A 72,089-nucleotide genomic window follows, 5' to 3' on the forward strand; every position below is an offset into this window, starting at 1 on the left:
TTCAGTGGTTAGAACTAGAGTTATGGAATTCCAAATTAATAAAATAATTGGATAATGTTGGTTTCATATCCGCTAAATATAATTGCTTTGATATACGATCAAGTCTTTTGTCGCACAATGAACCCAATCACATAGGGGAATGGTATTGAACTAAATTTTAAATTGTGAAAAATCCCCAAAGAATTAAGCAGGGCTAACGTCCAACTAAAAACCTTGAGGGAACATATTATAGAGGCTCTATCTGCTAATAGAGGAAAGTGAATAAAGCTAGGGGCTACATCAAAGATCCTACCCCTATTTTTATTTTATTTTTATAAAAGGCAAAAAAATATATTATTAATAAGAGCATTAGCATGGCCACAAGTTAAAGATCCTACAACTATGCCCAACATATATGGTAAGAAAAACCTAGCTAGGAAATAAGTTGGTTTTGAGATTAGTCCTTGATTCTAAGTTTAATTACAGTTAAAACTTGTTATTATTTCTCTCAATGGATATATTTTGTGGGAGTTGAGATAAGATTTTTCAGTAATTCAACCTAAGTCACACTCATTAGATCTATGATTTCATTTTGAAGTTATATTAAACAATGGCTTTAATATTAACCACATTAAAAGACATTCTTAGGATAGTCTAACTGGGACAACCCTAAAATGATATATGTAGCTTGAGCGAGCCCATATTCACTCATGGATTAACAATATGTACCACAAAATTAATCTCTCACAATGAGTGGAAAAACATTCTTGTCTTTAGCCTAAGATAAAACAAAACACATTACAAGACATAATACTATGATTTCTGATTAATTAAAGAATTTATTTATTTTTTACCAAATTTGCATACAAATTAAAAGTCATAAATAACGTATACTCCATATAACATTCATTCAATAATTATAAATCTTAATGTGTCCGTTTCAATTACAAATTACATTACAATTTCTTTCAATTAAGCGTTTCTTCTGTTGCAAATTTATGAGTTTCTTAAAACCGTTTTAAGTTTCATTATTTTTCAATAGTAGTTTTTCTTAAAACATTATTAGTAATACTTTAATAAAATTTTGTCACCTCAACTTAATTATGATTTTTTGGTTTACAGATATCTTGCCAAAGTGTGAGGTCGACGTGTGACATCGAAATTTAAATAATATTTTTAATTACTTGCTAGCAGCTTATACCTTAATTACAATTTCTCCTGTGGTTTTATGTATGGTAGCTCTTTAATAGTAGTATTTTGTGTACATATATATGACTTGGCCATGGTCTGTCCACTGACTTATCTATTAGTCAAAAGTCGGTTTACATAGCTTACAATTTTAACAGCAAAACTTCTCAAGATGGTTATTCTCATAATGCATTACTGATGTATGGAAGTGTCTATTGTCATTTCTACTAAAGTATTTTTTTTTACCTTAGAGATCCTTTTTTTTTCTTGTTAATTAAGCTAAATAATAATTTAAGTTTAATAAAATTTAATTAAAAAAAGGAACAAAAGACACATTATTTGAATATAGTGTTGAAAATATTAACTAATAATATGATTAAAATAATATATATAAGTGAATGATAACTTTAATTTCATGAACTAATTTTTAAGATTAAATTAAATTCAAATATAAATTTTAAAATGATGTATGCTAATAGTTATTGTTAGGCCTATTTTATAACATATTATCTGTTGTATGGGATCATCGGTAGATACTAAGTCTTGCAAATTTTACACTTATACTTGAGATAATGATTATCTCATTTATATACACTATATATCTATAGTCAACCTAGCTAGGATCTTCACACCATTTATTTATATGTAGAGAAACAAAAGTTTGACTTAAAAATTGCACTAAAAATGTATTAAGATTATGTTTAGAGTCTATCCTAATAATAATTGATGAGCACATCGTGTGATCTGTGATCTGTTACGGGTTGTTATCCAATGACCTGCAATACTAACTTTATGCCCTTGCTCAAGATGTGTTTTGTTTCCCATTTATATGAAATTAATTTGGCCATTTCTACTCAAGGTGAGATCTCCAACATAAGACACCAAAGTTTGACTAAAAGACAGCGTGTGGAAATGTACCAAGATGAAAAACTGAAAACCACAAGAAAGAATGGACAAACGTCTGTGTTTCCCTAATTCAAATTTTGTCATAAGTATCAGAACCAAAGGTACAATTATTACAGCAATTGACGAGGAAGAAACGATAATGGATGAACAACATTGTAATTCTTGATGGTTATCATGATGCGAAAGTAAGTAATGCCAGTGTATATACAACAGGAAATTCAAATTTTATGATGCGACTATTGAAAAACAACTACTGTAAGAACTAAATGCAGAAGCGTGCACACAAAACATTGAACAGTACCATGAATATTATCCATGAGTTTGATCTAACTTCCATGAAAATAGATAAAAATGACCTCGTGCTCGTGGAGTATTGCGCGAATGGAATAATCAACTAGCTACCCTTTGTACTTCACCAACAATTATACCAGATAAATAACAAGTACACCGCTGTACAAATCACTCAAGTTAATAGTATATACGATCAGAAACATCTCCAAATAATATATCTTCCCAAGATTTCAATTTTCATGTTCAGGCAAAGTCTCTTGCAAACCTGCAAGTGATTAAATAATTGTCACTACTACTGTAATATGAATATATTCAGAATATATATATATATATATATATATATTGATGAAGTTCCTCGTGTCAAGCACAAAATATTTGATTGTAGAATATATTGTAACTTGTAAGTGTTACTTACTTATTGCCTCCGTTAGCTTTATTTGCAATTCGGAGTAATCAGCGCCAGTCATATTCAAATGATTTGGATCCTTCAAATCAGTTTATACAAAAGGATAATAAATAATAATCAGTTTCAAAACCAATGACCAAGCATAATGCTCAATGAGAATTAAATTGACATGGTACCTCTGATCGTATAGTGTGTATGAATCTTCCATCTCTTCTGATTGAAGTAGTGCTAACCACATTAATCCCTTCTTTAAGCAGAATGTCCAACACTCTTGACATGGGAAACACACTTTTCCCGAAGCTGTAACCGCACATAATCTCAAGTCCTCCCGGGAAAGGATGAACAGAAACCAAGGGTGGAAGATGAGTAGTGCTACTGCTAGAGCTTTCATTCTCAGAACAAATATTACTCTTCAAATTAGACACCTTCACTAACTCATCCCTCTTTGCTTGCAATTGCTTCACCTTATTTTGTAGGTGGTTGATATAATTCATAGCCTCATTCACATAATCAGAGGTTGAGCGTTTTCCCTGAGGATGGTCATCAAGATATGCAATAAAAGCACCCCTAATGACTAGTGGCTTTCAAATTTCAATTTCTCTTAAGTTTTAATTAAAAAAGTAAAAAAAAAATGGTTTCAAAATGAAGAGACAAATTGTTCGTGTTTATATGTTTACCTTAATATATTCTAAAGGCAGAAGCGATCTAAGGGTGGCGCAGAGTTTTCCCATCTCTTGCCTTCTTTGTCTTTCAGTTTCTTTATGCATCCACTTCTTGTTCTCATCCATGGCAATAAAGTCTTCTTTCTCCTCAACATGCAAGTGCTTGCTACTCTTTCCTTGCCCTTTCACTTGTACAAAGATCACTGCATCAGCATCAGAGGATCATACAAGATCTGATGATCTTAATTAAGGTAGGGGAGAGAATAATCAGCAAATTAAAACTAATTAAAGATCAACTATTCATTACTTGGGGTGGAGAGGATTCATCATTGTGAATGCTATCTTTTTGGGGGGTGGCAAAAGATACCAAAGCAAGAAAATCAAGTGTATTTGGTTGTTAGGGTTTGAGGACTACTTTCCATTGACCTGATATGCTAAGATTCTGAAATCCTTCCCATATAAGATCAGAATACATCTCACCTGCCATATCGGTGGTCCTATTTATATTTCCTTTTCCTTTGTAAACTCTGGTGGGGCACAATGTTTTCTCTCTCGTTTGAATGTTAATAATAATCAACTCTTTATTATTTATTCTTAGTAGTTAATATAAATTTTTTGGGTAGGTAGTACACCTAAAATTTAGCTTCCAAATTCTGCCAAACAAAAAAACTTCAAAAGAAAAAGTATACATATAAAACGCGTCAAAAGAATGTAGTTGATAATGATACTGAAGAAATTTTAAAATCAGATTTAATAATTAATTTGATAATTTTAATTTTTTTCATAAAAAACATTTGTAAAGAATTTTAAATAATTTTTTATTTATATTAATACAAAAAGTTAACTCTTTTACTTTTTTGAATTAGTATAATATTAAGAAACAAATTATCACTTGCTCCTGATTAGCTGAAGTGACTAAGGCTCTTTTGTTTTTGTTACTTTAATTTACTCATTCTCTATCTCTCTCACACACAAAAACCATGTTAGTAACTTATAATTTTAAATTCGTCAAATATACTTACATGTATAATTTATTAAAATATCCTAGATTCGTTATTGTTATTAATTAGTATTTATGATTAATCGTAAGCTAACACACGTACACATCCCTTATACATGTGAATGCATGGTTGCACTTATTAGAAATGAAAATAGGCCATGTACTTAAGTATGATATAACTTGCTTTATAATTGGTTTGCTAGCATGTTATAGGCATTTTCTAAAGTCTTTGAACTTTAAATAAGTCCAATCTATTTTTTTTAATATTACTTCATATTAAGACTTTAAATAGGTTAATAATTAAGTCTATTAAAGAAAAGACCATAATAGATTCTAAGCTAACAGTAACAGATCTATTACTAAACATACCAATATGTCTACGGTTTACAAGCTTATCACATTAGGGATAGTTTAAAGTTTAAACCACCAAAACATATTGCATTTTATAAATATTAAAACTAACTCTCAACTCATATTTTAGTTGTTAAAATAGTCATATAACACATTAATATTTTTACTAAAAATAACATATCTATAAATTAACGAACCTGTGAAGCTTGGTAAGTTTTTCTAAAACCGTACAACCAAAGCTACTAAACCCGAAAGAAACATTGCAAAAAAAATAAATAAATAAACCCTGACATTTTACTAAATAAACTAGGACAGGTCATACCTTAACTAGAATAAGTCATAAACATTTAATGAACGATCTAATAACTTATCCCTAGCTTTTTTTTTTTTTTAAGAAATGAGGAAGCATCAAAATTGAACAAAGCATCAAGACTAACTACTAATAAAAATTAATAAACCAATAATTAATATTTATCAATAAAAAAAATTAGACACCCAAATTTATTGAGGATAAAAAGAACTACAAAACCACATGGGACCAAACTAAAACCCAAAGTTTTACATTTAGCGGATACACGCATGATTGTGTATAGACGAATTTAATCCAATGTAATGATTTGGGCGTGTGTACGTATTAGTAGATAGATAGAGAATGAGTTACATACTATACTATGACAATCACTTTCTTACGTGAGGAGAAAAGATGATTGAGATTAAAAAACTCACTTGAAAATTTACTTAAACAATGATTATGAATCACTATCACCATTAGGTCATTGTTGTTACCACTATCAATATTACACAAAATTTTCTCAAAAATATAATTATATTTTCTAGTTATGATTATCATATGATTATACAGATAAAAAAAACTTGATATAATTTTAGTCCTGAAAAATTATCAAATTTTGAATCTAATAATTTTTTTCCTTTAGGATTGATTATGGAATTCTGTTTATTTTATATTTTGTCCCTAATAACTATTTGCATTTGTGGAAATTGCAGATCATGGATCTTTTCTCAATGTGGTGCGAGCCAATAAATCCACCGGGAATAATATTGGTCCTCTTCTTTTGAAAAAGCAAAATTACGACAATCTTCAATCTTGTCTTGTCAATATCCACTAACGTAAAAAATAAAGAGCAGAATATGAAAAATGCGTTTCTCTATTCATTTAGAATGTTGAGAGCCTTTAAATAGGCAAATTACATAACTAAACAATACTCCTAATAGATATGACCCATATACTCCTAAATATGAAAATAAGCAACCAATAAGTCTGTTAACCAAAACAGAAAAATAAAATATAAGATAATTGCAACGTAGTGCATCAACAATCTCCTAAACTCTAGACCATTAACAACTAACTCAATTTTAAATAAATAAATTCAACAACAACATATAAGTTCTGCCAACAATTCCTCTCTTAAACTGATGTTTGCTAATATCAGTTTAAAGCCTTGGCTGAATCAATCATGCATGTAGATGCAAAGATATTTTGATGTTTTGATGATGCCAAAAAAATGTGTTTCTTAAGTTTTATTCAAGACAAGAATCTAAGATATCCAAGAAATTCAAGAAATATGATCAAGATAATTCCTAGAGTCTTAGGAAAAAAATTTCAAGTTGAAACAGTAAAAGGTTTGACCAAAGGATTTAACTTAAAATGTTATTTTAAAGAATTTTACTCTCTGGAAGATGTAATCGATTACCAGTGGTCAATGTGCCTTCTGAAAAGCTTTTAAATGTTTTAGAAAGCATGTAATCGATTACACATGGCTTGTAATCGATTATCAGTGGTTTGGAACGTTTTAAAACAGCTATAAGAAATTTGAATTTAAATTTTAAAGTTGTGTAATCGATTAAAGTAAGTTGGTAATCGATTACCAGTGTTTAAATATTCAAATTTCAAATGATAAGAGTCATAACTCTTCAAAAGTATCTATGTAATCGATTACACCATTATTGTAATCGATTATCAGTGAGGATTTTCGAATATAACTCCCAACAGTCACATATTTTCAAATGTTTTTGAATGGTCATCAAAGGCCTATATATAAGTGACTTGGGTTACAAAAATTCTCCAGAGTTTTACTTGTTCAAAAAGTCTTATCCTCTCAAAAGATTAAATTGTCTTATCTTCTAAAGATTTCTTGGCCAAAACACTTGCAATTCAATAAGGAATTATTTGAGTGCTTTATTGTACAATCTATCTCTTTCAAGAGAGATTTCTTCTTCTCTTCTTCTTACTCAAGGAAAGTGATTAAGGGACCGATGGTCTCTTGTTGTAAAGTGATCTAAACACAAAGGAAGGGTTGTTCTTGTGTGGTTCAAAACTTGTAAAGGGTTTTTACAAGATAGTGGAACTCTCAAGCAGGTTGCTTGGGGACTGGACGTAGGCACAAGGGTGTGGTCGAACTAGTATAAAACTGAGTTTGCACTTTCTCTTCCCTTAAACTCCTTTATTTATTGTTATTTATCTTTTGCGTTAAGGAAGTTTAGTTTAAATTGAATTATAGTAATTCATAATAAGGGAACATTGATATTATCATTAAAGAAGGATAAAACTTTAATTGGGGAAATAGTTTGTGATATCTTAATTCAACCCTCATTTCTTAAGATATTTGAGGCCACTTGTCTAACAATGCAGACACCTAATAACTCTCTAAGCTTCAAGAACAGCTCCCTCTTCAAAGCCTAGGTAAATATGTTAGCAACTTGATCTTTTCTCTTATAGTGTACTAGATCAGTAGTTCCATCCTTGCAAAGATCTCTTAAAAAATAAACTTCACATCAATATGCTTGCTTCTTCCATGTAGAATTGGATTTCTTGACAATTTAATGGTTGAACTATAGTCATAGAAAATTGTAGTAGCTTTAATTTGCTTGAACTACAACTCCTCAAGAATTTTTCTCAACCATATTTGGCTTGGCAAGGTGACAATTGGTTGCTTTTTAGATGACCACAAAACGACACCTGTTCCAAGCATAAAGACAGAACCAAAAGTGCTCTTTCTATCATCTAGATCACCTACATAATCGTTGTCAGTTCCCCAAGGTTTCATGTTCCTTGAAAATAGTGAAGAATTCTCTTGGCAGCCAACAAATGCAACTTAGTAAGATTTTTCATGTACCTGCTGATCAAACTCACAAAATACATTATGTCTAGCCTAGTTGTAGTAAGATACATTAAGCTGCCTACAATTTGCTTGTAAAGTATGTTGCCAACCTTCTTTCCATCGTGATCTTTATGTAGTTTTATGCCACACTCAACTATAGTACTTACAGCATTGCAATTCTTCATTTGAAACCTATTTAGAATTTGTCCCACATATTTCTTTAGAGAGATAAAAATCTGTTATCTAATTGCATCACTTCTATGCCCAAATAATAATGCATCAAACCCATATCAGACATTTCAAATTCATTCATCATGGACTTCTTGAATTCACTAAACATGGCAACATATGCAATTTCCTATAAATATAAGATCATCAACATACAAGCATACTATGAGCACTTTTCCCTTATCTTCAATCTTAACAAACATTGTGTGTCATAAGGACATTTCACAAAACCAATTTGAAGAAAGTAAGTCTCAATGCAATTATACCAGACCCTTGGGACTTGCTTTAACCAATAAAGAGCTCTCTTCAATCTATAAACTTTATTTTCATATCCAACCTTAACATAGTTAGGGGGTTGATCAATAAATACATGTTCCTCCAAATATCCATGCAAGAATGTCCATTTGATATCTAGCTGGAAAATGGGAAAAGATTTTGCATGTGCCGCTAATGCAACCACCAATCGAATTGAGTCATGTCTTGCAACGGGAGAAAATACTTTTGTATAATCATTCATGTAGTGCTGCTTGTACCCTTTTGCCACCAAGCGTGCTTTATACTTGTCCACATCACCATCCTTGTTTAGCTTTTTCTTGAAGACCCATTTTACACCAATGGTATTCTGACCTTTAAGTAGATCACACATCTCCCATATGTCATTCTTTTCAATGGAATTTATTTCATCATCCATTGCTTTTTGCCATTTTTCCTCTTTGACAACACTTTCAAAAGTTATAGGAAAACAAAGTAAAATGAGTAATTGGATTAATGTATCCTTGCATGTCAAATTCGTCCAGGACTTCTTCTTCTTCTACTGTAGTAGAAGTTGGTGATGAGTTATTGGCTGTTTCAAATGAATTTGATAAGCTTCTGGGTGTAACAAGTGTTGGAACATGCTCATGTTCAACATCATTATCATAAAGAACTTGTGTAGGTTATGGGTCATTCCACTCCTAGGTACTTTCCTCATCAAAAGTAACATCCCTGCTGGTCACAATATTCTTTGTCAATGGATTGAATAATTTGTATGCTTTTGATACATCACTTAGACCAAGGAAGATGCACTTTTCAGCTTTTTCATCAAGTTTCTTCTTTTTCTGATGTAGTATGTGAGCATAACCAATACAACCAAAAATCTGGAAGTAGTCTACAACCGATTTCCTTCCACCCCAAGCCTCCTCGGGTGTCATGTTTTGAACCACAAAAGTTGGACTTTTATTTAAAACATGAACACTCCAATTTACATATATTGTGTGTGTTTTATGTACTAAACATAAATATTTTACAATTATCAGAAATCACCTGAAAACAATATTTAAGACATCCGAAATTAATACAAGGGAAAAATTTTCATCATTGGACCCACTTTTTTGTCCACACAATTAGGGAACTGAAATTTAACCATCAAATGTCACGTTGGACAACTATTAAACATAAGACTATCCAATAAGTACTAAAAATGGTCAGGACAGTAAATCCAGTGTGATGAGAATCCTGAAATTGACCAAATACAGGCTAAAGGCCCAAGTGGAGAAGGACGAAGGCCCAAGTGGAGAAGGACAAAGCCCCCAAGTGGAGAAGGATGAAGGCCCAAGTGGAGAAAGATGAAGGCCGAGAGGCAGAGGCACTACCAAGACTATTAATTGTTGCTGAAGGCCCAAACTAATTTGAAGGCCCAAATAAAATATGTTTTTTAGTTATAATTTTTATTTATTGTAATTTTGGTCCAAACTGTTTAGAAGGCCCATGTCTATTTTTATCTTTTTGTTCAGATACACTATAAGTATTGGTTTTTGTTTTCAATAAAAGAACTTTTGGCATTTTCATAAAATTTGGTGAGAGCTTCTCCCTGGGTTCCTTGTTGAACCAATCTCAACTTATCAAGGTAATCCTTGTGGCCTCTACCCTGACTTATCTTCCTTCACTGGAAGTGGCATCATCCAAATCTCCGTAGCCTGTATCAAGCGATCCGCTCCTAGTCAAGATCACGTCATGTAGTATTAGAGCTTCGGCTCTTGATACAGGTTCTATCCTATCCTATTCTTTTTCTTTGTAATTTGTCCAGGTTCGTGTTTTGTCCTTGTTCTGTTATTTGTTTTCTTGTTTGCGTCTTGTTGCGTTCTTGTTTGTGTCTTTGTTTCGTTCTTGTTCTTGTTCTTGTCATGTTTTTTGTTCTTGTTCTTGTTTCTTGTATCTTTCAGACTTTGTGTAAAAAAAAATCTGTTTGAGTTCTGTTTCAAGTTAAAAAAAAGAGTTGCAAAAATATTGAAAAAAAGGAGAAGAAAAGAAGAAAAAAAGAAGAAAAGAAAAGAAAGTGGGTTTTTGATCTTTGAACACAAAATTAAGGCAGTTAGAGGCGTTTATGGGAAAATTGCGGGGCCAAATCCCCTACGGAATTTGCCCAAGGATTCTCCTTTGAATTATGAGCGTTTTGATATATAGTGGGCCTCAAACGGAAAACCGTAGCAAAAGTTATGAGCATTTGAAGTTGACTTGTCATATTTGTTATCTTATCTGTTATCTTATCTGTTATCCTATCTGTTATCCTATCTGTTATCTTATTTGCTATCATATCTGTTATCCAAATTAAATCTAATTTGTTATCCAAATTCAATCTAATATATTATCCAACTCAAATCTAATATATTATCCAAATCAAATCTGATCTTTTATCCAAATCAAATCCAATCTGCTATCCAAATCAAGTCCAAGTTGTTATCCCAAATCAAATTTGTTACTCAGTCTGTGATAATTATATTGTCTTTCATTTTATTTTATATTACCTTGTGTGTCTAATTTGGTCCATCCAGGAACTTAAGAGTGAACACGAGTGGTAAAAGGCAAGAGGGAATACATTACACAAAAGTCTATATTGAAAGCATCAAACACGAGTGAACTATCATCAAAGAGAGAAACACGTGAGTAGAGTGTGGTGAGGTCCTGAATCTTTTTTTTGTTTTAAATTACTACAAAATTCTTTGTTCCTTAATCATGGCAGGAGCTGGTGACAATGGTGGTGTATATCATCAACTGGACGGATTTCAGCGCTTATTACTGGACTCGATGACTACACAAATGCAACGTTTGTTGAACCGTAACAATGAAGAGCTCTACAGGCGAATAGAAGGATTAGAGCACCAAATGAATCCAAATGCTGGGAGACCTTATGGTGGCAACAGAAGGGTCAATGATGGATCGAACCGAATAGAGGAGCAAGACAAAATTGAGGGAGTAAAACTCAATGTATACTTTTTTAAAGGCAGGAGTGACCCAGACGCCTACCTTGACTGGGAGATGAAGATTCAACATGCATTCTCCTACAATGATTATCTTGAAGAGCATAAGGTGAAGTTAGCAGCAGCTACATTCTCAGACTATGTCCTTGTTTGGTGGAAGAAAAATCAAAGAGAAATGAAGAGAGAAGAAGGGCGGGAGATAGATACATGGACTGAGATGAGAAGGGTTATGCGAAAGAGGTATGTTCCAACTAGCTATAGTAGAACCATGCGACAGAAACTCCAGAGGTTATCCCAGGGAAGTTTGATTGTTGAGGACAAGGAGATGGAGATGGCACTAGTGAGGGCCAACATTGAAGAGGACACCAAAGCAGTGCATGATGGCTTCACCAATAAGATTTCTTTCCAGCACCATGACCATAAAAGGATTCTTAAACCTCTATCCCTTAGAGAAGTGTGTGATGACCAAATCAGAAAGAGAGAAAAGAGAGAACAAGAGAGAGACAATAGTGAGACACCACAGGGGAATAGAAAAAGGAAGAGTGATACACTTGAGAGATGGAGTGATACACAAGAGAGAGAGTGATAATTCTAATCAGTTAACTATTTATGTTTCTCCTAGTGTTCAACCCTTATTGCAGAAATTTAAAGATGTCTTTCCCAAGGAGATTCCTCATAGACTGTCACCTTCAAGAAACATAGAACATCAAGTTGATCTCTTTCCAGAAGCTTCATTGCCTAACAGGCTAACTTACAATAGCAAGCCCCAAGAGACTCAACATAAGGATGCACAAGCCAAAGTTGAGTATGTGAAAAGATTGTATGACCAAGTGAAGGTGCAAATTGCAAAGAAGAATGAAAGCTATGCCAAGCAAGCCAACAAGAAAAGGAAGGAAGTGGTACTTGAACCCGGTGATGATCCTGGACATTTGAGGGCAAATATTTTCCAAGAAGGAGGGAATGATGAGAATCCTGAAACTGGCCAAATACAGGTTAAAGGCCCAAGTGGAGAAGGACGAAGGCCCAAGTGGAGAAGGACAAAGCCCCCGAGTGGAGAAGGATGAAGGCCCAAGTGGAGAAAGATGAAGGCCCAGAGGCAGAGGCACTACCAAGACTATTAATTGTTGCTGAAGGCCCAAACTAATTTGAAGGCCCAAATTAAATATGTTTTTTAGTTATAATTTTTATTTATTGTAATTTTGGCCCAAACTGTTTAGAAGACTCATGTCTATTTTTATCTTTTTGTTCATATACACTATAAGTATTGGTTTTTGTTTTCTATAAAAGAACTTTTGACATTTTCATAAAATTTGGTGAGAGCTTCTCTCTGGGTTCCTTGTTGAACCAATCTCAGACTTATCAAGGTAATCCTTGTGGCGTCTACCCTGACTTATCTTCCTTCACTGGAAGTGGCATCATCCAATTCTCCGTAGCATGTATCAAGCGATCCGCTCCTAGTCAGGATCACATCACAATGGGTATTATTTTCAAACAAATGCCATTGGCATTTAATTGACTACGATGAACTAGTCATTTTTAAAATATTATGCATGTTTTAGTACTCTAAAAACAAGGACATTTTCAATGTCAATATCTTAATGGCCTTCATCATTCTTATTGACATTTTTTTTGTTTGAAGAATGAATCATTTATCATTAGTATAATCAACAATAACGAAAAAATAGTTATGGAGCTAGCTTGCAATACTAGAATAAAAATCTCATTGTTATATCCCTCTTTATTAAAATCTGTTGGTATAAGCTTAAGCTCTGACTTATGAACACATGCATATTTTTTTCAACTCACTAATAACCTTCCACTCATGATAATTGTATTTCTTGGGTTCAAATATAATTAACCTTCTTCAATTCTTTTGGCAATAGGTAGGAAGTTTCGTGATTGTCTTGAGCATAAAAGAGATTTTTTTTGTTAAAAGAAATTTATAGTACAATTTTAATATATGTCGTACATTTTCAGATGTTCGTTACCTTGCAACTTAAAATAATAGTACTAGATGACGCTGCACGATTTAAATGTGATTAATTAGTTACTCCAATAATTAGAGAAATGGTGACTATTTAATTTCTTACATTAGTTTCCTTTTCATAGTGAAGCACGCAACAATTACTTATCATTTATAGCATTGCCAAGCTCCACATAAAGTCAATATGTTGGTTTTAAAATTCTTCTTCCACACATGAAAGAGGAAAAGGGCAAAATAAACACAATAAATAACAACGTTGGACGAAAGAACGAGTACATTTCTCCAACAAGAAGTTGTTCATCATTCATCAAGTAACATATATATATATATATATATATATATATATATATATATATATATATATATATATATATATATATCACATCAAGGATCAATTTCCAAAAGCATTACAAACATGGGAATAAACTATAAATAAAAGTTTCCCACTTGTTGCTTGTTTTCTGAGCACTTATGAACACATGAACTTCCGAGATGCTTAAGCAAAAAAGACAATGAAGCACATCCCACCAATATTATAAAGAACATCTATAGCTGTTGTGAATGTGCTCCATTGTCTGTTGCGGGAAGGGAAACTTTAACAATTAATAAAATTAATTACCAATTATTATAGAAAGTCTCGAGAAAAGGTTACGATTCTAGTGAGCATAGATAAGTTGGACAAAGCAAGCATTTAGGTTGTCTACCACTATATAACTAAAAGGATGCCTATAATTTTGGGTTTAGATGGTGGACACTCTGAAAGAACATGAACTGAATTTGGAGAAAAAAAAAATTTGGGAAAATTCTCCTTGTGCATTATTGTGCATTGATCAATCAATAAAAAATATTAAGAGTTGTTATATATACAAGCAAAGCTATGGTTAGGAAGATAACTAACTAACTAACTAAGAAATTAAGTCAATAACTAACTAACAGAATTAGTTATTAACTAAAAGACTAAAAAAGAGATACAAATGACAAAGAAATCATCTAATCCTAATACCCCCTTTCAAGGTGGACAATGTATATCAACAAGGCCCAACTTGCACATATTTTGCTTGGAAGGAGTAGTATACAAGGCCTTAGTAAACATATCAGCAAGTTGACATCCAGAAGGAACATGAGACAAGAGAATGAGGCCTTCATGAATCTTGATTCAAATCAAATGATAACCCACTTCAATGTGATTTGTTCTTTCATGAAAAGAGGGATTCTTTGCAAGTTGAATTGTAGATTCATTATCAGAAAAAGTTCAAAAAGGAACATGAACGAAGAGATGAAGATCATCACAAAGATACTTTATCCATTGTAATTCACATGCAAGAGAAGCAAGAGCTCTATATTCAGCTTTAATAGAGCTCCTGGAAACTGTTGATTGCTTCTTAGCCTTCCAAGAGATCAAGGAATTACCAAGAAAAACACAATAGCCCGTGACTGACTTGCGACTAACTGGACATGTAGCCTAATCAGAATCAGAGAAAGCTTGGATCTTCAGGTCATTATCAAAAGGATAGAAAATACCTATGCCTGGAGCACCCTTCAAATATCTTAGAATTCTTAAGGCAACCTGTAAGTGAGGAGTTCTAGGCTTGGAAAAAATTGACCGATTTGTTGCACAACAAAAGCAATGTCTGGTCGGGTATTGGTTAAGTAAAAAAGTCTTCCAATAAGCCTCTTGAAAGAAGTGACATCCTCTAGAAGATCTCCCTCATCAGAGTTCAATCTAACATTGGCAGGATAATTGGCTGGTTTGCAACCAGTAAGACCAAATTCAGAAAGTATTTCTAAGCAATACTTTCTATGATTCAAAATCAGGCTAGTCTTAGATTATGCAACCTCAAAGCCCAAGAAAAAATTTAAATCACCCAAATCTTTGATGTGAAACTAATCATGAAGCTGCTATTTGACTGCATTGATTTCAACTAGATTATTTCCAATAAGGACAACATCATCAACATAAACTAATAATGCAATAAAGGAAGAAAGAGTTTGCTTGACAAACAAGGAATAATATGAAGTGCTTTGAACATAGCCAAGTTGAAGAAGGGCAAAAATTAACTTATGATTCCATTGCCTACTAGCTTGTTTAAGGACATACAATGATTTCTGCAGCTTACATACAAGACTAGGATCAGAAATGGTCATACCAAGGGAAAACTTCATGTAAACCTCCTCACGAAGGTATCCATGTAAAAAGGCATTATCCACATCAAGTTGATGAAGAAACCAATTATTTGCAACAACATCAGATAAGAGAAATCCTACAGTGGTCAATTTGGCAACTGGGGAAAAAGTTTCAAAGAAATCAACCCCTTCTATTTGAGTGAAACCCTGAGCTACCAACCTAGCCTTATATCTTTCCAAGGTACCATCTGCTTTGTACTTAACTTTGTAAACCCATCTACAACCCACAATGGGTTTGCCTAAAGGAAGTTGAACCAAAGACCAAGTGTTAGCCTAAAGAGCCTGCAGTTCTGTCATCATAGCTTCTTTCTAGCAGTTAAGTTTGTTGGTCTCTTTGAAGGAATGAGGCACAGAATGAGCAGAAATAGACATGCAAAAAGAAGTATGATTAGCATAACATTTAGAATAAGAAAGAACAAATTGCAAAGGATAAGGAGTTGTAGAATGAGTAGAAGTAGAATGAAAAGAAATATTGCCACAATGTTAATCAGACAAATAACTAGGAGGTTTCTTGAGTCTGGTAGAAAATCTTATAGGACCTACACTGATTGGAAGTGTATCATTGTGAGAATAAATTATAAATTTTTTAATTTGTACTTAATATTATTTTAAAAAATATATGTAAATAAATAAATTTATTATTTTATAAAATATTTAGCATCACATTAAATATAATTACCTGAAAATTAAGTTAAAGATTAATTGTATTTTAATGGAGCAAATATTATATTTAAAGATATTAATCATATTATAATTTTTTATAATTTTTTCCAAGTACTATTAGTGATAGTGATGTAATACCTATATAAAATGTATAAATTCAAAAGGAAAATAGTGAATATAAAATTATAATTATTTAAATCAAAATTAATTAAAATTGTGTGTTATAAAATATTTAAAAAATAAATTATAAACTTATAACAAACTTATTTTTAAGCAACAAAAAATGTGTATTTTTTTTTAAATTAAGCATATTGGCTGTCAATTTAATCACAAGGTTATGATTATAAAATAAAATGTATCAAATATTATAGTTTATTGAATTAATTTGTCAAATAATTTCTTACAAAATAAATATTTCTTATTTATTAACATTTAAGTAAGTGAAAAAGAGAATAATACAAAATGATTAACTTTAACTCTAAAAACATTTAAGATATGAGTCTAATTTTATAGCACATAATAACAATAATGATTATAAAAAAATAATAGCGTGAGTAATTTCACATGTAAAAAAAGCATGATGAAATATTTATTTATAATTTTCAAGACTATTTTCCTTATATGAAAAGTATAAATTTAAAAAAATCTAAATATAATAAATATAAATATATAATATTATTTAATTATTAAAATTTATCTGTTTATTTATTTATGGTTAATATAATATTAATATGTAGTAATTTTTAAATGCATTTTTTTTATCAAAATTAAAATTTATTTCAATTTTTTTGAATTAGTAAATTTTTATTAAATAGACATAGTTGTTAATTATTTAAAAATAATATTTTTAATAATTTTAAAATATTAATTATAATTATTTGATATTATTAAAGATTTCAATTGATTAACCTAATTTCATCATAAATTGAATATTTTCATTTAATATAATTAAAATTATATATTATTATTATTATTATTATTATTATTGATGTTGATAGATGTGAAAACAATATTAGAGTAAGATCATTACGATAGTGAGAACGAATATAGCTATTTTGAACTGGCTATGTTATCCTTTATTTTATTGATTTTTTCTGTGTCTATTTAATAAAAATAGTAAATATAAAAAAAGAAATTCAATCATAATTATCTTATATAAAAAAATATATAAAAGATTAAGTATTAAAAATTAATAATCCTACGTTATATATATATATATGATCAAAGACTAAAAGTTAATAATAGACATCTTTTACTTTTTATTTTATCTCATTTTTTCTTTTATATATTTCTTTTATTATCATCACCTCACTTATTATATAAATTTCTTTCTCTTTCCATATTCCTTCTTAATTACTTCTGCCTTAGTGTCTTCTACAGCACAATTCATTACCAAATTGGCTGATATAACTTTCCCTTGTTTTATTTGACTGTGTTCACGTGATTTGTCCACTGAATTATATATTAATCTTCGTTAATCGTTCTCTATATTTTTTTTTTATTACTTTCAATGGGAAAGCGCCCTAGGGATTCTCAAGCTCCCGATTATAATATAAACATAATAAAATTGAGCTTCAAAAAATCTGTCTCGTTAAGCAAAACACATCAATAAAACGTTTGCATTTCATTATCCTTCCAAGTTGTTAACGAAATTTTTAATCGGCTTCACTTTTATTATTTTAGAATCCAACATCCTTATTTAATAGATGAGAGATCACACGAGATTTTCTTAGGTTAAAAATATATTTAAGACATGCCGCCAAAAGAATATAATTTCTAGGTGCCATGCATTAATTAATGGGTTTCCAGCTAGCACAGCCCTGTTGACCATAACACTGCCCTTCAAATGCTGGCTATCATTTTGTTTATGTTTAAGGCACCATATGGAAGCTAAACATGAATTTTCGAAGACTAATTCAAACAAGTAGATCGATCTAGACTTGAATATTTTCACCAATCTATACATGAAGAAAATATAATTTTTCACAGAGAAAAAACTAAAGTTGTTTCGTCAAATTTAGATTATAAATGTAATTAGTCTTTCATTTTTTTTATTGAAATTTTCATTAGAGATGTACATACTATAAGTATTTTTCTTTTTAACATAATTTATTTCATATTCAAGGATCAATCAATATTTAAATCCTGAATCATTTAATTAAAAGACGTAAATCACTTGTATAGATTGTTATTGGTTAATTAGTACTTCATATAAGGACTTGTTAATATTACAATCTTAAAATTTATTTTATATGAACAAGAATGATATCTTTTAATTTGATATACCATATATAGTATATCAATATTTTAAATTAAAATTAAGTATTAATATTTGAAAAGAATAATTAAAAATATAAAATTAAATTGAATGCTCAATATAGGAGAAATCAAATCAAAATAAGAAAAAATATAATTTCTAAAAAAAAATACTCACGTTGAATATTAAGAACTCAAATTTATTGTAAAAAAAATGGATTTATCACTCTTGTATGTAAAGGAGTTGAAACACTAAGTTAATCATCACTGAAATCTCTTTTTGCGGCCAATATAGAAAAGTACAAATAAAATAGTGTTTTTGTATTTATAAAAACATAGCAATCAAATTAAAAATAAACTGGACATGTTGATAATTGCTATGTATACATAATTTGTATATTTAAATCACATAACAATTATCTAAATTTTCTTTCTTTTATTACTTCTTCTGTGTTAAAACATTAGGAATTTAGTTTGTTATGAATTTTTATCCAGTAATGCTAAAGTTAGTAACTTTATAATGTTTTTGGTTGTATTTTTTTGTTGTAGAGATATAACAGAAGGCCTGGAAGAGGATTGAAGAACTAGAATATCACACTCAATGCGACGGTCTCGCTCAGCACATCAAGACTGCTTAGTCCAAGAAGTCACCTTGAAAGCCAATTGTCACGTGTAAACACGTTAAGCATGCACCCAACGGCTTAGCGCGTGACCTTTAGTCAACAGGACATGACATGCGCGCGCTGAGCGTGCACATTTGGTTTAGCGCATAGTCAATGTCGAAAAAATGACTGTACTACCTTTTAAAGAAAAAAAAAGGAGGGGAAACTTAGGAGGATTCATTCAGAACAAAAGAATGAGAGCTAGGGTACGAAAAGGAAGGGAATCCACTCATTTTGGAGCATCTCTATTCCATTTTTCTTCCACCCACTTTCATTTCCTCTAGTCCTTTTTTTTGTATTTGTAAGTCTCTCATAACAATAAGAAGCTAAACCACCTATTGTTAGGAGCTCAACAACAAAACACTCTTGATGTAATGATTCTAACTATCTATTTAATGCTATTTCGATATCATTGTCTCTTTTCTATGCTTATTATCATTTTTATGGTTTGATCACCCATGTTCATGTAATGTTATAAGATTTATACATTGAAAAATATTTATATCCTAAGAACTTGAAAAAAACATCTTGGTAATTCATGTCTAGAGATAGAATGATATTATTTAATCTTATTTATACATCTTTATTCTTAAAGTGAATTATTTGATGTAGCTTTTAAGGGATTGAGAGTAAAATTAGGTAATTTAAGCTCTTTCATATGAAGGGTCACGGTTAGAGTAGGTTAGTGAATGTAGGTAATAATTGGAATAACATTAAATGGAAAAAAATTCTTAATGTTGTATTGAAAGTAGTTTTGATAAGTTGAATCTCTAATATGTTTGTAATTCTGCATCAACTGTCACTTCATTGCTCTGAGTGTTTGTTTTCTTAACCTTGCAAATGATATTCAATACAATTTATTAATTACTTAAAATTGGACATATACAATCTTTAAGTATAGTCAAAGTCCCTATAAACTTAACACTCGATTTAACCATTTAAATTATTACTTGAACAAATTGATGTGCTTTACCCAGAGTTAACACATGTTTTAGAAATCCACTATGTTAACATATTTTAATAGGAAACTAATACTAAACTGGACATATACGTTAGTATAAACAGTAAATTAATTGTATTAAATTAAAATTAAACATCATAAAGGTAAAAAAAAATATAAAATCTAAATTTAATTTCTTTTCAGAGTCTTTATTCTCGTCTTCGACTTTACTTCCATTTGTCAACTGTAGTATGTTTTTATGACATCGTTTATAACATACTTTAGGGATATTACCATTAATAAAAAGAAATAAAGATACTCGAATTAAGAACAAGGATGTTTGAGTGGGGTGTTATTACTCCTAAATACCTGGTAATTAACAACCCTCTTTGTTTTGTCATGGTCTGCCAACTATATTCACTTCAAATCCTCAAACATTATCCAAAAAGCATTGACTGTATTTGACCTTGTCTCCCTTCTCTGACATGTCTAATTAATCACCTCCATCTTGTGGGATTTTGTTGGTTAGTTAGTAGTTGTGAAAGGAACCTTCAAAGAAGTTGATTGCTTTGCCTTTTTTTTGTTTTTTTTTTAACGGTAGCTGGAAAGGCAATTTCTATCGGTCTTTTTTCATTGAGGCTTCTTTATATCTTAGGATGCCATTGATAGTAAAGGAATTGATAGAGTTTGTGATCTTTGAGGGCCTTGGATAAGAATTCGCTCTAATGCCTGATTGCACTAATGTTGGACACGGATTTCAACACTGCCCGTGATAGAGGGCTGATTTGTCTAAAGTAGGTAAGACACTGGAATTGGACTCTCTATTATTGGCCTATATATATCCTTTGGAAATTGCTAATGAGTATTTTTAGGATAATGATTAATAAATTAAAAAATATTTGTTGTTAAAATGATAGAAAAATATATAAAAAAATTATGAACAATATAATTTTACGCATATATTTTTTTTAGTTTTTTAATTAATGCTTTAAAAGTATTGGTTAGCATTTATCATATCCTTATTAATGGGTGGCTTGACCAAAGTAATGGTAGATTTTGTCCAAAGTTCAAACTCTGTAAATAAGATACACAAGTAATTATGTCTTAGAATGTGAGTTTGAGTCTAATTTAACTCCAAAGGATAGCTCATAGGGTAAAGTTTGTCCCTTACTCATATTTTATATCTTGGAATTATCTCTAGGCAATGTGATACTTAAGTTTTGTCCAAGACATCCTCTCAAGTCCAACACTTTTGGGTTTGGTGCGTGAATAATATAACGTGTGACTCATTTAATAGATTTAAAATAGACTCTGATATCATGTCAGAAAGTAGGTTATAAATCTAACTTAATCCTACAAAGCTGACTTGTAAGGTGATGATGCATATCCTAGATGGGTCTTGTGTTTGTTACGTTCTAGACATGTAGACTTGAGTGTGAGGAGGAATGTTGAAAAAACCACCTAAATTATGGTTACCCCCTTGACAGAAGGGACGTGCGTTGAAAGTCTCACATGACAGGTAACCATGAGCAAAATGGAAATGTTGAAGTATCACGCTGACTAGAGATAGTGTTGAGATAATTTATATAAGTGGAGATCAATTTTTTCCTTACAAGCCAGTTTTACAGGATTGAGTTAGACTCGCAAATGACTTTCTGATAGTAAGTAGAAATATCATATAAAGGTTAAAAGTAATAAGGATGTGTTTGTATAACATTAGATTGAATGAGATTATATACTAGGTGTATTATAAGAAAAGAACGTTTTAGCATTGGTAGCCAATGCTAAATGACGAAATAGAATGTTAATTCGACCTTAGCATTGGATTTTCATTTGCTTCGATCTAGTTTGACTTTACAAAGGAAGGAGCATTTTAGCATCCGTCAATACCCCTTAAAAATCCCAAAACACACAAAGAAAAAGGTGAGACTTTATGTTTATGTCACCATGACCGAAATAGTTTCAGCTAAGGAATCATTATGATACAAATAACGCTACTCTAATGCTACTGCTATACTACTAAGAAACTAAGAAGGAACACTAATGGAGATAATTGTTCTGATTCATTCTTCATTCCACTTTATTTACATATTTATACTAATATGCTAATTGAATGCAAATTGTTGTAACAAAATTATCACCATCAACAAACTAGTGGAATGTTGTAACTAACTAATGAAGATTTTTGCAACCAATTAGTGCCTTTGTGCATTTTGGCGCTCAAACGAAGTCCTGTAGGTAAGTTTTCTAGGCTGCTATTGCTATCAATACCCACCGCTAGAAAACCAACCTTGTCCTCAAGGTTAGACAATAAAACAAGTAGAAACAGGGGTGAGTTTAGGAAACAAAAGGTATGTAAGAAAAGTGGCTTTGTTTGTGGGCTAGTATGGGCCCTAACAATGATAATGTCACTGCCCCTATCAGGGTTACCTCAGCACCAGCTTGCAATGCCTCCATGAACGCCTTGGTCCCGGAACGTGCAATGGTACCACTGTTGTTCACCAAATCTGCTTTGGTCATTCCAATGTCGCGGTCAATAATGGAAAGAGTCTTGTTGGCTTTGTCGGGCACAAGACGAATGAAGAAATTTGGTTGAGCATCGAGCTTGCTCTTGTCAGAATGATCCTCCACAATTTTTACTGCAACAACGATATAATCCCCTTGAGGCGGTGGCTTCGGAGGTGGTGGTGGATGTGGCGGTGGGCGTCAACGCCGGTGAGGAACAAAACAAAGTTGAGTCATAGTAGCAGAGAGAACCCAAATCCAACGCGGATGAATCTGGTGCGCGACGACGGTGTCCCTGAGCAGGATGATGTCGTTGTCATAGAGGATCTTGTGGTAATGGTGGTGGTCGGTGCAGAGCGGCAGAGGCAGCAGTTGGTTGGGCTGGATGTGGCAGTTGATGTCGAGACGGTGGTGCTGCCACAATCTAACGGGGAAGTAGGTGGTGCCAGAATCGATTCCGGTAGCAGGACCATCTCCTTGTCCATCCATGGGAAACGAAGTCGGGATGGGTGTGGGGTTTTATTGCCTGGGTGTGGGGCATGGAATCGCAGGCGGCATAGGAAGGGGAGGAGGAACATGGGAGTGCGGTATCGCAAGTGGCATTGGGCAGTTTGGGTTTCCCCATTCCTAAGGATAAAGCTGAGGAGGAGGCACGTGAGGTTGAGACGAAGGAGAGTACTGGCTGGGGTGGTAAGAATAAGCGTTCAACGGAGGCGACGGTGACAGTGGTGGCTGCACCAAAGAAGGTGATGGGGATCATTGGCGAAAAATCATGGTATCTAGTTTTCGGCTAAGGAGATCGAGTTTGAAGAGCATGGAGGCGTGGAACACATCAAGATGAAGTTGAGATCCATGGAGAGTGAAATCCATGGAAGTTTGGGCTGCGGCGAGGTTGGCCATGGCGGCCTCGAGGCGGTCCAGGCTGGCGGCGAAAGGATCGGCATCTGCCATGGAAAAGCGACAAAGAAGGGGCAAGTCGGACTAATTGATACGAACAACGCTACTCTAATGCTACCGTTATACTACCAAGAAACTAAGAAGGAACACTAATGGAGATAATTGTTCTGATTCATTCTTCATTCCACTTTATTTACACATTTATACTAATATGTTAACAGAATGCAAATTGTTGTAACAGAATTATCACCATCAACAAACTAGTAGAATGTTGTAACTAACTAATGAAGATTTCTGCAACCACTTAGTGCCTTTGTGCATTTTGGCGCTCAAACGAAGTCCTGTAGGTAAGTTTGCTAGGCTACTATTGCTATCACAATATGTTAGAGCCACTTTTCAATTTGAACCTTATTCTAAGGATCCCTATCTAGTTGTACAAGATGTTGGTCCTACTTTGTGAGATTCTCGTGAGCAATCCAATTTGCGAAGGAGCGTACATCCCTCGAAGGTTCTAGGAGCAATCCAATTTCCCACAGAGTGTTGGTCATTAGAGAATGGTGCATCCCGTCGTCTCCCTAACCCCCCTTCTTGTTTGGCGTACCACCCTACAAATCCGACAATCTTCATACCCACGTTTTGTTATTATCGCACCATCTCCCAGATTGCCTTTTTGTTTGCAAATGAAACTCTAACTGTTAACAATTACTCACAATCTGAAGGAATGAATAGAATTGTATATTGATCAAAGGATTATATTGAGTTACAGAAAAGACCTTGCTTATATAGCAAGTGGATAGTAACTACTGTTGGTTATGAGAAACAAACTCAACCAATTTTCTAACTAACTAACAGTTTACAACCTATTTTAAACTTTGAATTATTCCTAACACTCCTCCTTAATTCAAAGTTGCATTTACACAAACAATTCCAATGGAATCTCTTAAACATCTAAACCTTTCTAGCTTCAAAGCCTTAGTGAGTATGTCTGCAAGCTGAATTTCAGTTCTGCAATGTTCAATCTTCAGTTTCTCATTGCTGACTTGCTCTCTTAGGAAGTGGAACTTTGTTTCTATGTGTTTACTTCTTCCATGAGAATTCGGATGCTTTGCTAAATCAATGGCAAATTTATTGTCTACCAACAACTTCACTTTACATGATTTTTCCAGTTGCAATTCCTTCATCAGGGCATCCAGCCACACTGCTTGGCATGTAGCTTCTGAGGCTGCAATATACTCAGCTTCACAGGATGACAACGCTACCACTAGTTCCTTGGTGGAGGACCAAGAAACTGGGGCTCCTCCATAAAAAAAAGATGTATCCTGTAGTGCTTTTTCTGTCATTTTTATCTCCACACCAGTCGGAGTCAGAATATCCAATCAATTATGGTCGTGTGTCAACTTCACCCTTTGGAAATAGAATTCCAAAATTGGTTTTCCCTTGAACATATCTCATAATTCTCTTAGCAGCTAGCAAGTGAGACTACCTTGGTTCTTGCATGAATCTACTGATTAGCCCAACACTGAAGTTTAAATCAGACCTTGTGTTACATAAGTACCTCAAGCAACCAACTATTTTTCTGTAGTGAGTAGGATCAACTAGTTCTTCATTTGTTTCCTTCTCTAACACAAGTCCAACCTCTGCTGGTGTTCCTGCTGGATTGCTTTGCTGCATATTGAACTTCTTCAGTAGATCTTGTGCATACTTGGACTGATGCATTATTGTACCATACTGAGTCATTCTAAATTCCATTCCAAGGAAATAGGAGAAGAGTCCCAAATCACTCATCTCAAATTCATTCATCATTTGACCTTGGAATATAGCAATTGCTTCCTTATTGCTTCCAGTAATCAAAAGGTCATCAACATATAGGCATACAATCAATGTTTCTGATTTATTGTCTTGCAGACATCTCACATAAACTCCATGTTCTGAGGTGCATTTCTTGAAGCCAATCTATGACAGGAAGCTATTAATTCTCCTATTCCAAGCTCTTGGAGCCTGTTTAAGGCCATACAAAGCCTTCTTCAGCATGTACACTTTGTTTTCTTCACCCTTAACTACAAATCCCTGTGGCTGAAACACATAAACCTCTTCTTCCAATAGACCATTGAGGAAGGCAGACTTCACGTCTAGTTGATGCATGGACCAGTTAGCATTAATTGCAATGGCTACAACAAATCTGACAGTTTCAATTCTAGTTACTGACGCATAGACTTCACCATAATCGATTCCTATTTTTTGCAAAAAACCTTTTGCTACAAGTCTGACCTTGTGTTTTACCACTTTTCCCTTTGGGTTAACTTTCACTTTATAGACCCATTTTAGTGCTATAGGCTTCTTATTTGAAGGAGGATCCACCAATTCCCAGGTCTGATTCTTTTCTATAGAGTTAAGTTCTTCCTTCATAGCTTTTAGCCACATCTTATTAGTCACTGCTTTGTCAAGTTCAATAGGTTCAGCTTCTGCTATGAATGCAAAATGAACTAATTCTCCCTCTGAGTTGACTTCTGAATCGTGAAACAACTCATAGTCCCTCAAAGGTAATGGTAATTGACTTGTCCTTGATGAACTTCTTATGCCAAAAACTTTGTTAACAGTTGGTGCAGCTGAAGGTGTTTCTTCTTCTAACAGTGTCCTGGACTGACTTTCACTAGAGGTTGAATTCCAATTCCAACTTCCATTTTCATTACAAATAACATCCCTGCTAATGGACACTTGACCACTTCCTGGATCATACAGCTTGTAGCCTCCAGTTGAGTGATAACCAATTAGAATATGTGGCATGCCTTTATCATCAAGCTTTCTCCTTAACTGATCAGGAACATGTTTGTAACAAATTGACCCAAATATCCTTAGATGAGTAACACTTGGTTTGGCTCCAGTCCATGCTTCTGCTAGTGAAATATCTAGCAATCTCTTAATGGGGGATCTGTTTAATATGTATGCAGCGGTTGATAGAGCTTTTCTCCATAAGAAACTTGACAGGTTTTTGCTTTTAAGCATGCATCTCACCATGTTCAACAGAATTCTGTTCCTTCTCTCAGTTGTACCATTGTGTTGAGGTGTGTAAGGTGGTGTAACTTCATGAATTAACCCCTCACTTTCACAGAATTCCTTGAACTCATTTGACACATACTCACCCCCACCATCAGTTCTTAGAATCTTAATCATTTTCCCACTTTGCTTTTTGACTAAGCACTTGAATTTCTTAAAGACATCTAAGACTTCATGTTTCCTTTTAATCAGATAAATCCAGATCTTCCTAGTCAAATCATCAATGAATGAGATGAAATACCTGCTTCCTCCAAGAGTTTCTATCTGTATAGGGCCATAAACATCAGAATGGATGACCCCTAGCTTCTCAGTTGCTTTGGTAGGAACAAATTTGCTGAAGTTTCCTCTGGTCTGCTTGCACTCAATAAACTCTTTGCACACCTCATTAGGGACTATAATTTGGGGTAATCCTTCAACCATTTTGTGGCTTGTAAGTAGGTGCAGGTCCTTGAAGTTAAGGTGACCAAACCTGAGGTGCCACAGCCATTCCTCCTTATTCTCCGAGGTTGTAAAGCACTGGTGCTTTAGAATGTTCATCCCAATTCGAAACGTCCTGTTCTGAGACATATTTGCTTGAATGGAAAATTTCTGATTTCTGTCAAATACCTTGAGGCAATTGTCCTCCATTTTCATGACAAATCCCTTTTTGCAGTAGTTTCCCAAGACTCAACAGGTTTGTCTTCAGGCCAGGCACATATAGAACCTCCTCAATGATTGTTTCTTTTCCATTTGTGTCTCTGAAAGCCACTCTGCTAATGCCTTCTGCAGTGAGGCTGCTACCATCTGCAAAACGAACTTTGCTCTTTGATGAGTCATCCAAACTGATGAACCATTCCTTTCTCCCTGTCATATGAGTAGAATAGCCAGAATCCAAGTACCATGAAGTGTCATTAGAGGATTCATTGCTTGTGGTTGCCATGAGCATTACAACCTTAGAATTTGATCCTTCATCTTGTGCCAAGTTTGCCTGATTATTGGGCTTATTCTTAGCACATTCTCCTTGCCAGCAATCGCGTGCATAATGACCAAGCTTTTGACAGTTGTGACATCTCACTTTCCTCTTGTCAAACTTCCATTCCTTGTTGCCATTGGAGCTATCATTTCGCTTCTGTGGTTGATCACTTTTCTTTCCTTTAAAGTATTCACTACCTGCATTAGATCCTTGATCCTGGTGTTTCTGATTGGTGCGTGACTTATTTCCTTTCCATGGTCCTTTGCCTTTTCCTTTGTAAGTGGATCATGCCTGAAGTGCCTGTTCTTGATTGGATCTTCTCTCATTGATCCTCATTTCATGTGCCTCAAGAGAGTGCTACAATTCTTCAATCTCCATGATGTCTAAGTTCCTTGACTCTTCAATTGCAACAGCCACATGATCAAATCGTGGTGGCAAAGTCCTCAAGATCTTGTCTACCACTTGTTCATCGGAGATCTTGTCTTTACATGACCTCATGGCATTGACCAGTTCTTGAATCCTCTCAAAGTAATCTGCAATCGATTCTTTCTCTTCCATGCAAAGCAGTTCATATTGCCTTCTTAGAGTTTGTAGTTTCACTTTCTTGTTCTTTTCTCCATCACCATACGTTTTAATCAAAATCTCCCATGCTTCCTTAGAGGTAGATGCCTTTGAGATCTTGTTGAAAATCTTTGAGTTCACGCATTGGTAGATGAGAAATCGAGCTTTACAATCAAGTTTTTGTTGTTGTTTGAGGGCCAATTTCTGTTCTTCAGTGGCATTCTTTCCAGGATCTTCAAACCCAATTGTCACCACTTTGAATACATCTTGGAAGCCAAAAACTGCCAACATCTTGACTTTCCAATCATCAAACAATTTTTCATCGAAAACAGGCAAGGATCCTTGAATGATACTGCTTAGCCAGCCATGTTGCACCTTGATCCTTCTTCACCTTCCTATACACTGTTGCTATCTCAGAGGTTCCTCTATACACGTTCTTGAACACCAAGAACTCCACTCAGCCACCACAGTCACAGATATGAAGGTGAAAAACAATGAAGAATCACTCACAGGTCATAGTTCTCACAGAAAGACTCTCAAGAAGAAAGGATTTCTCTTGGTTTTTGGTGTCAACAAAAACTTACTCTATTTTTTTTTCTAATCTTCACAGGTCAGGTTCGTATAAGCTCTGAATACCATGTTAACAATTACTCCCAGTTTGAAGGAATGAATAGAATTGTATATTGATCAAATGATTATATTGAATTACAAAAAAGACCTTGCTTATATAGTAGGTAAATAGTAACTACTTTTGGTTATGAGAAACAAACTCAACCAATTTTCTTACTAACTGACAGTTTACAGCCTATTTTAAACTTTGAATTATTCTTAATACTAACCCTTTCTAAAACAAGATAAAAATAACCCACCCCTAAATCTAATATGGCAATATTTAATGAGAAGGGGAAATTTGGTTTATCAAAAAAGATAAATTAAGTTTTCTCTTTCTTTTTTATTTATGACGTAAAAGAAGCTGGGTTTGGATATGAAATTAAAAGTAATATCCAAAATGAAAGGGCATCAAGTGCAATAAGCAGTACTTTTATTCTTAATAATTTTTAATTGAGTAAATATAATAAAATAATTTTTGTCATACTTTAAATCATTTAAAAAATATACCCGAAAAAAAATCATTTTATTGAATTAATAATGGACTTGTAATTTGATCTAACAGTCTAGTTGTGACATGCGTGCAAACGCCAAATTATTATCCAAGGTCCACGGTGACCATTATTGGTGTTCCTAGTACTATTTTTTTTTAATTTACTTTTTGCTATTTGTAGCACTTTTGTAATTGAATGCCAAATTAGTTATCGAAAAGAGTTTAATATTTATGTACTAATAGCGTAAAATAATTTTACACGTTATATAATTATAAATTATCATTTGAATTACTTTAAGATAATTTTAAAAATTAATAAATTTACCATATATAATGAGTTGTGATTGAATGATTATTTAAAATATTTTATATTGTCTGGGCATAATTCTTCGTTTCTATCGAAAAATATAATTTATTATCAAATTAATCTTTAAACATTATAATTTAATGACAAAATATCCTCACACATTTAATATATCGACATGACTAATTATTACACTTTTACATTGAAACTAACTTTATATTTTACACTTTAAATAATAAATTTCACTATTTATCTTTTTTTAAGTCAATTTAAAAAACTATAGATTTAGACGTTTATTATTGTTTCGATATATAATAGACAAAAAGACGAATAAAAGGATTGTATATTTTCTTGAAAACACCACGTGTGCTAATCCTTTACCACATTATTTAATCATGATAAATGGGTCATTTCACAGTTTAGCTGATTCAGCAAAGCTGATGGTGATAGAAAAACTTTTTAATTATTTTTTTCTCTAAACAATCCTGACTTAAGTTATTTAATAAAGTAATATGAATTAATATATACTTAATGTAAGTTTGACCTGATCATACACTCTCAGCAAACTCACATACCACGAGAGGGTAATTTAATTTAAATTTCCGTATTTTATTGTAATGAGTCACAATGTTTGAACAAAATATATATGTTAGCAATGAACATGATCCCAAGTTCTCCTATATATAACTACTATTAATTATTTTAGTAATATTCCCATAATTGTCTATAGACGGATGATCAGAAGCAGTTAAGCTGCTTCCCTATTAGTAAGCATTGTTATCTAACTAAATAAACAATTAATATGCATATCTGGGTATATACACATGATGTATATATGTCGACTTAAAAAACATATATAGCTTTTATATCGAAAAAAATATATATAGCTTTAAATTTGCCAGCTTAGTCACATAAGAAGGTTGAGGAAAAAAAATATTCCTGACGTCAGAGAAATCATCCCGTTGATACTGTTCCATACTTTAATTTATAAAGCCGTTGCCACCACTAATATAGTGTTCTTATATTAGTTGTTCACTTGTTTTTATTTGGTATCAAAACCCACATGAACGAATATATATTAGAGAACACACGATCTTCACTTAAAAGAAATAAAATTGACGATCGAGAAAGTATATGGTGTTCATGCATTCTCTCACACATTCTCCGAGTGATTTTTTTTTTTCCTTTTACATAACTACCAAAGGTCCCTTTGATGATAGGAATATTTCTCGATGATGTTTTTAGGTGGGAGATACAAATATGAAAGAAAAATGTTAGCAGAATAATATTTTTGTGAAATATTTTGAATAAAGGAGGAAAGAGATAAGATAAAAAGAAAGAAATTAAACCTCTGTAATAAGACAAGTAATATTAGAAAAATCATATATAATTTTCTCAATATATATTTTTATCTCATCAATCTGGCTTATATGCTTTACTGTTAATTAAAATTAAATGTCCACACAACTTTTTCAACTATTATTCAATTATTATATATATATAATTAATATTAGCATTTTCCCTCCTCAAACTCTTGTTTCTCCATCTGCAAGTATTTGTCATCGAAGTCTGAGCTAAGTAGGATTAAACTAGAAATAGAATGATTATATGGTAAGCATGAATGTAAAGAGAGGGATGAGGAGAAAAGAACAGTGGGTTAGGGAGTAAATCAATAACATTTCAAAGGATACTACTATATTTTAAATAAAAAGGCTTTGGTTTGTAGGACATGAAGAAACACCCAATTAAATGCTATCTCAAGGTCCCTTCTTCTATACGTTTGATGTTCCTTTTAATATTCTACCTAAAGTCACACGGCGCATAAAGCAAAATTTATTTTCTCGAAAAACACAAAACCACATCATCTATCTAACATAAATTAGGTCGAAGTACATGTCAAATGAATTACTATAAGCAATTGGCTGATCGCGATGGTTCAATAATTTAGTGTTACGTACTAAAGCAAAAAAAATTACTTCACATTCTTAATGTTATATCTCTTTTTAAAAGCTATCTTATAACCTTTTCACTAATACTTTATGAAAATTGCTAACTAATTACATCTCTGCTGCTTTCAAAAAAAATTAATTCTTCATTCATATTACTTAGTGTAAAACTAACCTCTTCTGCTATAAACTATCTTTGACTAATTATTATAAACTTGTAATCTATAATCTATACGATGTGAACATTAATGGAAGGTGTAGGAGTCGCATTTATGAACAGTGTTCTCAAATAATTATGATGTAAAACTGCGAATGAGGTCACTTCTTACGTACAGTTTGCCCGTAACGATACGAAAAAGGGTACCGTAATTAACGTTGGAATTATTTTTGTTGACAGAACGATGAATTGGTTTAAAAACTATTTAATATATCCTGTAATTATATTTTTTGAGAAAAAAATTAAATAATTTTTATCTCTTTAGTTATTGCACTAAATAGATTTTAATTTTTCAATAATCATATGGCCCTCACTTAAAATTTCTATAACATTTTTTATAATTTATTTTTTTCTCTATCTTTCTTTGTCATATCACCCATTATATAATACGTTTTCTTCCCGTGTATCACTCCTTAATATAAATTATGTTGTGAGAATGTGTTTTTAAATAATATCACTCGTTTTCAAAGGCCTGTAATTATGCAATTTTTCTTTCTTCAACGTATTTTTATCACTAGATTAATTTTATGTAAGTTTTAATTTGGCAATAAATTTAATAATTTTTTAATATATAACTAATTGATTAATAGTACTTTTTATAGAAACAAAGAGTGTGTTAACAAAAAAATTGTCAAAAGAAAGTGTCATTAACATTTGTCTGAGAATATCTAGAGGAATCTTTGGGATGTGAGATGCCTGTGGGGAAGCTTGCTAGAAATATATAGCTTATAGTTGCCCAAATGAAATGAATCTGCTTCCTTCAGCCCCCATATCCAAAGTTGATGATAGTTTAGAGCACTCATTGAGTTTTGAGAGTACCATGTTTCCTTTACAACGAGGCAATGAGCTGGTTATCCAGTTTTCTAATAGCCCCCACCATCACCTGCAACACAAAATGTCCCAAGATCTGATTCTGGATGATTATGCTTCTCTGGATGTCAATGATTCCAACCAAAAATTCAGCACTAGTAGCATCAGCCAACCAACAAAGAAACTTTTCTATGGGGCAAATAAAAAGAATCATGACTACTCTAACGAACATAAGAAGAAGATGATTCATAAGGAGATTGAGAGGCAAAGGAGACAAGAAATGGCTACCTTCTATGCCTCTCTTAGATCCCTTCTCCCTCTTGAGTTCATCAAGGTGAAAAATCCTTTGTTCCTTTTGTTATTTTTTTTTTAACTTTTTCTATACACTGTCTGATAATAACTACTTTTTGAACTCCTTGACTAAAATCACTCAATTATTTCAATTTTAGTTGATACCCTTTTGAAAATCAGGTTACTCCATCTTTTTTTTTTTTTTATAAGAATCTAAATATTGAATCTCCTATATTTCTGTGATCCACTCAATAACTGCTGTTTTCTGTTTTTTTTTTTTTGGTTATTTGTTATGGTAAAAAGTTTTCTGGGTTGTTTAGGGTTATTGTGATGGGTTTTTTCAGGGAAAGCGTTCAATATCTGACCACATGAACGAGGCAGTGAATTACATAAAGCACATGCAGAAACATATCAAAGAGCTTGGTGCCAAGAGAGATGAACTGAAGAAACTCTCCAATCATTCCAATAATATGGAAAATAACCATGAGGGCTTGCATACATCTTGCAACTTCACTGTCCACGAGAAAAATGGTATTATGGGAATAGAAATCACCAGTGTCTTCAGAGAGGAAAAGCCTAAAATTTCAAAGTTACTACAGTTTTTGACTGAAGAAGGACTTGAAGTTGTTAGTTTCTTTTCAACAGAAGTCAATGGCAGATTGCTCCACAGTGTGCAGTGTGAGGTAAGAAGTATTCAGGGTTTGTTTTTAACTTTATTCTAAAAATTTATTTACTCTAATGTTCTGTATTTTCCATATTGAACTTTATTCACAGGTGAACCATTCCAACAGTGTAGATCCATCTGAGCTGAGAAAGAAAGTTTCCAAAGCATTTTCAACCTTTAGATGCTCTGATTGATTTTGTCGTTGAAGCTAGCTAGCCTCACAATCTGGCTAATAACAGGAAATTTACCCATAGCATGCATTTTAAACGGAGAGCTACTCTAACTATGGTACTATAGAAAAAATCTAAGAGTTTTAGTATTGTTATTTTTTTGGATTAATAGTTGAATGAGTTTGAGAAGTGAAAAAGAGAGAGGGAGAAAGAGAGATTCATTAAATGGAAGCTCGTTTAACTATTGGTAAAAAAAATATCAGTACTAAAACCTTAAATTTCTCAGGCTACCATAGAATTTCTCTTTTAGACTTTTCTAACTTGATAGACTTTGTTTGGATGAGTTTGCTTGCAAATTTTACATTGGCAACTGTCCCCTTTTTTCTCTTTGATTTGGACTCTGCTGCTTTCTTTGTGAAGAATGAGGGAAGAAGACAGTAAAATCGTACAACTCAAAAATGAACTCTATCCCAATTCCTTTTGTAGCTTTTCTGCAATAAAATGGATTCAGTTTCTGTCTTTTTTTTTTTTCCTTTCAAAATTTACAGATGTGCGTTAATTGTTTACTTGCAAGTTTTAGTTACCTTGTAATTGAACGTAGAGTTTATGGGATTATTTTACCACGAGAATCTCTTATACATCATATGTGTGTATTTGATATTTTTAAGACATATAATCAATCTAGCATTCAGTTTTCACCCTTCACTCTTACTTGAATTATGCCACCACTTTGAAACGGCGTATATTGTTAGAAGAGTTGTGTGATATTGAGTATAGCTTCTAAACTGTTGTCTTATGCTTGAATTTTGATTTAAATTTAGATGTTAGAGGAAAAACAAGTGTATATATAACTATAAAAGTTAAACATATCTTTTTAGAGGAGATTTCAGTTTGATTTATATCTTAGCTTACTTAGTAAAATCACTCTAACATCTGAAATTACTGCTTTAACGAAGATTATGTCTAAACTGGGGGAAACGAAAAACTGATAAACAAAAAGGTTAATTATGAAATTGATTTGTCTGAAGCTTATGCTACGCTCCCTTTTAAACATAAACAGTTTCAGCAATGGACAACAATTGTAGCTGCGGAAATCACTGCAACTGTAAAATTGGCGGTCGCAGATTTCAGGTGATGCTCCGCATTTCAAAATCATATGTAACTTTTTTCTATTAGGCTGGTACTTTGAATCTTTAGCTTTAGAAATTCATTAATATGCTTGCTTTTCATCTTAAGTGAAGTGAAATCAATTATGTTCGGAGAAATGTCCACTTAAAAAAAATTGAAATACTCATTTACCTCAGAATAATTTTTATTCATTAAAAAACGATTAGTGAGGACATTGTGGCTTTACATTGACAATATGATGTACATCATACTAACATATAGTTTTGATGATTTAAAAATCGAAATAACTCCACAACTTTTATACTAACGTACAGTCTAATTTTTAGTAAGCAAAATCATATTAAAAGAATTAATTTTAACACGTATAACACATGTTTCTCATTAGTATGTGACACTGATGATAGGTATAACATTTCAAAAAGAAGGAAAAAAATATTTAAGATGTTATAACTTTGTATGCTTCCTGTGACAATCTTCATTTTGTCGGTGAGTTTGCACCCCAAACAATGATTTGTGCTGTTATGACAGTTTTACATTAAGAATTAGTACACATTAGGTAAATAAATTCTTACATATGTTTTTTTAGGATAGTTCTTACATATGTTAATATATATTCCGTTGTGATAGATATCATGCTTGGAAATATCTTATAGTAATCCTCTTATATAGCTTTTGCTAAAATGTGCTTAAAATTCCTGTAGAATATAGTCAAATTTAAGATTTAATCTTTCAATAAAGAAATTTGTTGATTTTTTTCATAAATTTTATTTTATTTTTAAACCGTCTGCATCATCACGTTTGTTGATGAGCGTATAGTATACATACACGTACATTTCAATATATATGTTACATCTTACTTCAAAATAATAATTAATATGATATAACCAGATATGTGTCACATCATTAATAATTAAATGATGATATGGGTTACTTTAAAAAATTAAAATTTATGAAGATAAAAAAAACAATATATATATACCCCTGAAAATACAATAGGTCAGGACCCTCTATTGCTTTCTTCTATGAAGTCTCTCTATTTCTCTCTAATTATTCTTTATCTCTCTGTCATTTGGCTTCCTCTCTCTAATGTTCCTGTCCTTCTCCTTTTATTTGTTTTGGCTTTTAAAGAGAGAAGGGCTAGAGAGGATCGAGCTAGTTTCCCTAGGTGAATGCATAAACTATGGTCAATCAATTGAATGTAACGAGTTTAATAAATTTCCAACATGCACGAATCATGAGTGGCCAGTTGAATACTTGAGTCTTGAGAAAGAACTAACGCTCTAGACTTCAAGCAGAAGTCGCAAACATTGTATTCTGTGGTGTGGTACGTAGTTACAGAATGCATCTAACTTGAGAAAAGATTGAGTGCAACTAGCTATTGTAGAATATATATTTGTTCTCAAATTTGGTTGATGAATATACCAATATTATTTTGGTGGTCGATAATTTACTTACCCATATTAGGATTGATACCATTTGAGATATTGGCTTAAATGAGAATATCTGAATATGATTAAATGGTCAGAAATTCAAGTTTTAAAGGCCCGCATTCTTTGAAAGGCAAAGTTTAAAGCCCTACTATGATCGAGAATATCGGACTTAATTATGAATATAATACAAAATTTCTTAAGGTTTATCATGTTTACTTTTTTGGTCTGGTATTTCATTTACATGATACTGATGCAGGTCCCCAGATCTCTGCTAATGCCAGAGCCGAGAGATGAAAGATAAAAGCTATAAAGTGGAATTAAGATCAATAACCCTAGTCCTACATAATTATGCTTTATACTTTTGCTTCTGTCGTTTAGATTTCTCTCGCGGCTGAAGCCAATTATTTAAAGCAAGAGACAAATGATGTTGGACAATTTAAATAAAAAAATAACAAGTAAGCCTACATTTGAGAAGCAAAACCACGATAGATCTCAGAATTTAATACTTATACAATATATAGGATCTGCTAATCTCTCCATCATATTTATCCGTTAGGAAATATTCTTAAGTTGCACACAAAAAAACAACGGAAATAAATCTAAGGTTCCAAAATATATTTTCAGTACAACTGCATTTTATTTGGCCCATAGTCTTAAAAATTAAACTGATAATCAATCTTATTAAAATACTGAATTATTGAATCAGTGATCAAATAAGTGAATCATTAATTAATCGGTATCTTTATTAAAAAATTTATACATTACCTATAAAAAAAAAATAACGCGTCAAATTAATTAATATATCCTACAAGTTCATTAGTTCAAATTTATTAAAATCCATAAATGAGGTTCTACACAAATAAAGCAAGTATATATTAATTTTTAAAATTCTATTATAAAAATAATATATATTTATGAGTATCATCATGTGCATAACGCTAGCTCAGTGGTAGCAAGTCTTTTAAAGATAGTTCATGTGAATCAAAATCAATGTTATCAATGTAAATAATTAAATATTTCCTATATATTATATTTGCGACATCTTTACAAAGAAACTTATATGGTGCATTGGTCCAATGATTTTCTCCTCAACTACAGGTTCAGGGATCGGATTCCTGTTTACAAGAACGGTTAGAAGAAAGCTAAGCACGAGACTCAAGGAATACACAATACACACTGGGTCAACAGGGTTACCAATTTAATCACGAACCGGCCAATTTGCATAGGATCACACCAAACTGATTACATGACTTATTTGATAGATAGTTTGTTCCAATCAGACCTTTGATTGGCGATCAAAATTTTAAAACTATGATTTGGCAATAACATATTAGGGCGGAAGAGGCTAGCTGGAAAAAATGACAGATAAAATTTTGATTTGACAAAATGGAGCAGAGGAGAGTAGCTGCAAAGAATAGAGGATTGAAGTTTTTAGATGGGAAAAATGAGAGTTAAAATTTTGACGAGAAAATGGGGCAGAAGAGAGTGGCTCTAAAAAGTAGAGGATTGAAGTTTTAAGACGGAAAAGTGAGATGAAGAAAGGTGAAAAAGAAAATACAAGATTGTAGTTTTGAGAAAGAAAAGGTGAAATGGAGAAAGGTGGCAAAAAAAAAACATTCAATCACATTAATTATCTTATATGTCGCACTTTCTTTATTCCCTTTCTAATTTTTTATCACATAATTTCATATACGCAATTCTTCTATCAATTCAATTTCCCTAACAAATGTAGTGGGTGTGAAGTATCCTATACATCATAAAAAAGATGAGAAAAATTATTAAGAAAAACAATCATAAAAAATACAATTACCTAATTTGGTATTCAATTATTTCATGACCCTCAGTAATTTAAAATAGTGGTGGTACACACACACACACACACATATATATATATATATATATATATATATATATATATATATATATATATATACACACGTGTGTGGGGAGTAAAGGAAGTTTTAGCCTCCTTATTCATTTATATGCGGCTCAATAAGTTTGAGTGGCTCAGATTTAAAGATGATACGTACTATTTACACTTCCAATTTTTACTAATTACACCAGAGTACACTCTTTTTATATTTGTTACCCATTATACCCTTTTTTTCTTAAAGTGTTGCACCCTTAAACTTTCTTTTTCTCTTCTGGAAATGTATTTCTAGAATAATATATACCTATTCCAGAAACCAAATTATGATAGTAATAAAGCATACCTTAACCAAATTACTTAAGAGTCATTGCAAAATATAATCGTTGACGTTGTAAACCTATATTAGAAAATGAATGCTTATTTGAACACACTAAAAGAGAGAAGTCACTGTCAAAAGCTTGGGGGTAATTTTAGGCCCAAACAAAAGATAGATGGTGTTTTCAATTCATTTTGTGATAAAAAAAAGTAGTTGTTTTTTTGACAGAGTGATAAAAGTAGTTATTCAGTCAAATTCCCCTCTAATATTATATGGTAAGCTAGTGTGTACAATTCAAACCAACAATGTAAATACCCAAGTAATATACGCACCATACACAGAAAAAATGAAAAAGAAAAAGGAAAACATTAAGGTGCCTCGATTAGTAGACAGATTCTTTTGTTCAATTCTCCTAACACCAACTAAATTAGTCCATATTCAACTGTTACCGGAAAAATGTACGAATTTCAATTTTCTAAATCTCGTGTGCTTTAAAGTCCTATAGGAGGATGTTTAGATTATACTAGTTTGAAACGTAAACTTTTTTCTTTCCTCTCAAATCATGATCTGACATCAACACTGTGTTCTTTACCAGGCATATGTTTTATTGATGAAACGCAATTCTGCACACAAAGCACGATTTGGAAGATGCAAATTATAATCTAAACACATGATTGAATATGAAGGATGTTCATTGTCGTTGGGTTCAATATCCATTAGGACTAGTCTTGCGTTCGGGAAGCTATTCCATCTCATTTGCTATTAATTGAGCTAGACGTGGCATGCAAGTCAAAATAATACCCATTTTCAATACAAATTAAATTTTAGAGGTGGCAGGGGCAGACATCATAGCTTTTACAGTGTCTCAGATCAGTAGCTTGTAGACAAGTTTGAGTCCTAAGAATGATGATTGAACTATAGCAATAAATCTTAAAGCAGATGATAAAACTAGTATTTACACAAGTTATTGAAGTTCTGCATGGGTGAACCTAACCACAACACAAATGAGGTATGAAGATGACCTTATTCTAGTCCTGAAGTCAAGCAATCCCCACCACAGTTTAAAAGACAATTTATTTCAGGTTGAAGCAAATTGAGTTATATATGGGGCCAATTTCCTATCACCTTTTTAGTTCATCGCTGCAGTTGATACATGATAATTTAGCATGCAATTTGAGGATTTTAAGAAATACCGTTGTAGTATAATATTTCCTTTATAGTACTTACCAAAATATACAATCTTTGAGATCACATGTAACTGCATACAAGGAAGTATGCCTGGTTTCACTATTGCAGTCATTAACACATAATTACATGAGAAAAGCTTATAGATAGATTCTGCTTCAAAGAATTTAACCATTTCAAATTCCAATGTTCTGTTGCAACTGGTATCACCAACATGGCTCTTCCACCTAGGAACAAAACTGATCCATACAAACTGTAAAGGCTAGTCAAATTCTAAAAAAGCAGTGTAAACAGTAATGGACCACAACAAAAGAATAACTTCTGTAGTAAACAAAAGGTATGGTATGCTGTTATTTCACTTCCAAAAGTAAGAGCAAACTACAAAGATGGCCTCAATCCTCACCACAAGAAAATGGGCCAAAATTTCCAAAAGATGAACATCACTAAAGGTATGCCTATAAGTCAGCTTGAAAAAAATACCTGAAGTAGGTGAATCTAATGTACATAGATCAAACACTACTGATCCACAATGGTATCAAAACACAAGAGGTTAACAACAATTTAAAAAATGATGATAAAAGAGAGTGAGCAAACTCAAATGGTGAGAGCATAGCTTTCCCCTCCTAAAATCCCTATACATTTTTTTCTGTCGAAGGCAAACTTCCACTGCCAGTATACTAGTTTAACATCTAATTATGAAATTGTGTTATCAGATATTAGAACTAGATACTCACCTGCCTTTTCTACTAGACTTGAAAGGGAACCTAGAAGGGGTTGAAGGAGAGTATTCAACAGGCAATTGGGGAGGCTCCAATTCTCCACTGAGCATTCCTACAACCTCCTTCATTGAAGGACGACGAGCAGGTGACTTCAGCAAGCAAAGCAAAGCCACCCTGATGCAGAGAAGAGCCTGCTCCTTATCCAACAATTCAATAGACTCATCAACAAGCTCAACAAGCTTCCCATTTCGCGCACAATGGCGCGCCCATGACAGGAGATTTGCCCTTTGAAACTCGGACAAGGGTGAACCGCTGACCTGAAGTGGGCGCCGCCCAGAAATGATCACAAGCAACAACACCCCAAAGCTATACACATCACACTTCTCAGACACTTCCCCACCATAGCCACACTCAGGAGCAACATAACACACAGTTCCCCTAATACTAGGAGTACTACTCACACCACCACTCTTTGGAATCTCCCCACTAGCAGAATCAAAGCTATTATTCCTCCTCCCTCTCCATAACTCACCACTCAACCCATCCATCCAGCAATCCATGTTCCCACGGTTGTTCCTACTCCTACTCTTGCCCTTCCTCTTATCCATTGCATCATCACTCATCCACCAATCATCACCACAATTCTCATCATCATCACTCTTCACACTCCCACCCTTCCTCTTTTTCTTCTCCTTCTTCTTCTTCTTTGTCGTCTTCGCATTCACATTCTCCTCAAAACACTCCTCCTTCCACCATTCCCTCACCGTCCTTCTCTTCCCCTTCACAACACCATCAAACTTTTCCTCTTCCATTGATTCCCACCATTCCAATTCCTTCTTCCTTCTCTTCTTCTCCTTCTTATTTTTCTCTTCCTTCCCTATCTCCACATTTTCCAACTCAATTCCACTCTTCACCCTTTCCTTATTCACATCCCTACCAATCCACTCCATCACATAATCCTTAACCTTTTTACCCTCCCCAACCCCAACCTCATCCTCATGCTTCCACCACCAATCCCTCACAGAATTACTCTTCAACCCTTTCTCATTAATCTTCTTCACACCCTCCTTCTCACTCTGCGCACTACCCTTCTCAAACCCGGGCGAGGCCTCCGCCACTGCCAAATTGGTCTCTGGCGAAGTCATCGCCGCCATCTCCGGCGAAGGCGATTGCTCCACCCCCATGTCACCCTCCTCCATAAAAACACTATGAGCACTCTCCACCGATCCACAATCATCAACAACAACAACCTCCTCCTCCTCCTCCTTCTTCTTCGTCTTCATCTTCTCTTCATCATTATCAACACTCCCACATTCCAGAACCTCAACTTCAAACCTCGGAGTATCCGAGCTCAACCTCGCAAGCCCAAAGTCCCCAATCCTCGGCCAGAAATCGCGATCAAGCAAAACGTTACTCGGTTTTATGTCTCCATGAATTACAGGGGGGTCATAGGAGTGAAGAAAGTGAATACCTTTCCCTACGTTGAGGATAATTGAGAAGCGCGTGTTCCAGTTTAAGAGTTCGGGGCACTTGCGGTGCAAAAGCGCGTCTTGGAGGTTGCCGTTTTGCATGAGCTCGTAGACCAAGAGGAAATGGCGTCGTTTAGGATCGGAGGAGAAGTGCGTGGCGGTGATGACGTGGCGGGAGAGGAGCTTCGAGGCGAAGAAGAGTTCGTTGTGGAACTCGCGCTCGCCCTGTTGGTGATTGGTGTTGGAGTCCATGAGCTTGACGGCGACGGGGGCGCCGGCAAGGGTGCCAGCGAAGACGGGGCCGAAGCCGCCGTGGCCGAGGCGCGTGGAGAAGGAGTTGGTGGCGCGGCGGAGGACGGAGAAGGAGAGGCGGTGCGGTGGGGAGGTGGCGGCCGGAGAAGGGAGGTGGGTGGTGGCGCGTTTGCGGGTGAGGGTGCGGTGGCAGAAGAGGATGAGGAGGAGGAGAAGGGAGCATGTTGAGACGGTGGCGGCAAGGAGAGGAGTGAGAAAGTGATGGTGGTGGTGATGACGTGGCGGTTGCTGCGGAAACGGGTACGGGTCGGGTATGTCTGGTGACGTGGATAATTGTCGGGATGGCATGTTGTTTGAGATGTTCGATGTTAAGTGGTTAAAGGGTTGGTCATGGTTTTGTTGTGATGTTTTTGAGTGATGGGAAGAAGAAGAAGAAGAGAGTAAACAATGGATGGAAGGAAGAAAGAAACATAGAAGGGAGTGGAGGGAATTTTCTCTGTCTTTGGTTTTGTATTGTATCTATGCAAGACTTTGGAAGATAAAGTATGGCATGTGTCAAGTCATGTGTGTCAGTGTGTGTAATTCGTGAGATGACTGTTTCTTGCTGGACTTTTCATGAGCTTGTTTGTTTGTTTGGACAAGTACGTTTTTGGTACTACTATTATTTATTTTGTTATTATATCAATAAATAGAATATTCATATTGTAGATTGAAAAAAAACATTTATATTGTAAAAAATTTATTATCTTTAAAAGTTATATTGAATATACGTTCTATATTAGTTTAGGGTATACAAATTTTTGAAGTGATGATTTAAAGAACAAATAAAATGTCTTATTGAATATTGTTGGCAAAATTTTCAATGATGCTAGTCAACGGATAGTTAGCATTCTTTATTAAATATTTTAACTATTTTAGAAGTCAATATTGAAGAAAGTTATGTTTTTAATTAATATAATTAGTGGTCTTTTATTAAGTAATTTTTATTTTAATTCTATTTATCCTTTTCTTGAGATTATGCTTAGATTTTTAATGTTAAGTTGAATGAAATACAATAGAATATCCAGAAAATTGTGTTAGGTGAAATACTAATCAATGTGTTTTTGGTATAAAAAAAACCTAATCAATGCGTTAAGAATGTTGATTAAGAAAGTAAAAGTACAAATATTTATTGAAACAGAACAAATATCCTTTACTAAATTGAAAACATTGACTAGCAAGGTATTTAGTAAGATGTATAAAAGATTTTGAAAACTAATCATAGTTTAAATTTTTTAAAAGTATAAATTAAATAATGATAAAATTATATGTCACAAAATGAGTGAATTTCTTCGCATTAAAAAAATAGAGTTAAATTTGTAATATAGTAAAAGGTTATATGTATATTTTTGAATTATATTTTGCAAAATTTATGTATAAATATACTTAGTATTTAATTTGTATCAAGTTTGATGTGTACATCTAACCTTCTAATTTAGACGTTTCGTATAAGCATGTGTCTTAACACTCAAACTTCTGACGTACCCTATATATAAGATCCTTTCTACAACTGTATCTAATCCTTGTGGCTTGTGGGGCTAGTAGTACTCCTTTTATTACTTATTTATGAAATTTTCTATTAATCTGTTTCTTGTTTTCTAGTTTGCTTCTGTTAATGTGCACAGCTACACAGACTGGGAATTTATTTATTTTTCTATTACTACTCTGTTTCTTGTTTTCTAGTTTGCTTGTGTTTATGCCAATTATGTGCACAGCTTCAATTGCTCCACAGGCTGGGCATTGATGTTACTCAATTGACTTTGTCTCAAAATATATCTGTAAAAAGCACTTTTCCGGTTGTTATCATTTTTCTGTCCATGCATGTGTACATTATGACAAAAAAATCAGTGCCCAAATATCATATTATCTTCTTTTATATACTCATTAGTTTATTTGCCTCTTTTCTTTAAATGCAAGGCAAAGGAAAAGACCAATTATTAAAACTATACAGTAGTACGTTGGAATAGAGTCTAGCCAAGAAATGCCTTAAGTATACCGAATAAGAAATTAATAAATCAAATATATTTTATAAAAATAAATGGTAATAATAATACATTTGTAATGCTTTCCTTTCACTTTTTATTGTCTTGAAAACACTTGCTGGCTTCTCCTTGTAATATTATTGAATCTATGTAGCGTTTTATATTTATTTTAAGGATTCTATATCTCAGGGATTTACTTTCTGTTTACTTTATATTTTAATAAAATTAATTTTGATATAAATGATTTTGAGTTGTGTTACATGCATGACTAGGGTTATGTTAAAATTACTGTCAGCCTTAAATTTTACACTTAATGTATGTTATGCGGAATTAATTTTGATGGTTAGCTAAAACAGCTGGTACTAGTACTTAGTTAATTAATTGATTAATTTGTAGTAGTAAAAAAATGTTTGCCTAAGGTAGGGCTAATGTGAAACCTACTACTTTTGTAATGGCATGCTAATTAACTACTATATATAAAGGGTTTACATAAAATATCATCAATTATTAAACATGAAGAGAAGATGTGAAAAGTAGAGTTTAAAAGCTTGGCATGACAAGTGGGGAGTAGGTAATTTTCGTTTTAACCTTTTATGCTTCTTCAAACTTTCCAATTTCCTACTTCAAACCAACCCTCGTGCTTTGTTTAGTCATGATTACCCATGAGGTCATGACCCACACTTGGTGGTGGTAATAGTAGAATGAAGATCACCAAAACGCCCTTGATGTTTCTGTTTTGGTAGATTTTGACTTTGTAATCTACTAATTGCAAGTTTGTCGTATGGTGATAGTGACAAATAGGCATTAATAATCTGTCATAGTATTGGTCTGTTTGGGATCATATATATAGGAAAAAGATTCATTCCTTTTCATTGTTGTCTTTATATAAATCAAAGCTTTACTGGGAAGAAAAATATGAAGTACATATTAATTAGTGAATCAATAATAAAAATAAAGAATAAAAAAATGTTATTATTAATAAACTGTTTATCTGATTTTTAATATGTTTTTAACTTACTTTTTAATGAAAATATATTAATTATTAACTCCTTAACTAGTAATTAATCTATCTAAAGACATTATTAGTTAGCAGGATTCTAAATTTAATAACACTTTATTACTTAAACTTAAGATTGAATACATGGGCTACTTGAGTCCTTCTCTGTATTACCTAGCTTAGTAGATATGTTAATTATATCGTAAAGTAAAATTAATTATGCACGGCCTATATTGGGCCATAGATTTATCATGAAATGGGAAAGCTCATTTACGAGCTCCCAATGAAGATAGGCATTTTAATGGAAAACAATTTATTCTTATAATTATTTTTATAACTATTTTTTATAATTATAGAAGAAAAAAAAAAGTATAATTTTTTTCACTGTTGTTTCTTATTTTCTTCTTCTTCCATCATGTACCAAAAAAAAGTATAAATAAAATGAGTAACATGGGAAAGAAAAATAAATAAATTACTGTATAAATGTGTAATACACCACTTAATTTAGAAAATTTGTTTAATAAACTTTGTCTGCTTTCTATCAGAAAGAAAAGATGAATTAAAAATTTCTATTCACAGAAAAGGATATTGTATTGGTCAAGAGATAGAATAGACACATCTAAATTCCTTTAAATCTATAAGAAAAAAATCGCTATTTTTTAAATAAAACTTTATATTCACATATAAAATATCTATTTTCAGATGTACCAAAAAAAGAAAGACATATCCATCTTTAGACATCAATTTAAAGCATCATTTAATTTCCTTCTTCATGTCACGTGTGAGTGCCTTTATTGTCGAAAGTCGCATGCCAATGATAGTTCTTTATTATCCTCATCGACTCATCGTCGTAAAATTAAAAATCATGAAGTGAGACGGGTCATTGCCCATAACTATCTTTTGCTCATTTATGAGACAGTTTGCAGCTTTTACAACAAAGCTTTCTTTTGATAGTAGTATTTCTTATTCTTGAATTTTCGATATTTAAAAGTTAATTGAAATTCTTATTAATTCAAACAAATGACTTAAGGAAGCGAAAACTTCCTAATTTTTATTTTTCTTCCTACACATATTTTAAACTCGAGATCTAAAGTCAAGATGAATCAATCTTCTTGTCACTTTGAATGACAAACATTTTTTGCTTTCTTTAGATAGGTTTGATGTGATTTAATTTTGTTTTAAAATAACTGAAATTTTTTAAGAAAACGTTATTTTTCTAAAATAATTATATACAAAATTACACATAAGGCTTATTTTTTTAATTTTAAGAGAAGATTAAACTGAATTTTAATATTTACATTATTGCAACAATTGTGTTTTGGCAAGTAATGAAAATAAAATTTATGATGAATTCACTGCCTGTTTGGTTGGGCGCAGTTCACAATGAACTTGTGTAAACTTTGGAAGAAATACATTTTTTAATTTCTGCTTTATTTTTATTTTCTGATAATTTGACATAGATTTGCTTCTTTTTTTTTTTTCTTTGAAAGATGTATCCACTTTCTTATTAAATGTCACCTAGGAATTTTTTTTCACTCCTAACAAATGTACCGAACTTTGATTTTCTGAATGCAAATAACTTCTTAATTTTACCCTCAAAATCTTATTAATTCATTCATTTCTATACAGTCTTGCTCTTGCCCTTCTATACAAAACTACTATTTGACTACTTTTTGGTCGAGTACTTTACTCTAACTTTATAAAAAAAAAAAAATATATTAGATACGCACATATCGACTAGAATCAGAGAAGAAAGCGATTGATCTAAGAAGACATATCCACACAGGAACAGGATGGTAGTTGTACTTGTAGGGTACCCTTATCCATAAAAGGATACAACCATGTGAGACTAAGGCATGCATGACCCAACAATATTCATTGTTTGAACTGAAACCCCCACAAATTCCGCTCCCAGCTTGGTAAATGCATGGTACGTGTGTTTTGAGTTGGATTGGACGCACCTATCAAGCCAAGAGTTCAACAGTTTCCCGCAATCTATGGCAACATATAGTCAAGTTTTCCTAACCCAAATTTCTAAATTTCAACTCCAAATTTTACCACTATGAATTTGATTTTTTTTTTTTTTTAGGTAAACTTTAAGAGAACGAGATGGCATCCCGATCCAAAACAAGACAAGAAAAGTCTTTTGAGCTCAAAGAATATTTGAGATTTGAACATGTAATATTTGAGATGAGACTTTATCTTCTTTCACCCGATCAACACCTTAGGGTTAATTTTAAATTATGGAAGATTGTTTAATTTTTTTAAGAAAAAATTATTTAAAAAGTATAACAATTATATAATTAAAATGAATTCAAAAAATCATTTTAGTATTATTATTATAATTAAAAAAATCTTGAAAAATTAAGCGAAATATATAGTACAAATGTCTTCTAGATTTTTATCAAGGTTTAAACGGATCATAAAATAATGTTGCTGACTATATGTTAAATCCAACCATAAAACAGGTGTTTGGCCCATATTAATTGCTTGAATAGTGTTGGGACATATGCTGTCATGTTAAAGAGGGAAATTTTTCAGCTATAATAATACCACACAAAGGTTAATTTAAAATATTTTAATAATAAACTTGTGCCATATAGGTTACTTAAATACTAGGTCGATCCATGCAACTGTATCATATGTGTCAACACAATTAAACTTGGAACAACTCAGTTAGAGTTTTCTGAACTAGGGAATAATGTTCCATTTTGGTAACTCAAACTTATATCTAATTTTATCCGGGGAAAATAAATTCTCTATCCATATATCTCCATTATGCATTTTAAAAGAATTAATGTTTGTAATTAAATTTTTTAAAGGTAAAACTTAACCGGACTTGTCACATTTTCATTGGTAGGTTTTTATCGAGTGCAGTAATTTTAGTTACGATCTTTATCCAATTAGTATTACTAAAAGAATTCCAAAACAACATTACAACAGGACAGGATCGTTGTATCACTCTAACTAAATATAGTCTTTCTTTTTTATAGCTTCAAATTAACTTCACAGCTTACTTCTCCTTTCCTTTTTCTTTCAATTGGTTTTTGAAGTCCAACTTCTTATACCAGCAAGTATAAATATGCATAGTGTTGATCCATGAAGTCAAGGAGAACGATTGTTAAAAGTTGGTGTTCACATGTCGCGAATGGAATATTGGTGATCGACCGAAATGAAGTCAGCATATAATAGAATTTCAAGGAACTATAATAAGGTAGCACAATGGATTTGATTTTTTCGTAGAAAGTATTTTTAATTCGGATTCCACAGCCAGTTGATTTGATTTGATTAATAAATTACTTATTGTTCACAGTTTCTATAAACCAGTTTGTAATTTTCTAACCGAATTATTAATGGTTTATTATACAGTTAAATATCTTGCACAGTCCATATTGAAAATCTTTTCCATATAAAACCTTCTTTAAACTGAGTTTAGTTTGTATAAATTAGATATATCTTTGACCGAAGTTATTCCTGTTGGATTTTGGAACTAGATAGAATAATTGTGTCTCATACTTTTTATTTATAATTCTATAAATCTTACATTATTTTGATTTTGAGTGAGAGACCACAAGTATTCTCCAATCTATTAGATTTTATTGATCTAAAAAAATTTTACACACAAAATAAATTAAACATAAATCATTTTGTTATATAGATTGTTCTCTTATATGTGAATGTAAGATGATCTCATTCTATATTTTTTTATCCTAAAATAAATTGTTTTTATCTATATTTCAATTCTTTTAAAGAAAATAAAATAAAATAGTTATATCTTTGTAATTATTAGTAGAATCATATTAACCAAGAAGAAACACAACTTTTTTAAAGTTAAATAATCAAGAATACATATTCTTTCTTGATATACAGAAACTAACAAAAATTATTCTAAAATAAATCAGAAAGAGACTTTTGTTACTTAGTAATCTTACTTAACTCAACTAAAATTAGTTTCAGTGAAAGATACTTTTAAATATAAAAAAAAATGCAAGTACAAATTGGACAGATAAAAGTTTTCTGACCGTCTTTATAAGTTTAATAACATTATGTTTAATTTAAAGGAGCTGAGGGATATTAATGGAGAGGGAAAGGAAGAGAAGAGAAAAAGAAAAATGAAACTTATTTAGTTTAGTTTGAGTATTTGATTTAATTGAATGGGAAGAAAAACAAGTGTTACTTGTTTGATTAAGGAAAAAGGAAAGGATATACAACTATATGCTTATAATTATTAATGAAGAAAATGAGATGGTAAGTAAAAGATTATAGCACACTTCAAAAATTATAGCAGCCACTTGAGTCTTGAATAAAGTATTATCTGAACCTTTCTTAAAATTTGTTTTCAATGCCATGATTATAGAGAGGATGAGTGAGGGGAGAGAATGAGTGTTAATTCCTTGACAAGTGTATTAATTTGTCTAAATAATATTTTAAAACGGTAAGATCAAGTATCAAGTCCATAGAGATTTTAATTGTATTCAAAGTTTGTATATGGTCAATTTTAAATAATTAATGAATTCTATTGAATATTTATGGAGTGACAATGCACAAATATAAAGTCGACATAAATTAAACTACAAAGCAAAGCCTGTGCAAGGATGAGAAAACAAATATTCGAAGCAGTGAAATGGCAGTTGATGCATAATCACAAACTTGTTGGGGACTCAGCCTACCAGAACTACTCTTGATGTAATATTAATGATTTTTATTTATTTAATGTTATTCCAATTATTACCTACATCCACTAACCTACTCTAGTTATGATACCTCACGTGAGAGAGACTATATTACCTAATTTTACTCCTAATCCCTTAAGAGCTACATAAGATAACTTGCATTACAAGCAAAGATGCATAATTTAGGTTAAACAACATCATTCTATCCTTACAGATGAATTACCTAAATGTTCTTTTCAAGTTCTTAGGAAATAAACATTTTCTAATGCCTAAACCTATAACATTACATGAGCATGGGTGATCAAACCATAAGCATGATAATAAGCACAAAAAAGAGACAATAATATCAAAATAACATTAAATAGATAATTAGAATCATTACATGAAGAGTGTTTGGTTGTTGAGCTCCCAACAATGGGTGGTTTAACCTCATTATCATGAGAGACTTACAAATACAAAAAAAAGGCAAAAGGAATGGAGGAAAATGGAGATGAATGGAGATGAGGTGCTCCAAATGAGTGGTTTCCCCCAATGGGTCGTGCCCTAGCTCTCACTCTCTGCTGCTCAATAATAATCCCCCTTCCCTCCTCTTTTTTTCTCTTTAAAACACAACACAATCATATTTTTTAACATTGACTTTGCCCTAAGCAAGACAGGTGTGCTGAGCGTGGTGCACACATGTCCAACTGCTTAAGTGACCACACAATAAGCCATATGGTGCGCACTTAGTGTACTTGCACATGGCAATTGGCTTCAAAAATGACTTCCTGTGCTAAGCAAATTTCTTGGGCTAAATGGTCTTAACGTGCTGAGTGAGGCTGTCCAAAGAGGCTAGTTCTTTGATCTTCTTTCATGTCTTCTGTTATATCTCTACAAAAACTATATAACCAAGAACACTATAAATTTACTAACTTTAGCATCTAATGGATAAAAACTTAGAAAAAATTAAATTCTTAATGCTTTGACACGAAAGAAACAATAAAAGATAAAAAATTAAATAATTATTATGTGATTTAAATAAACAAATTCCGTATGCATAATAATTATCGAAGTGCTAATCCAACAACACATGTACGGTCCTAATAAGTCCTATCAATTGAGAGCAATGCACAATTGATATGGATTGATGATTATTGATATACACTTTAGTAGTATCATCACAAAATTAATGGAAACGAGGCGTTCAACTTTATAAAAAACATTTATAATTATATTTATTTAAAATAATTTTATCGATTAAACTACCGAATCACATAATATATTTATACTTGTATTTTACACAATATACCATATATTAAAATAGAACAATGAAATATGAATTACTTTTGAAATGGTCTAATTCTTTTTAGATTTAATATACTTTGTAAAAACACCAAATTCAAATATGCAATTAATAAAAATTATGGTAAACAAACTATTAAATGCATCATTTTACAAAGTTTTTTTTTTATCTAGGTAAAAAATTGGGTATTCCCTAACCCACTTAAAATATTATTGTTATTTATTCCTGTCTTTCATTTATTATAAAATCTTAAAAGGCATTTCATTACCATCAATTTGATCATGATTCATTCATGGGTAGACCAATGTAACAAAAAAAAAAAAATCATAGGTAGACCAATGAACCGTGAGACAAATACCTTCATAGATTCAATGCTCGACCAGGTTTTAAGAACAATTGGATACTTGCCACACATATTGAATGCTTTAATTGGCAGTTTCAGTATTTAACTTATTGTGATGATTACGTCAGACCCTACTCGTGCTGTTTCAGTTTTAATTTTATATTGAAAGTTTCGCACATTTTACAAGGAGAATGGCTAGAGCTTATAATAGTCACATGCATGGAAAATTCTAGGGTGAACCAGCAAATATGTGTTGTGGTTCACCCGTGAAGTAACATATAAAAAGTGTTTTAAAGTTTGAAAGCCGTTGGATATATTTTAAAATATATGAACGGGTGAGATTTGATACTGCTTTTTATTATACAAATAATTGAATTATTATATTAATTTTTTAATTTAACTACGCATTGTCCGTTTTGACCCTAAACCTGCTCTGTCTTACCATAAAGCTTTAGTGATAACCGCACTCGCGCACTCATGGACAAGTTGTAATTGCAGATGACACTTGCAGTCCCACGTCCCCCCTTTTGTGTGACAGAAATGGGTTGTTTGTTATACTGTATGTGTTTCAAAATATGAATGTTGATTGTATACATCATGTTTTGCGTCAGACATCAATGAATCAAAACCTAGTGAGTCACTTTAGTAGAAGTGTTATATATACAACACATATGCAGGCAATTAAGTTCTGTTCATATTTTTCCTAGGTGAGAGGAATGGATCGGTTCCTGATTAATGAAATAACAACACTACCATAACCATTCTTTTCTAGCACTAACTGCTTTCACATTAGTTGACACAAGTGGAAGAGTTCCGTATAGTGATATCAAGTCATTGAGACATTTGTTTCTCCTGTTGCTATGCCCTCTCAGACTGCTAATACCCGATGCACCAATCTCATAGATTTTGCCTGCAAATTTCATGCATAAGTTTGATATTTCATTACCTTCAAGCTGAGTGATAGATATAAAGGATTAGACAAGACACAGAGATCAAGTGATCCTTATCTAGCTTTCCCAGACCATACAAGTAAGTCTCCACCCAAAAGGAAAAAGGACTGCATTATTTTTTTTTCTTCCTTTTTAGGGCAAAGAAAGCAACACATTTTTGGAAATGGAGAAAGTGATACTAATTAGTAAATATGACAACCCAGCGTCTTTAAAATGTACTAAGGAAGTTAAAATTAAAATTTAGTATTCAACACTAAGAAATTTCATCAGAATAACTTCATATCTAATTGAAATGCACAGATTGCATCCTAATATTTTGCGCTTTGCTACATTGCTAATTGCTAAGTCCATGTTTAATAATGTTTAAATCACATGTCTATGCCTGTTTAAAAGTGACGATGTTTGCACAATTTCCTAACATTGAACAAAATCTGTAGCTCGATAGCATATGCAAAAAATTAGTTTACTTGGAAAAATACATGCACCGAAACTTCAACAAATAATTTCTTCTAAATTTAAGTTATTACTGTAGACCACACACGGCAAACTGAATCCTATCCTTAAAAGTAAAGAACAAAATGCACCTTTCACCCATATTGGAGGACCACTTGTAGCATTAGCAACATAAAGGGACATTGCAATGTCTTCACAAGTTCTGTTGAAGGAAACAAAGTTGAAATTAAAAAAATATCAAGGGCATGGAAAAGAATAAGTAATGAGAATAAATTTAAAATTCTTGAGAGGATTAATCATATATATTACCTCTCCCTGGAAACATAGTCCTGAATTGATGGAGACATCTCATGAGTATATAAATCCAAGTATTTCCTGTGAAAGAATGCAGCCTTTGAGAGAACCATGCTATAAGTGCCCATCCACCAAACAGACCACCATCCTCCATACCTGTAATATGCAGCATTATTTTGCTGCAGTATACAGAGAATTCAGTCAGATACAATATGCAAACTAACATGAAAAGTTATATTCAATAAGGGTAAATCAGAGTTCCATTATGTTTACCATCAAGCAAGTTGCCATGAATACAGTGGACATCTGCACATTTCTCTTATTTTTCCTTTCTTTTTTAATTAAAAATATAGTAGTAACATGTGTGTTTTTCCTATCAATAAGTCATTTCCCATCATTCTGAAAAATATATTAGTTCAGAAAAAGCATCTCTGAAGTGAGTCTAGTCTGTCTGAAGTGTGCAAAGGTGCAATGGTGTATCTACTAGTAAACTTTAGTGGTTAAAACACAATACACTTTAAACTAAAATGAGGACGCATGCACCCTTACTTGCTTACTTTAGAGATTAGTATCAATTTAGAAGAGCCTTGTCTATATTAGTTTGATTTTTTCTCCTTCTGCCCCCACCCTCAACCCCGTAAGTGGCAGTTTCACTTGCACCATTCATGGGCAAAGCATTAATGAAGTGTTCATCTTCATCATATAATCAATCAAAGCTCAATGTCAAGCTCTGTATATAGTTGAACTCGACCATATGACCGTATAGCTAATCCTATAAAATACTTCAGGTTTCAGCATCCTACTTGCAAGAATTATCGCAAACCTAAAGTAATATTCCACCTTTGAGAAATTAGAGAGAGTAAAATTTAAGCAGTTCAAATTTAAGTAATTGAATAAGAAAAGTAGTAGTTTACTAATAACTAACCTCCTTATCCAGCCAGTGCATTCGAGGAACAAATCCAACCATCGTAAATGGTGCACTTTGCCAGACAGAGAAAGCAAAATCTAGAGTAGAACATGGAACAACCACATCATCATCAACTGAGAAAATTGCGTCTGTCTTGAGGTCCTTTATTGGCTTAAACCTGCTGTTTGGCTCACCATCTGCATTGATGTCAAATCTAAAGTTTGGCTTGTGAGCTTTCTGAGACTTCAAAACCACAATCTTATTCAGATATGTTTTCAGCTTCTCGGATGGTTGTTCACTTTCACTCCACACCAAATGTATTGCATCCACACTTTGACATGATGAATAATGAGCAACAGTTTGCTTCAGAAGAGATTTTTGCCTCCAAGTGTTTATAAGCACAGTATAACCACCCCTGAATCATGGATTAAATCAGTTGTATCAGCAGATCAAGCACAAATTATAAAACATAACAAAATAAAACTCTAAAATTAATCCTACTGGGAGCAAGAACCACATTGAATGTCATTACATGCAAGAAAAAACCACTAGAAGAAAATATAGGGGCATGTTTGATTTCTATTTTCAAAAACTGCCTTTAGTTTTCAAGAAACAAAGACAACAAATATTCAAACCAAGCTGCCTCACGATATGCAGCACAACTCCAGATGACTCACACCCTTGAGTTAGAACTATGAAATAGAAGAGGATGGAGAGAAATATCTCCTAATTGTTTCTGTTTTTAGGTTTTTTAAACACTTGTTTTGAAAATAATTTTTAAAACTCAATAGATTTTAGAAGAGAAATTCATTGCTGAGTAGTATGAAATTATTTTAGAAAATAGTTTTTACTACCAAATGGGGAGAACGAAGTCAAACAGGCCGTAAATAATTGTTTGCCAAAAACAATTAGAAAATAGGGAATCTAACATTATGACTATCCATAGATAGTAATCTAAAAGTTCTTTGCTTGCACACATCATGCTGAATTAAACAACCTAGCACATCAAATCTATCTTTCGTTTTGAGAATTTCTCAATGCACAGAATTCTCAATATTTCTGCTAAAAATCGTTCAAACAAAAATCATCACTTTAAAGAAAAAAGGAAAGGGAATTTTTTATTTTTATTTACAGATCACGTGTATTCTCCGGGGAAGGCAATTCTGCTCAAGCTAGACATGATTTGTGGTGAAAAAAATGGTTAATTTGATAAATAAATAAAAATGGAATTTCTTGAAACAGAAAGCCAAAAGGTGCAAATCCACAAAACCCGAAAAAAAAAAAAAAAGACATCGACTAAGCAAAAACAGATCCATAAAAAAAAAGTGAAATTGCAGAAGAAAACAGATCCATTTTTTAGTATATACCTTGAAGTGGAAGAAACCGAAGAGGATTGGTGAGGGTTCCATCCCATCCACGAACTGAGTCTGGAGGAGACGAAAACGATGACGGAGAGAGCAAATAGAACTAAGAAGAGCTTGAACTTGGCGGCGCCGAGGAACTGTTTGGCGCGGCGGAGGTAGAGAAAGGGGCGAATGCTGTAGGCGCTGCGGTTGGCGGCTTTCTGCTTCGCCGGAGAGTCGAAGCCGTCGCCTGCGTCGGCGGCGACGCGAATCTGAACGAGGTTGGACATGGCTCAAGGTAGAACATTCGAGGAATTGACCGAAGAGAACGCGATGAGGATTGTGGTGGTGATATTGGTTTGCATCATCGTCGTTGCGCGTGTTGAGCGCTTCAAACTACAAAGGGATGCACGGTCGGTCACTGCTTCAAAACGACGTGTGGCTTGTTGGTCATAGAACCACAAAACGACACATGAAACGATTTTAACACGTATCATTTGTTGTATGTATATACATACTATTAATGATTAATGATTATTTTTTCATCTAATATAAATTCTTTTAATCTAATGTAAGTCATTTACTTTAAGGAACTTACTTAATACTATTTAATATATTTTTTTGATATAGATCATACTTATTTTTTACTATTGATTTTTTTCTTGACAACTGCTGTAATAATCTTGTTTGATGATTAATATTTAGATAAAAACATAAAACATACTAAGCACTTTGATGCATCTATAATGCAAAAATTAGTAATTTGGATATCTTAAAAGCATTTTTTCCTCTGTCATAAAATTCACAAAAGTTCAATAAAAATTGTTCACTCCATGTCATATAATTTTTTTTCCACCATTAACATTAATATGAAATATTTATCAATTTTACGAATAAATTTTATTTTAATTTGTAGAATACATCTTAAGTTCTCAACTTATTTTTAGTGGGTTCCTTCTATCGCTTAGCTTACACAATAACTCTTATTTTTATTTACGAATATTTTTTAATACTCCTATAAAAATTACGTTCAAAATTTTTTCTTTGTAAATATTTCAGTCCTCTACTCTACCAAAGAAGAAAAAAAAATCTCTTTAGAACTTTGAGATGTCAAAATATCGTTTTTCAAATATTCCTTAATATTACTTTCAATACTGGCCTGCTTACATCTTAAGGGAATTAATATGTCTTTTTCAGATCTCTAAAATGTTTTTTTCTTCTTTAATTTAAATGATCTATGATCTAAATCCAACTAAAACAATTAAATTGTTCCTGCATAAAGGTAATGGAAGATTTATATTCATAACACCCCTTGTTATTTAAGAATAATTTGAACTTCAATTTCAAACGTGGTGGATTTGCATACAAAAGGAATTCAACTTTTGTTTAAAGAATAAGATGCCTGGATCATACTCTCCGAGTCCTCACCACTTCTTTATGAAGAATACGATACCGTGTCAGAATCAAACAACTCAAATGAATTGCCCCAGTAAATACTGCCGCACAGTGCTTTCAACACTCTCTTTTCAATTCTTTTTTATTATTTGAATTTATATAAGTTTCACTAATTTTGTAATGACTAATGAGACTAGCATATTTAATAAGATTTATGTAAATTTCACTTAATAAAAAAGAGTGCGTCGAGAAGACATACCTATGAATTACACTCATATTTGTCTTGTACCATGCACACACCATATATGCTCCTACCTTTGATCAGAAAACATTGAAAATTAATGGCTTTATAGGACCTGCGCATGCAGGTGAATTGTTTAATGCATTATATCACGTACTAATGAATCGCTGTCTGACTCTGTAGAAGTACTTTGGACCACAAATTCTTATGAGGCCAGCTATTTAGCAGTTGAGATGCACATGCAACGAGCATGTTGTCTTCAACTGAAATAAATTTGCATGTAGAGCAGAGGGAACGATGAAGAAACAATAAAATAGCTGGAAAAGAACTGTGGAGTTCTCAATTAGTGAATGCTTCACCAAAGTACATGATTAGATTAAAGTTTGTATTCTTAAGTTTGAGCTAAACTTATGCTTGTAAAAGCAACTCAAGTCTTACTTCTACAAAACTAAGTTTTCAGACAAAATTTTAAGATGAAAACATACTTTCGAGGATAACCAAATATGTCATGAAACTTAGTTAACACTCCCAAAGTACGTTTAGCACTCAAAAGTATTTTTTGAATGATTAACCAAACATGAAGAATCAAGGTTCGAGTTTCAGTTAGGAGAGGTGCCCACACATATAATGTCTCATAGTGTCTGAAAGGATTGTCTTCCCATGAAGATACATGTAGGGAAAACAAAATTAAAATTAGTAAATGCTTTTGTCCATCCTTCTGTAATCAATTAAATTGACTGTTTCAAATGGTCAAAACGGTTTGTCAAGACTCAAATATCATAAATGACGAGTGTTGCTTACCTACACAAGGAAAATTAACTCCTGAATAGTGTCATACTCATTTGTGACAGTGAAATCCTCACTAGTGGCATCCAAGTTTTATTAGACTCCATGTTATATCTGATCTGCCAAAGTGCCAATTAGATATTTTAAGCACAAACAAAAGATTGGATGAGCATATATATATATATATATATATTATTGTCTTCTCATTGTTTAATTCCACAGGCCAAAGAAACTACAGATACCAAATAGGAATATTCGGAAAGCATTAGTATATAATCTATAACAGTGGTGGAACAAGAGGTAGCTAATGTAACCACAAAAATTGAGAATCAGCAATAAGTTCCATTTGTTGGCAATTTTAACTTTATATCTATGAATTATACGTGAATGATGTTGGATGAGTTCTAAGATGTAGGAAGAGGCACATAGGATTGAATACTAAGATAATAACTTCTCTTGTAATGCAAAAGGTGGTGGACTTCTAGTTCCTAGTACAGAAGATTTTCTTATTGCAACAAAGAAATACTACTGAACTTGTAAGCAGTCCCGTCGAAATTCACATTGGTGGTGGCAGCCATGTTATCACAATGGGGCTTCTCACAGTGTGGAAACCATCCTTCCATACTAGAGTTCCGAATTCGGGCGAGGTTTGCCGAACCTTTGGCTTGAAGGTAATCTTGTAAGACAACTTCTGGTGTTTTCTGGTAAAATTCAAGGTTTCTGGCTCAACTTTGATAGAAGCACCTTTGAATGGTGACACCACAACATGGTATTTGGAATCAGGAGGGCCAACATTGGTGACAATTCTGTGAAGAATCACTGGACTAGGGAATGAAGTGGTTGTTTTCTGAGTAAACACCGATGATATGGCTGGGTAGTTCAAGTCCCCTGAACTTGCAAGAGAGTGTCTACAAGATCTGTTTGAATATTTGGCAAAAACTTTTAGCTGTGTTGGAGTCAGATTCTGTGTGCACAGAAATTCAAAGTAGTCCTGTGGCACCATGTCATAGACCAAACCAGGGTCAAGAGCTCTAATAGGGTCAATGTGTCCAGCACCATGATCATAAGGACTTGATGGTTTGGCAGTTGAGGAATCTCTGAGTGTTTTCTTGGTGTTGTCAAGAACATAAGATGTTGTCATCAAAGCAGATTTTATAGCTGCAGGACTCCACTCAGGGTGCCTAGACTTGACCAAAGCTGCTACGCCACTCACATGAGGGCATGACATTGAGGTGCCAGAGACTATATTGAACTTCACTCTTCTGTTGTCTATTTTCAAACCTGATGGACCAATGGCCTCACTCCATGCAGCAAGAATGTTCACCCCAGGAGCCACTAAGTCAGGCTTCAGAATTTCAAGGCTGAGAAAATTAGGCCCTCTTGATGAAAATGCTGCCACTACAGGAGATGGTTTTATTCCTAATATTGTACCTTTAAAAGCTAGAGCTGCAGTAGCAGTTTTACTTGATAGGACATAACTTTTGAGTTCTTTTCCTTCTTTCTCTCCTATCGCTACTGCTGGAAGGAGGTGAGAATCTGCAACCAGTTCTTCCCCATTGGCTTCAGTGTTAGTGAGAATCATTCCCACCCCTCCTGCACTTCTCACCACATGACCCTTCAGCACTCTAGGACTAAGGCCTCTATCACAAATTACTATCTTTCCTGACACCACTTTAGGATCCAAAGTCCCTTCCAAGCACATAGATCTTGGATCAACCCTACTAGAGTTGCTCCCCAAGTACACCAAAGGGTATTGTTTCTTAATTGATAGCACATTTTTCCCTTTATAGAGTGAAACTCCAATAATTTTTTTGCCATTCCCAAGCTTAACATCTGAAGGAAAATCCCTATCCATTGTGCTGGCTCCAACTGTGGTGATCCAAGGTGACACATTTGTGAGGCTAGCAGGGTCAGGTCCTGAATTTCCAGCAGAACATGAAACAAAAACACCCCTCTCCATTGCTCCAAATGCAGCCACAGATAAACTATCCCTGTAGTAAGAGGAGACTCCACCACCTAAAGAGATGGAAAGAACATTCACACCATCAGCCACAGCTTTATCAATAGCTGATACAATGTCTGAGCTGAAGCAGCCACCAATCCAACACACTTTGTAAGCTGCAATCCTTGTACCTGGTGCCATTCCTCTGGCTGTGCCATTAGCATAACCAAGAAGGTTAGCTCCATGCACAGGAGAGCCACCAACTGTAGCTGCTGTGTGAGTGCCATGACCATCTTGATCTCTTGGTGACTTATACTCTTTTTGCTCATTAATTCTACCAATTGCTGCTTCATATCCATGGTAGAACACTCTTGCCCCCACAACCTTTTTATTGCAGTGACTATTTGTGAAGCCTGTTCCAATCTCACATGTACCTTTCCAATGAGAAGGTACCGGTCTCAAGCCTACATCTTTGAAGCTTTCACTCTCTGGCCAAATCCCAGTGTCTAACACTCCCACTATTACATCATGGCCAGCTAGCTTTTCTGACCACATATTAGTGCTTTTTTCTGGTTCAAGACCAAGGAATGTTGGACTTCTTGTGGTGTGTAGCTCATACTTTTTTTCAGGGAATATGGTCACAACACCTTCTTCAGCCTCTAGCTTCTCAGCTTCTTCTTCAGTCAACTTGGCTGCAACTCCATGAAAAGCATTCTGGTAAGTGTAGATTATTCTCTCCTCATTGTCCATATCAGCTTCTGGAGATGTGGACAGTGCTGATTTCACCTTTGATGAATACCATTCAAGGTGGTTGGGGAAGGCTTTTGGCATTGCTGACTTATCCATTTGAATGAGATAAGTCTTCTTAGCAAATTGAGCATTTGCCGGGAACAACATTGTGAAAAGTAGAAGATAGGTTGTTAGGAAGAAAGCCACGTTTCCCATTAGGGTCTTGGCCATGCTTCATGCCAAGAAAAGGAGAAAAGTAGAGTGTTTGAAGAAAGGTGTTGTTGGGTTAAAAGTGAGGGAGTGTGAAGAGATTTTAAAGGGGTTTGTGCTTCATTAATTTGTCTGTCTTCTTGATGTTGGAATGTTAAATGCTAGAATGGGGAGAGATGGTGACCTTTTATGTGTCCCAGCATAAAGGTAGGTGGTTGTTTTGCGACTGACCAATATGAATGGGGGGAGTTATGATAATTTCTCCACCTAGTGGCCAGTGACCGGTGGTAGAAGTTACTGCATGGTTAAGGTCCTCTGACATCTTTGCAACACTACTTGATTGATGCTTGCTTTTTCTGCTCCTGCATAATTCTTTTAATCATTGCTTATGGACAAGTTCACAGGCAGCTTCGTGTATAGTTTGTGCTAGCTTGGTAGTCACACAATAGTAAGAGAGGATTATATAAATTGCAATAGTAATGGTAGTTGTGTATGGTGAAATCAATTGAATTTGTTTTGATACTATAATTTTATAATCAAGGAGAGTAGTGAACTTCATGCTTTTTCCTTACTCTAACAATGAAAGGATGCACCCACGAAACTCATGGAAAATTTTGAGAACACAAGTTGAACTTATAGAGTTTTAAGTTAAACTTCTAACGGTTAAACACCTAAACTTGTTTTTCATTAAAATTGAAAGCACACTCCTCGACTCAAAATAATGAACACTTATGACTAAGAAAAAGATCGAGAATGTACGAAGACTATTACTCTCAAGAGACAAGAATAAAGATTCAAATCTATCATATAAGAGTGGATGCTCACATCAACCTTTTTGTAATCCTATTTTCTCTTTAAATATTATAAAACTTACCAGCTTTGTCACGTAAATAACTAAATATACATGAGTTGAATTGGATCAATCACTTTAAATTAAGATGAGTTATAGAAGGGAATTTAAATGTGATTGTTATGTTATTGTTAACAATAATAAAGAAGAAACGAATATATCAATAAAAAATAAAAAAATTAAATCAAAAAAGGTAGCCCATGCAAAGTTTCAAATAAAAAGAAGTGGTTATACACTAGATATAGAATTGTTATACATGACTTTTGTTCAAAAAAAAAAAAAAAGATGTTATACGTCATTTTTACTGTAATCACTGAGTCGGCCTATGACAGGGTTGAATAATTTGCACGAGGACTTAAATTTTATCCTCATTGTCACCATTGAAAAAAATACTTTTAATTTTAATAATTAATTTATAATTTATGTATGGTTGTATAATTCACTTTTACTCGATGCATCCTAGCTTCTAATGAAACACTCCTCTTATTTGATATGTCCCTTAATTATATATAAGAAGCATATAAGTGGAGGAATTTTATTAAGAGAGGGTGAGAATAGTAAATCATAGTCATTGGATCAAGTCGTGAAATGTTAAAATTAACCGATAAAATCGCATACTTTTTAAAATGTTTAAAAAAGCTAATTCAATATTAATATTAATTTTATTTTCAGTGCACCTGGACATGATGTGAGAAATTTTACCTTACACTGAAATTTGTAATGTAACTTAGTAGCCAGCTAATAGAGACCTTGAAAATTTATTAATTGCTCAAAATATTAAAACACATATTTGATTAATTAAATAAACTAGAAACAGTAAGTCTCATAGTGACTTAACTTATTGAGATAGCAACATTAATTATATATGTTCGCACATTCTTGCATACCTGTGATAATTAAACAAGTTTAGAAAAAATAAAAACAAAGAAAAAAAGAGTTGAAAGCATCAAATTTAAGTAAAGTTATATTAACCAACCATATAAAATAATGTATATTCTAAAAACTATTTAACCAAATTTACACATACAATAAATTTTGAAGTAAAAATAATAATCATCTCTATAATTTTTTTATATTTCATTACCATTAATGCTTTCCTTTGAAAAATTAACACGCCTACGTAACACACAACCCTGTATCTTGATATAAAATATTGGGTATCTATATAACCCTATATATGAAAGTTTATCGGTATTCAAAAGAAAATTTGCTGCCAGTATGTATGGTCTCTTGCGTGTAAGTGTAAATCACTAACCAACAGGATTTATGGGACCCAAGTAGCAGGTGAGGTAACTAAATTGAATTCTTTCACTTTCACTGGGCTCTACTTAATAATGTTAGTAGTATATATACTTTATATACACTCATGCAATGCAACAATATATTATTTTACGTAATTATTTTTGTTATGCATTCGTATAATTTTTTTTTACAACGTTATCCGAGTCGAATCGATCCAGAATGAACATGATTTAAAAATGTCAGTGCAAATGTTATAGTTGCGAATTCAGTTTGAGACTTATTTTACGCTGCAATGTGCAGTTTTTGCGTAGTTCTTTTTAAGGTTAACTTGAATATAATTTTTGCGCCAACATAACTTCCATTCCCCTACTCCATTCTTCCAAGACTCCATATCACTTAGCTTCCTTAATTATTTGCTGAAGTTTGAAAAAGGCTCCTAATTAAAGCAATTAATCTTTGACTTGTCTTACCTACCCATTTATCAAACCAAAATGAAGTATTGTTCCCATTTCCTATGTTTCTATAAACTGCTTGAAAACAATATTAAATTATTATCCTTTTATTTGTCTATATACTTTACCTTAACTACGTATCCCTATGCAGAACAGCTTGTGTATATTATACTTAAGGGTAACGTATTTACGATTATTTAATTAATATACATAAATCTTGTTATTAATGAACTTTCATTAATTAATTAACATAAATAATAGGCAGGTTATTTACTAAACTTTCCAGCTGATGTAATATAGCACATGTAATCACTAACATTTGAGTATTATAATGTTCACGATCGACAGAGTTAGATTTTCAACGTAAAAGGAAAAACATATCCAAACTCTCATCAAAACACCAGAAAAAGGGCATATAATCAATCACATGCCAAATACTGGTTCTATTTTGTATGTAAAATAAATCCCAGCAAAAGAACTAATTGCACTTGCAACGTCCTTTGTCCACTGTTCCCACTATAAATATAAGTTCCAAACTCAACTATTGTTCTTCCACTCAAACCTAGTACACTATCTACTACACTACCTACTCTTTCTCCTTTTATTATTCCTTCCCATACAAAATGGTTCTCCAAACTTTGTCTCTAGGGTTTATAGTGAGGAGGCACCCACCAGAGCTAGTAGCCCCAGCTAACCCCACTCCCCATGAAATTAAGCTATTATCTGACATAAATGGCCTTCGTTATCAACTATCATTGGTGCAATCACTACTAAAAAAAACGTATTCCACGATGAGGGGTCTACGACGGTTATACAAAAATCGTCTTTAAAAAAGAGCAATGATAATTTTGGAAAAACCATTGTTAAGATTAGTGAAGCTACAACGGTTTTGGAAAAACTGTCGTTTGGACTTGTTAACATTAGTTAGTCTACCAAGGTTTTTGGACAACTATTTTTGAGACTCGTTGGCCAATGATGGTTTTTCTAAAACCTGTTGGAACAAGTGATCTCGGAATAATTAAGAAGGGGCAATTGAACTAGGAAAAAGAATGTTTATGTGTTTCTTGATTTCAGGGTTGTCATCATAAAAAAGGGAGAGATTGTAGAAGCAAGCTTCATGATAATGAATCAAGTATGAATCAAGTAGTTTTGATGATGATAAAAAGCCCAAAAGAATGATTTCAAGATTGAATCAACAAGTTCAAGATCAAGATTAATTTCAAGATTCATTAGAAGAAATAAAGAAGATTCAAGATTCAAGAGAAATTGATTTCAAGATTCAAGAGAAGTTGATTTCAAGATTCAAGAGAAGAAATCAAGAAGACTTCACAAGGGAAGTATTGAAAAGGATTTTTCAAAAATCAAACATAGCACAGTTTTTGTTTTACAAAAGAGTTTTTTCAAAATTTTCTAAGTTACCAGAGTATTTACTCTCTGGTAATCGATTACCAGTTTCCTGTAATCGATTACCAGTGATAAAATTTGATTTCAAAAACTTTTAACTGAATTTGCAACGTTCCAAATGATTTTTAAAATGGTGTAATCGATTACAATACATTGGTAATCGATTACCAGTATATCTGAACGTTGAAATTCAAATTCAATTGTGAAGAGTCACATCTTTTCTTAAAATACATTGTGTAATCGATTACATGATTATGGTAATCGATTACCAGTGACAAGTTTTGAATAAAAGGTCAAGAGATGTAACTCTTGACATGATTTTCTCAAGGTTATAACTCTTCCAATGATTTTCTTGACCAGACATGAAGAGTCTATAAAGCAAGACCTTGACTTGCATTCAAACGATCTTTTTAAACAACTTCTTGAACAACTTTTGAGAAACCTTTAAACCTTTACAATTCTTTCCTACTCATCTTTCTTCTTCTTCTTCCTTTGCCAAAAAGCTTTCTAAGTTTCTTTTTCAAACCTTGTTCTTCTGCAAGTGAAAATTCTGCAGAAAACAAAAGTGTGCTATATCTTTTCATTCTCTTCTCCCTTTGCCAAAAAGAATTCAACAATGACTAATAACCTGAATTCTTTTTATGTCTCTCTTCTCCCTTTTCCAAAAGAACAAAGGACTAACCGCCTGAATTCTTTTGTGTCTCCCTTCTCCCTTTCCAAGAGATTTCTCTTGATTCTTCCCTTTCCCTTAAACAAAAGATTTTAAAAGACTAACTGTTTGAAATATCTTTTGTTTCTCCTTACAAAGATTCAAAGGACTAACCGCCTGAGAATTCTTTGTCTCAACACATTGGAGGGTACATCCTTTGTGGTACAAGTAGAGGATACATATACTTGGGTTGTTGTAACTGAGAACAAGAGAGGGTACATCTCTTGTGGATCAGTTCAAGTGGAGGGTACATCCACTTGGTTGTTCAAAGAGAACAAGGGAGGGTACATCCCTTGTGGATCTTTGCTTGTAAAGGTTTTTACAAGATTGAAAGAAATCTCAAGAATCGGTGGTTGCTTGGGGACTGGATGTAGGCACGGTTTGTTGCCGAACCAGTATAAAATTCTTGTGTTTGTTTTCTTCTTTCCTACACTTTTTAATTTTCACTGTGCACTTTACTTTTACGCTTTACTTTTGTTTAAGTTACATAACTTAGTAGTAAAGCCTAATTGAATCTAGTAACATTAAGAAGGATAAGTTTTAATTAGTCAAGGTACATTAATAATTAATTCAAACCCCCCCTTCTTAATTATTTCGAGGCCACTTGATCCAACATTGTCTTTTAGAATTATAGCCTTTATTTCACCTTGGATGTTACTTTTACAATTCTCAACGAATTTGATTTATGGCACTCGTGATCAAATTCTTTCACTCTTCAATTTATGATTACTTACCACTATTGACTCTATAAATTGCTTAGGTTATTCTTGAAGGTCTATGGCAGGAAGGGTTTATGGCACTTATTAGCTTGATGCAATTGGTGCCACATATATTGGGTCAATTGAGATTTGTCCATTGTTTAGATTTCTCCTTATTTAAATTCTCCTTGTAACATTGCATAGTTATTTTTGCTTGCTTTTTTTCAGTTTCGCATAAACATGAATTTAAGGATATGTTTAATAAATGGAAGTACTTTTTATTTTTTCTTATAATTACAAATATCATCTTATTTTTATTTTATTTCTTGTTTTGAAAATATAAAGAAAATAATATATTTTTTTATTTTTTTAAAAAAAGACATTCTAAGATAATTTTTGAGAAAACTGTCTTAGAATTCTCAATTTTTTTTAAATAACATTCTAAGACAGTTATGAGACAAAACAGTCTTAGACATTGTACTCTTCTACAACGATTTGAAAACCCTCATGGAAAGTCTTGATTTTCCACGACGGTTGAAAGCTATCATAAAAAATCAATCAGAACCATAGTAAAAAACACTTTTTTTAGTAGTGACGGCTACTATGAGTATCAACCAGAATATCTAGATACAGACGAGGTTCAACATTCTTCCAATATTTACTAATGACAAGCAACAATTTAATATCAAGAATGGCTAGAGTAAAGCTACCTACTTATGAAACAATAAACACTTTTAATAAAACATAATTCATAGTTGTATTAGTAACCGGTTAATGTTGCATAATGGAAGAAGCATTTGAACAATTGCAGGTAGTTCAGAGAAAAATAATAAATATGTAATTTTTTTAGCTTAAAATTTAAGAAATAAGAAAGGATTTGAAATGATTAATTTTCACCTAAATTCTCTAATGCATAAATAAAAAAGATAAGTGCTTCATGACTCAGATATTGAATCATCATCTTCCCAGATATCCATCCTTCAATGCTTATTAGAATAATTTATTAATGCCAAAATGAATAATAAGGAGAGGAAACCAAATTCAGAGGCATAATATTCTTATATAAGTTCACTAATTAGGAGATAGCTAGAAATTACTTTTCTAGATTTCTTATATAAGCTAGTAAGTTCTTGCATAGAAAATACAAACTTAACCTTGTAGCCGTATAGGTCATCAAGTCATAAACAATGAAGATATGATTAATTAATCTACGATAAAATAAGAGGTAGGCATCCATATGGCTTACAGTTGAATTAAAGGGAAATTAGAGGGTCCTGACCTATGAAAACTAGTATGGTTTCCATGTTGATCCAAAGGAGAGACATCGAAATAGAAACCAATATGAGAAAGAATATAGCAGTGTATGTTTGCATCCCAATTCTTTGATATTGTTGAGCTCCATAAGCCTATCCACAAATTCTTTCTAGTCCATTAGTCATCCCCATCTATCAGCATATGCAAATTATCAATGCACCAAGTCACAAGGAAAGGAAATAATGGTAATTTTAGCACCATAACACACTGATAACTGCTAATTATGAGTTTATTTTGGGGGTTAAATTATAGAGGAATTTATAATTTTTCTCTCCTAATTTTTTCTTTTTGAGCAAATAATTATTAAATTAACATCATTTAAGTTTTTGTGCAAAGAATATTAAAAGTGATGGATTTATAAAACTTAGTGAGTAAAATCATCTAGATATTATCTCATCTAGATCTTATCTTATCTAGATTTTATTTATGGGCTTGGATTTAAAACAGATTTGTAAGATTTGGGGCTGAAAACTATATAACAACACCATGGTTCTAGTTGAGTCTTCTTCTCTATTCTCTCTCTCCTCCCCTCTCTTTCTTTTTCATTTTAGTTTTAGAGTGCTACTCTCTGTTTCGTTTTAGTCACTTTTCGTTTTAGCAATAAAATTTCGTTCTTGCTTCAATCTATAATTTCGTTCTCTATTGATTAATGAAAGGTTAAGTCTCCATCATTGTTTTCTCTTGAGGATCAAGCACAGTTTTCTTTGAGGTTCTATTATTACTATTAAATTCTGATCAGTTTTTCCTCTTCACCAATTACTCTGTATTTGTTGCTATTAATTCATGCATGCTTAGTGCTTGATTAATTGTCTCTGCGCTTAATTTACGTTCATGCTTAATGATCGTTCATGATTAATTGGTGTATGTGTTGCTTAATCATATAATGAATGCCTTATGTTAAATTTCACTTAGTAATTTAATTTAGGGTTGGATTAAGAGGTTGAACTGATAAAGGATAAACTCTCGTAACCTAGGATAAGAGACTTACTTATGAATCAAGGGGAAGCAACGTGTTTTAATTCTGATATTTTCTAATTCACATCTATTCGCTGTTTAATTTACAAAAGCAAACAACCCCCCCCCCCCCAATTCGTTACTATTTTCCTACTATCTGTTATGAACGTTTGGCTGACCATTGCTCGTTGGGAGACGACCTGGGATCACTTCCTAGTTACTGCATTTTAATGTTTATTTGATTTGGGTACGACATCGATCAACCCCGCTTTCCTCAATTAGCTTACTTTCCTTAATTAGCTATGATTTTCTCAATTAGCTATTCTTTCCTCAATAAAGGATAAACTCTCGTAACCTAGGATAAGAGACTTGCTTGTGAATCAAGGGGAAGCAACGTGTTTTAATTTTGATATTTTCTAATTCACATCTATTCACTGTTTAATTTACAAAAGCAAACAATCCCCCCCCCAATTCGTTACTATTTTCCTACTATATGTTATGAACGTTTTTGTGCAAAGAATATTTAAAAGTAATGGATTTATGAAGCTTAGTGAGTAAAATAAAGCCTAGAAAAATAGGAATAATTAAGGAAATCAAAGCTAATTAAGGAAAGCTAATTGAGGAAAGAATGACTAATTGAGGAAATTAGAGCTAATTAAGGAAAACAAATTAATTGAGGAAAGAATGGTTATTTGAGGAAAATAGGGCTAATTAAGGAAAAAAGATTAATTAACGAAAACAAGTTAATTAAGGAAAGAAGAATAATTGAGAAAAAACATGATTAATTAAGGAACTAAAGACAGACTTAGTGCAAGAAGCCCACTAATCTGCACCTATAAAAGAAGAAGAGAAAAGAAGGAAAAGACCAAAAATTTCAACCGAATACAATTCCTTATAGAAGGCAAAGGCTAGAAGAAGGAGAAACAAGCAATGAGAGTCATTTATTCCCTCCATTCTCTTTCTTATCTTTTCTCCCTTTACTAAATATTTCTCTCTTACAATTGTAAAGCCTCCATGATAATGAAAGGGTAAACCCCTTTGTTGGGAACTTGACAGTCAACTATTTTTTATGTAATTTATCTTCCTATCTATTTATGAATATTACTTTTGAATTATTTTTTCTTGTGCTTAATATTATTGCTTGTGGCTTGATCACCCATTTGCATGGTAAGTTTTAGGGGTAGCGTTGGGAAATGTTATTTTCTAATAGAACTGGGAAAAAGTATCTAAATAAAGTCATCGCTAAGTATATGTTGATATTTGTTTAGCCTGTTATACATCTCTATACTAAATGCAATTTAATATTTTAGCTCTGCAAAGCGATTTGGGAGAGAAAATAGATAAATTAGGCTCTTTCGTGTGGGAGACCAAAGTTAGAGTATACTAGTAGGTTGGAATAATTATAAATAGAGAAAAATCATTAATATTACATCAAAGAGTAGCTCTGGTAGGCAAAGTTTTCAATATTCTCATCTTCTGAATTTCCTTTTACAATATTATTGAATTTTTTCATCTTTTTGTCTTTAATTAATTAATTTAAATTTATGTTTAATTCTTTTTCTTGTTTGATTTAATTTTCATAAATTTATTTATTTTTTTATTACCTTTTCCAAATCTTTTTTTAATTAAATATTCATCTACCTAAGTACAAACAAAGTCCTTATGGATACGATATTGGGACTTTTGTTTTAACTTTACTACTTGAGACGAATTGGTGCACTTGTCAATCCATCAACACACACTTGAAATAGTTTATAAAGAAGATAAGCTAATCACTAAATGCAAGCATTTAGTAATAACATGATAAGCATCATATTTTGTTTGCCTTCTAGAGTGTAGAACTGGAACCTTGCCAATAATTTAAAATCACAGGTCTTTTAATGTGTACAATGGTATCAACAAGGTTAGAACTCAAAACCTTCTCTGAAACCTGATCCTTAAGAACTTGAACCCGTTTACTGAACAAATCAATTTTTAGGTTAACCATCAGGGTAAAGAAAACAACCAAAACCAATTGCAACAAATAGCACAGTCATGGAACTTCTATGCCCCATTTCAACACTTCTCACATCAAATAACTTAAAATCACAAATCTCTTTAGCAAAGAAAAAGAAATGCAGCTCAGAAACACATCAAAACAAAACAACTTTCATTCTTTAATTTCTTTTGTCTTCTTTATAATTGTAGTTGTGAATCTTTTAGTGTAACTAACAAAGTAAAGGTCCATGTCTATTCTCTCAACTTTTATCGTACCCTAAAAAAGAGAAAATGAATCGATTAATTCAAAATGTTATGAAATGAAACAATTAAAACGAAGAAGAAGCTTGCGGCGATTCAATACCTTTGCATGTCAAGGTGAACAAGCTCTTTGATAGTCAAATCAAGAGCAAATTGATCCTCTGTGGATTTCGTATATGACGCAAAGGAGAAGTCGAAGGACGTTGCGGGGTCGATGAGGGACTTGGTGGAGAGTGCGACGAATAAGACCAAAGAGTATGCTTACGACACAAAAGAGAGTGCCAAGGATGTGGCATGAATGATGGCGGACAAGATTAGGAAGGGGGCTGAGAAGACCAAGGAGGTGGCAACATCTGTGGGGGAGACGCTAAAGAACATGGGGGGAGAAGGCGAAACAAGGCGTGCAAAGAGCGTGGGAGACGGCAGCAAAGCTTCGAGACTAAGATGAAGAGTTTCATGAAAATTATTTAACCTAGGCACAACAAAACCACGATGGATTTGTGGAAGCAAAGCTACCATGATGATTCACCAAGATGTTTTGATGATGCCAAAGTTCAAAGAGTTGTTTCAAGATTAAAGAATCAAGCATTCAAGATTCCACTCAAAGATTCAAGAATCAAATGAAGAAATCAAGAAGCATCAAGCCAAGTCAAAGTAGATAGTAAAAAGTATTTTTCAAAAACATCAAATAGCACACTTTTTGTTTGAAAAAGGATTTTATGAAATCTTCTAAGTTACCAGAGTTTTTACTCTCTGGTAATCGATTACCATTTGGTAGTAATCAATTACCAGTGACCAGGATGGTTTTCAAACTGGTTTCAATGCTTTGCAACGTTCCAAAATGATTTTCAAATAGTGTAATCGATTACACTATATTAGTAATCGATTACAAGTGAATCTGAACGTTGGAATTCAAATCCAATTATGAAGAGTCACAACTTTTCATAAAATACATTGTGTAATCGATTACACCATTATGATAATCGATTACCAGTGAATGTTTTTGAAGGAAATGTTAAGAGTTATAACTCTTAACGTGATTTTCTCAAAAGGTATCAAGGTTCTATAAATATAAGACCTTGGCACACATTTTAAATATACAATAACATAGAAAAACACATCTGATTACACAAAACTTTCCACTATTTTTTCTCTTGCAAAATCTTTGCCAAATTCATTCTAAGTTTTTGTTCAATCTTTCCTTGAAGAAAGGAAAATTCTGCAAAAATAAAAACTGTACTATCCTTCTGTTTTTCTCTTCTTCTTCTTTTCTTCTCCCTCTTGCCAAAAGAATTCAAAGAACTAACCGTCTAAGAATTCTTTGCCCAAACACTAAATTCAAAGAACTAACCGTCTGAGAATTCTGTGTAAAAAGCGGGTAGCTTCTTGGTTGTAATAGTGAACAATCACTTAATTATCCATATTCTCCCCCTTTGTTTTTGAGTTTAAGCATCACTTGAAATTAAGTTATTTAATTATATGAGTTCTTGATTTAATCCCTATTTTCTCTCCCCCTTTGGCATCAACAAAAAGCCAAAGTGCGTAAGAAATATAAAACCATACATAAATGATTATAAAGCATAATACCAAATGTAAGCACATATCACTAGACATATATCATCAAAATAATTAAGTTTAAAACTCATAACAATTAAGAGTAAGTAAATATAATCATGTTCAGTTATACTAATCAAATATTAAAAGAAATACTAAGTATTCAAATGTCATAAAAATATAAATCATTTGGTTAAGTCACTAGCATCTA

At 32.8% G+C, this 72,089-nt stretch overlaps 7 protein-coding genes across 12 annotated transcripts; 1 reads left to right on the forward strand and 6 right to left on the reverse strand.

The window, feature by feature from the left end:
• Window positions 1–2,117: 2,117 nt before the first annotated feature.
• Window positions 2,118–3,917, reverse strand: LOC100795953 (transcription factor bHLH118). Of its 2 annotated transcripts, none has more exons than XM_003533980.4 (5): window positions 3,740–3,917; window positions 3,448–3,635; window positions 2,947–3,300; window positions 2,780–2,849; window positions 2,118–2,629 (listed from the first exon to the last, which is right to left on the reverse strand). In XM_003533980.4, coding segments are annotated over exons 1-5 (648 nt in total). In that variant the 5' UTR covers window positions 3,741–3,917; the 3' UTR covers window positions 2,118–2,594. The 2 variants fall into 2 exon arrangements, with proteins under 2 accessions (XP_003534028.1, XP_006587371.1); XM_006587308.4 differs by having other exon boundaries at window positions 3,448–3,620; window positions 3,740–3,911.
• Window positions 3,918–24,936: 21,019 nt separating this feature from the next.
• Window positions 24,937–25,257, reverse strand: LOC102664112 (uncharacterized mitochondrial protein AtMg00810-like). The gene has a single exon (XM_006588190.1). The coding sequence runs from the start codon at window positions 25,255–25,257 to the stop codon at window positions 24,937–24,939; it is 321 nt and encodes a 106-aa protein (XP_006588253.1).
• Window positions 25,258–27,109: 1,852 nt separating this feature from the next.
• Window positions 27,110–27,789, reverse strand: LOC102664382 (uncharacterized). Its single transcript, XM_006588191.1, has 2 exons — window positions 27,661–27,789; window positions 27,110–27,541 (listed from the first exon to the last, which is right to left on the reverse strand). The coding sequence occupies exons 1-2, from the start codon at window positions 27,787–27,789 to the stop codon at window positions 27,110–27,112; spliced, it is 561 nt and encodes a 186-aa protein (XP_006588254.1).
• Window positions 27,790–32,212: 4,423 nt separating this feature from the next.
• On the forward strand, window positions 32,213–37,724 carry LOC100796473 (transcription factor bHLH118). 4 transcript variants are annotated; one of them, XR_416037.4, is made up of 5 exons: window positions 32,213–32,737; window positions 33,039–33,377; window positions 33,469–33,646; window positions 34,589–34,659; window positions 37,185–37,724. XR_416037.4 is itself a non-coding variant. In XM_003533981.4 (3 exons), the coding sequence occupies exons 1-3, from the start codon at window positions 32,339–32,341 to the stop codon at window positions 33,550–33,552; spliced, it is 822 nt and encodes a 273-aa protein (XP_003534029.2). In that variant the 5' UTR covers window positions 32,213–32,338; the 3' UTR covers window positions 33,553–34,047. The 4 variants fall into 4 exon arrangements, 1 of the variants encoding a protein (XP_003534029.2); XR_416036.4 differs by lacking the exon at window positions 37,185–37,724 and adding an exon at window positions 36,343–37,139; XR_005886371.1 differs by lacking the exon at window positions 37,185–37,724 and having other exon boundaries at window positions 34,589–37,164.
• A 1,651-nt stretch (window positions 37,725–39,375) lies between these two features.
• LOC100803379 (receptor-like serine/threonine-protein kinase At4g25390) lies at window positions 39,376–42,595 on the reverse strand. Of its 2 annotated transcripts, none has more exons than XM_014762183.3 (2): window positions 40,192–42,595; window positions 39,376–39,696 (listed from the first exon to the last, which is right to left on the reverse strand). In XM_014762183.3, exons 1-2 carry the CDS (start codon window positions 42,243–42,245, stop codon window positions 39,402–39,404), a joined length of 2,349 nt encoding a protein of 782 aa, XP_014617669.1. In that variant the 5' UTR covers window positions 42,246–42,595; the 3' UTR covers window positions 39,376–39,401. The 2 variants fall into 2 exon arrangements, with proteins under 2 accessions (XP_014617669.1, XP_006587372.1); XM_006587309.4 differs by having other exon boundaries at window positions 39,471–39,710.
• A 9,182-nt stretch (window positions 42,596–51,777) lies between these two features.
• On the reverse strand, window positions 51,778–55,643 carry LOC100797004 (glycosylinositol phosphorylceramide mannosyl transferase 1). Its single transcript, XM_003533982.5, has 5 exons — window positions 55,185–55,643; window positions 53,836–54,232; window positions 52,926–53,089; window positions 52,748–52,818; window positions 51,778–52,123 (listed from the first exon to the last, which is right to left on the reverse strand). Exons 1-5 carry the CDS (start codon window positions 55,448–55,450, stop codon window positions 51,963–51,965), a joined length of 1,059 nt encoding a protein of 352 aa, XP_003534030.1. The 5' UTR covers window positions 55,451–55,643; the 3' UTR covers window positions 51,778–51,962.
• Window positions 55,644–57,880: 2,237 nt separating this feature from the next.
• LOC100803915 (subtilisin-like protease SBT1.3) lies at window positions 57,881–60,612 on the reverse strand. The gene has a single exon (XM_006587310.4). The coding sequence runs from the start codon at window positions 60,482–60,484 to the stop codon at window positions 58,139–58,141; it is 2,346 nt and encodes a 781-aa protein (XP_006587373.1). The 5' UTR covers window positions 60,485–60,612; the 3' UTR covers window positions 57,881–58,138.
• Window positions 60,613–72,089: the final 11,477 nt, after the last annotated feature.

Source organism: Glycine max, chromosome 9 (assembly GCF_000004515.6).
Source record: "Glycine max cultivar Williams 82 chromosome 9, Glycine_max_v4.0, whole genome shotgun sequence".
In the NCBI taxonomy this organism is placed as follows: Eukaryota; Viridiplantae; Streptophyta; class Magnoliopsida; order Fabales; family Fabaceae; genus Glycine; species Glycine max.

Excerpts from the sequence above, each read along its gene's own strand:
- LOC100795953 (XM_003533980.4), bottom strand. Across the intron at positions 3,301-3,447 it reads TGCCTTTAGAATATATTAAG|GGAAAACGCTCAACCTCTGA; the intron begins GTAAACATATAA and ends GACCATCCTCAG. Across the intron at positions 2,630-2,779 it reads AAAGCTAACGGAGGCAATAA|GTTTGCAAGAGACTTTGCCT; the intron begins GTAAGTAACACT and ends AATCACTTGCAG.
- LOC102664112 (XM_006588190.1), bottom strand. The coding sequence starts at position 25,257 with ATGAATGAATTTGAGATGAGTGATTTGGGACTCTTCTCCTATTTCCTT.
- LOC102664382 (XM_006588191.1), bottom strand. The coding sequence starts at position 27,789 with ATGAGAGAAGATCCAATCAAGAACAGGCACTTCAGGCATGATCCACTT. Across the intron at positions 27,542-27,660 it reads GGATCAAGGATCTAATGCAG|CTTGGTCATTATGCACGCGA; the intron begins GTAGTGAATACT and ends AACTGTCAAAAG.
- LOC100796473 (XM_003533981.4), top strand. The coding sequence starts at position 32,339 with ATGAATCTGCTTCCTTCAGCCCCCATATCCAAAGTTGATGATAGTTTA. Across the intron at positions 32,738-33,038 it reads TCCCTCTTGAGTTCATCAAG|GGAAAGCGTTCAATATCTGA; the intron begins GTGAAAAATCCT and ends GGGTTTTTTCAG. Across the intron at positions 33,378-33,468 it reads TCCACAGTGTGCAGTGTGAG|GTGAACCATTCCAACAGTGT; the intron begins GTAAGAAGTATT and ends CTTTATTCACAG.
- LOC100803379 (XM_014762183.3), bottom strand. The coding sequence starts at position 42,245 with ATGCCATCCCGACAATTATCCACGTCACCAGACATACCCGACCCGTAC. Across the intron at positions 39,697-40,191 it reads AAGTCTAGTAGAAAAGGCAG|TTTTGTTCCTAGGTGGAAGA; the intron begins GTGAGTATCTAG and ends TGTATGGATCAG.
- LOC100797004 (XM_003533982.5), bottom strand. The coding sequence starts at position 55,450 with ATGTCCAACCTCGTTCAGATTCGCGTCGCCGCCGACGCAGGCGACGGC. Across the intron at positions 52,819-52,925 it reads GACTATGTTTCCAGGGAGAG|AACTTGTGAAGACATTGCAA; the intron begins GTAATATATATG and ends TTCCTTCAACAG. Across the intron at positions 52,124-52,747 it reads TCCTCCAATATGGGTGAAAG|GCAAAATCTATGAGATTGGT; the intron begins GTGCATTTTGTT and ends TGAAATTTGCAG.
- LOC100803915 (XM_006587310.4), bottom strand. The coding sequence starts at position 60,484 with ATGGCCAAGACCCTAATGGGAAACGTGGCTTTCTTCCTAACAACCTAT.